The sequence below is a fragment of the Equus asinus genome, chromosome 23 (genome assembly GCF_041296235.1).
Source record: "Equus asinus isolate D_3611 breed Donkey chromosome 23, EquAss-T2T_v2, whole genome shotgun sequence".
NCBI lineage: Eukaryota > Metazoa > Chordata > Mammalia > Perissodactyla > Equidae > Equus > Equus asinus.
Genome location: NC_091812.1, coordinates 64432250 through 64504338, shown reverse-complemented (window position 1 = coordinate 64504338; position 72089 = coordinate 64432250).

Genomic DNA, 72089 nt, shown 5'->3' with positions numbered 1-72089 from the left:
CAAACTCCTGGGAACTTCCCCAAAATGGAGTTATTAGAACCAGACTTCTAAAACACTTTTTTATTTTGGAAAGTTTTAAGCATACATCAAAGAAAAGATAGTTTGATGAACCCCCCCATGTACAAATTATTCATCTTCAACAATTACACATGCACACTTTGGGGGCATTTTAGAACAAATCCCAGACATAGTATCATTCCACCTATGAGGACTTCAGTATATAATTCTAACAACCCATTACCTTTATATATATACCTCTATATATATTACCTTTATATAACCATTATATTACCCATTATACCCTTATCACACCCAATGAAATTAACAATTGCTTCTCAACAGAATCTAAAACCCAGTTTGAGTCCCAGACTTTAAAATATCTACTCTTAATATGTTTAAGCAGATTAAGAACAAGATTGAAGTTTCTGGCAGCATATTGGAAACTTTTATAGAAAAACAATGGGCATTCTAAAACCAAAAATAAAATTACTAATTGCAAGGCTCAATTGATGGGCTTAACAAGAGATCAGACACAGCTACAGAGAGAATATGTGAACAGGAACACAGATTAGAAGATGTTCTGAATAAAGCACAAAGAGGCAGACAGAGAGAAACACAAAGAAAGGGTAAAAGAGAAAATAGTGTCTTGTCCAGAGGCCACCAACAGATGGAGCAGGAGCGATGTGAAGACTGAGCCACAGACAATGGTTTCCCCAAAGTGATGAGAGACATTTTACTGAGAACAGTGTATGTCCCTCGTCAGATTCATTCATTCATTCCTGACTCCAAGGACCTCGGCTCCTTGTTTGTAGACTTCCCCACCTGCTGTCAGCACTGCTGCAACCACAGCTGACACCAAGTCACCTCCAAGAGCCAGGTTCTCTTGACCTCCCTCCTGGGTAAGGCCCAGCTCCTCCGCATTACGTCTTGGCAGCTGCGATGGCGAGAGCAGCAGCAGCCCCAGTGCCCAGACCTGGCCTGACCAGACTCTCTGAGGCTGTGGCTCCCCCACCGCTTATCAACTCAGCTGAGAATCGGGATCTGGCTTCTCCAGGGCAGCATACCCAGAAGTATTGGATTGTCAAACCCACAAGGGGAACTTTGATAATGGGAAGCAAGAAATGAGAGCACCAGCAAGCAAGCTCCTCTTTCTTCCCTCCTCTGATGGACTGTTCCAGAAAGTGTTTTTCTGGTCAGCCTGCCTGAAGATACCGTGGGGGCATGAGCACCCAGCTGTGTCTCTGTGTTCAGGTGCAATCAGCACTCTTCGGCATGTGCTTCTCTTCCCCCGTCCCTCACACTCACTGTCCTGTGATTGTACCTCCTTTCACCTTAGAATCTGCTTTCTTGAAAACTTAGACCAACGCAGATATTAAGCACAGATTGAATTAGACTTGTAAACCCCAAACAGTACTAAACACATACACACACACACACAATTCACCTCTGAGTACAGAAAGAGACTTCTGAAAATCAATGACAAAGAGGAAGTCATAAAAGTGTCCAAAGGAAAAAACCAGAGGAGCCATAATTAAACTGACCTCTGATTCTCCAGTAGAAATATTAGAAGCCAGAAGGCAATGACATGATATTGAAAGGATTTTTTTTCTTCTTCTTCATTTTTTTACTTTTTGCTGAGGAAGATTTACCCTGAGCTAACACCTATGCCAATCTTCCTCTATTTTGTATGTGGGTCGCTGCCACAGCATGGCCACCGACAAGTGGTGTAGGTCCATGCCTGGGAATCAAACCCAGGCCACCAGAGCAGAGTGTGCTGAACTTAACCACTAGGCCACAGAGTTGGCCCTTGAGAAGACTTTTTTTAAATATTGAAAGAGAATTATACGACTAGTGAATTTATTCTTCAAGAATGGAAGTGAAGCAGAGATATCTCCAGATAAACGTAAAGTGGAGAATTTCTCATGAGAACAAACTCACTAAAGAAATCATTAAGGAGTGAGCCACAGGTGAACGGAAATGATAACAGGTATAAGCTTGGAAATGCAAGAAGAAAAAAAACAAAAAAAAGGGTAAAATTTCGGCTAAATCTAAGGGAATATGAGCTATATAACAGAATTAAGCCAGGAGGCAGTAATAGGTTTCAGGTGGCCTAACATCCCCAGATTGCCTGGCAAGGGGTAAAATAGAGCAAGTATTTCTATGCAATAGGACTAGTAGCCTGTTGTCATCTCCAAGGCAATCACAATAAGGACAATAAAAGACTATACAACTCCTGAGCTAACGGGGGTGAGAAATAGAATAAGAATAAATAATGTTCAACCCAAAAGAGGGAGAGAGAAAACATACGGGGGCAGCAAGTGGCAAATAGTAAGAAGGCAGAGTTAAGTAAAATTTATCGGTAATTAAATTAAATGTAAATAAGCTAAATGTTCCAATTAAAAGACAAATATTATCAGACTTGATAAACAAAATCATAAATAAACACTTCTAAAATGTAAGAAGACCAAAAGTGGAAGGTAAATGATCAAGAGAGCTCTCATACAGGTATTATCATGCCTTGATGATAAAAATAATAAGATCATCAGACCAAACAGACCACAGGTCCAACAAGGTTTCTAGGGGAAAGGATGGAAAAGTCACCTCATCAGGAAAACAGGACACTTCTCATTTTTATGCACATAATAACATTCATTGCTTCAGCATCTGAACAGCAAAAACAGAAATCCGCAAGACAGATAGACAGATCCATAATCGGAGTCAGAGAATTTTGCACACATCTTTCAGTAATTGCCAGAGCAAACTTGACAAAAAACCAGTAAGATTAAACCAGACTTGAAAAAACAAGTAAAAACCTCATCTAATTTTTCTATATATGCAGAATATACCTCTTTTCTAGAACACGTGGAAGACTCACCAAAGGCAGTGAAATACTGGACCTTCGGGCAAGCCTCAGAAAAGTGTCAAAGGAGCCACATCACATCCAGTATGTTGTGGGGTCACTGCTCAGTTAATCTGGAAAAATAATGAGAGAAGGGTAACTAGAAAATTTCCTTCGGTTTGGAAGATAAGGAATAAATTCCTCAATAACTCAAGGATCAATGAAGACATCACAATGGAAATTAGGAATTATTTTGAACTGAGTGATAATAAAAATACTAACATTTGTGAGATGTTACTAAAGAAGTGCTTAGAGGAGAATTTAAAATTTTAAGCAAAGATATTAGAGAAGATAGATGACTAAACATCAATGATCTAAGCATCCATCTAAAGGACTCAAAATAAGAACGTCAAATTTAAAAAAAAGAGAGAGAGACAAAGTTGGAGGAAAGAAATAAAAGGAAAGGGCAGAAATTCATATCATGGAAAACAAACATCTGATCCGAAGCTCTGTTAAGTTAAAAGGTCATTCTTTGAAAGACCCAACTCTGCAAGCTCCTGCTGGGACTTCTCAAGGTAAAAAGGGAGACACAAATTCCAAGAGTCAGGGATGTAAACAGGGGCACCCCTGTGGCTCCTGGAGATGTTTACAAGATTATAAGACAGTCATTACAATGCAAACTGGTAACGTTTAAATAAATTTAACTTTTCAAGAGAAAAGTAGACAAATTTCTAGAAACTTCCAACCTACCAAAGCTGATCCCAGAAGCAATGATAAACATGGATGATCCTATAACTATGAAAGAAATTAAACCTATAATTTGAAGCTTCCCTTAAAACTCCAGGCCCAAATGGCTGCACCGGTTTCGATGCGGATCCTGTAGAGACGCCTCCAGCGAGCAGGAGACAGCGAAACGCCCCCAGCTGGGTTCATGAAGTCCGAATGACCCTGATACCGAAACCAACCAAGGTTGTTACAAAAGAGAAAAAGTACAGGTCAATGCCCTTGTGAATATCCACAGAAGAATTTCTGGAGCAAATTGGCAGGAGCCGCCTCATCGTGGAGATTTGCTTGACAGGAGAGTTCATAGGACCCCAAAGTCCCTCAGCTAGTCCAGTTCCCTTGCACTCACGTGTGAACTGACACCTGCAGAGCCCTCAGGTGGCCTGGGAGTCCTGAGTCCCTGCTGGTCTTTGCTCTGGGTCTTCCCTCCACGGCCCCCACTCAGTTGCCTGTGTCGCATAGACGTTGTCCATGGATAGTGGATTTGTTATCCCAGTTGCTCTGTCTGGATTGTTGAAGGATTTAGGGACATTCCACAGTTATGCCGCTACCACTCCCTTCCCACATGGGGTCTCGCGATGGCTTTCTAGCAACGTGCTAGTCCACGGCACGTGCGTGGCAGAGTTTTTTCAGCAATTCCACCGTGGATGGATGACCAGATGGTTCCCTGTGTTTTGCTATTTTTAAAAAATGCACAAAAATATCTCTGGGGCCAGCCTCGTGGCCTGGTGTCTAAGTTTGGTGTGCTCTACTTCAGTGGCCCGAGTTCAGTTCCCAGACATGGACCCACGCCACTCGTCTGTTAGTGGCCATGCTGTGGCAGCAGCTTACATTAAAAAAAGGAGAAAGTCTGGCAACAGATGTCAGTTCAGGGCAAATCTTCCTCAGCAAAATAAATAAAAAATAAAAATCTTTGGGTATATATTTCCATGCATTAGTTTTTTATTTTTATAGACTATATTTTGCCAAAAGTGGGATTTCTACATCACAGAGTTAACAGATACTGACAGATTGCTTCTCCTAAAAGTCGTGGCAGTTCACATCCCCATCAGTGAAATTACAGAACAGTTTCCAGTTTCTGCAACCCTTTCTTCTAAATTGTTAGAATTTGATAGGAAATTTGGTATTTTGTTGATTCAATTTTAATTTTCCTGCTACCAGTGAAGTCAAGAGTTTTAACGTTTCCTCACTTTCCACATTTTCTCTTGCCTCTCCATATTCTTAGATATTTTTTCAACTGGACCCTTGCTTTGTCCTTTCCTATAGTTCTTTGTATACACACGATACTCAATCTTTGTCCACGTGGGTTGCAAATGCTCTACCCTGTCCCTCATGTGTAACTTGACTCAGTCTCTAATCTCCTTTGCACATAGAAATGTTTCATTTCTACAGGGAATCGGCCACTGTTTGCCTTAATGCCCTTTGAAGTTGGTTTGTTCCCTGAGAAGGCCTTCCTCTCTCCAAGGTTAGGCAAATGCTCTTCTCTTAATACTTTTATGGGTTTGTTTTAGCTATTTCACCCTTCTGGGATTTATTTATCTGGAAAAAGATAGGGGTCTGTCTTTGTTTTCCTCCAAATGAACGAGTGTTCTTCACCCAGCCATAATCCCTTTCCACTTCCTCCTGACTGAGATAACTCCAAACTTATTCGGGAAACAAGTTCTTCCATGTTCTTCACGAAAGTTGGTCCCGCTCTACTCCAGTGTCACCCTAACTTGTCTAATCCCACAGCTCTTCCCAAGGACTGGTTCCAAAGTCGACATGGGACCCAACTCCGGCCAAAAGGATGTGGGGAGGGTCATGCTGGGTCTTTGGGGTAAGTCTGCCTTTTCGTCTGGGTCGGCATCCAGAACTTCCTGTCTCTCTGGAAGTGGCCCTGCGTGGGCAGAGGCCTGGCCGCTACAGCACCCGACCACCTGGAGGGAGCTGGCCCACACGGGAGGGCAGAGCCAGAGATGCGAGGATGTCCCGAAGGCTGCGCGTCTCCACAGCTCGCCTCCTTCTGCATCCTCCTGTCTAATAGTGATAATAGAGGGCATTGCCATCACATTCCACATTTCACAATTTACCGTGTAGATTTTTGATAAATTACCTTCGTTATGTTTTAGCAGCTTATTCCTAGTCCTACTGTGTTTACAGCTTATGTTACAAATAGCTAAAAATTACTCCACTGTTATTTTTGAATCTACCGATATAATTACACTGTTCTTTAATGTGTTTCAGTAAATGAGTTTGGTAAACGTGTTGCATCATGTTTATGTTCCTGGAGGAAATCCTACTGGTCAGGCAGGATCTATGTTCTAATTCACTGCTGAATTTGATTCACTAATGTTTTAGGGTTTTTTGCTTTTTGTGTCTATATTCACAAATGGAATTGATCCATTGTTTTCCCTCATTTTTTTTTTCTTTAAAGTCAGATTTTGGTGTTAAATTTATAATGAGTGAAATATAAAATAGATGAGAAATGGTCTTCTTTTCCCGTGATGTGCCGTATTTTTTGAATGCACGGAAATTACATTCTGTTCGTTGAGACACGTCCTCAAGGGGTACCACTCTCTGTCAAATGGAGCGGTGTTCTTCCTGCTGTACGGAGTACCACAAAAGTGCTTTTTGGCCTGAATAAGCAGCTTCTTTGAAGGCAGAGAAATAACACAAGTTCATAAGTTTTAACATTTAAGGAAAATATAAATTTAGGGAAAGCATTCCAACTCTTCTAAAAATCAAATAATATTTCATGCCCAAATTATATCTTCAAATCCATATTATTCTTCACGAAAAATGTGTTATTAAATAACTTCATTGAAACAAATAAAAATATACTCATGAGGCAATGGAAATTGTCCTCCTGAAGGATTCACATTGCCCATCATAACGACCAGAACCACAGTAAAACTATAAAACTACAATTGAACAGCTGAAATGTACAAGAATAGCCCAGAATGAGCCTGAGGAAATGGTCATTTGCCGCAAACAATTACTCATCTCTCCCTACTTTATAAGAATACAGTGAAGATAAAAAAGATTTCCATGAGAACGCTGCAGGGTGTTTCAGAGGAAGCTGCATTTGCTGTATAAGCAACATTATTGTCAAGACCGCCAATTTAGAAATGACCTACCTCTGGAGTGACCAAAAGGTATGGCCATTTATGGTGTTTGCAAAGACTTCAACTATAAGAAATTATTATTCTTGGCTCTGCCATAAAATAGAATTATTCAATAGCTACCATGTGCCAGAAAAACAGTAGGCTTTTCCACAGAGCTCTCAAGCTAAAATTAGAGGAAAGATGTCCAATCTTAGACCAGTTATTAAAGGATATGTAGTCATATTCCCAAGCTATCCCAGTCGAGAAGAATTCATATAATTTTATGGCTAGGACTTGAAGATTACGTAGAATTGTGTGCTCTAGAGCTATTGTTTTCTAGAATATAAGCTGTTTCTCAGGGTGAAATGATTTGTACAAGGTCTCCTTTATTCTGCAAGTATATCAGAAAAGGACAGGAGGTTGAACAACAGGTGAGCAAGAGAAATGGTCCCAGCCCTCAAAATGTTTACAGCTTAAGACAAGAACATAAAGATCCAAACAGATAATCCCGAATGGTTAACTATGTGAGGAGATGATCTGTTAGTTAGCTTGACCGTAGTAATCAGTACACTGTGTAAATGTGTATCAAAACATCATGCTGCACAACTTAAACATGGATAATTTTTATTACCAAAAAAAGAACAAAGTTGGACCCACTACCTCACACCAAATACAAAATTTAATTCAAAAACGATCATACACCTAAATGTAAGAGCTAAAACTGTCAAAGAAAAGAGCTATAGAAGAGAATATAGGAGCAAATTTTCATGACCTTGGGTTAGAAAATGACTTCTTAAATACAACACCGAAAACATAAATGACAAAAGAAAAAACTTGGTAAGGTAGAATTCATCAAAATTTAAAACTTTCATGCTTCAAAAGATACCATCCAGAAAGTGAAAAGACAACCAACGGAAGCGGATAATATATTTGCAAATCATATATCTGATAAGGAACTTGTATCCAGAACATATGAAGAATTCTTACAACTCAACGATAAAAAGACAGCCCAGTTTAAAAACAGGCAAAGGAGATGAAGAGACATTTCTCTGGAGAAGATACACATGGCCAAGAAGCACAGGAAAAGATGCTCCACACCATTAGTCATTAGGGAAATGCAAATAAAACCACAGAGCAAAAACCACTCCGCACCCACTCGGATGGCTGTAACGAAGAAGACAGACCATAACAAGTATTGGCAAGAATGTGGAGAAACCAGAATCTGCAAACATTGCTGATGGGATTGCAAAACGCGGCAGCCACTTTGAAAAGCAGTTTGGAAGTTGCTCAAAAAGTTAAACGTAGAATTATCATGACCCTTCAATTCTTCTCTTAGGTATACACCCAAAAAGAACCGAAAACAGGGATTTAAACAAACACGCATGCATGCACCTTCACAGCTGAACCGTTCGCAATGGCCACAAGGTGGAAACAGCCCAAATGTCCATCAATAGAGGAATGAATAAACACATTGTGGTAAATACATACAATGGTACATTATTCAGCCGTAAAAAGGAATGAAGTCTGATAGATGCTACAAACACAACGCTAACTGGGTGAACCTTGAAAACGTCATGCTAAGTGGAGGATGCAAAGGGTTGCGCATGTTGCACGTGTCGCACGATTCCATCTACAGGAATGCTTAGAAGAGATCAATCCGGAGAGATGGAACACAGGTTGTTGGTTGCCAGGAGCTGGGGGGAGGGGAGTGACTGCTGGAGGGTTACGGGGTTTCTTCAGGGCGTGATGAAAATGTTCTGGAACTAGAAGTAGTGATTGCACAACGTGGTGACTGTACTAAATGCCACTGCAATGTTCACTTTAAAGTGGTTAACTTTATGTTATGCGAGTTTCAGCTCAATCAATTACTTATGAAAGGACCAGATCGCCGTGTGATGAGCGGCCATGGCTCCTGCTGTGGCGTCCCCCAGAGCGGGTCAGCCCTCCCCCTTTGGTGCCTGCTGCTCACTTTCCTGTCAAGCTGTCCTGGATGAACTCAACATGTCCCTGCAAAGGGAATGCCTAGAGCCCCTGCATGTTGGCCCCTGATTGGCGGCCACTGGCCAGGCTCCAGGATCAGAGAGGTTAAAATATTGAAGAATGTGTTATCACATGGAGGCCAGGAGCACAGCTGCCGGAACCCCATTGCCACAGTTCTGATCCCTGGTTTTCTACTATTTCCTGTATGACCTTGGACACATTGCTGAACCTCTCTGTGCTCAGATTCCTCGTCTGTAAAATAAGATTGATAGTGATGCTATCTCACGGGGCTGTCTTAAGGAGGACGAGAGTCAGCGAGTGTGAAGTGCGTAGAAAGGTGCTCGGCACTCGACAAGGACGGTGTAATCATCCCGTGTCATTGTCAGTGACTTCCACATTTTGCCCAAGGTAATTTTGGATTCAATTCCACAAAAAAATATTTCAGAGATGGAAGACACCCTTTAAATGTTTGCTGGGTTTGCGTGTATCTGTAGGTCTATCTGGTTTAGGAGGAATAAAAGGTAATTAATTTCATAGAGGTTCTATAAATCAGTGTGCCCTGAAAACTCCAAAAGATACAACCCCTAGATGGTCCCATGGAGTCATAATTCTGAGAGTCTCCTTCTGTGCTTCCACAGGAGGCATCGGGATTTCTAGCCGGCCAGCCACAAAACCTAACTGTGTGTGCATGAGGAAGATTGTCGCTGAGCTAACATCCATGCCAATCCTCCTCTACTTTATGTGGGACGCCACCACAGTGTGGCTTGATGAGGGGTGGGTAGGTTTGCGCCCGGGATCCCAAACCACGAACCCCAGGCCGCCGAAGCAGAGCATATAAACCTTAACCACTACTCCACCGGGCTGGCCCGGACAAAATCTAACTTTTTGACCAAAGGTTAATAAGATATTACATAGGAGTTCACATGTGATATTCTTAGAGGTAAAAGAACTATGGAATGTAAATTTTGCCAGCACGTTAAGAAGAAAATTCTACCATATTTCCTAATATGAAAGGGGTGCCTTTTTGTCTCAATATATGATTTTTTTTTCTATTAAATTGTGAAAAAAGATTGATGGGAACACCCACTGCTGGTGATTATGCTGTAAAGTGGACAATTTTTACATTTCTTAAGTCATCTTCCTGTTTCTCAAGGTGTGTTCTGAGGAACAATTGCATCGGAATCACCTGAATATCTGTAAAAATGCAGATTCCCAAATCCCACAGGTTTTGAAATAAACAGAAACTGAATCTAACATAACTAGGTTATGAAGCAATTTTTTAAAAGAAGCCTGAAAATATGATCAGGAAACAAGTCACTATGAATAACTTTTGCACAGCTTTGAAAAAGAATGCAAAAGAGGGGCCAGCCCAGTGGTGCAGCGGTTAAGTTCACACGTTCTGCTTCAGCGGCCTGGGGTTCCCCGGTTCAGATCCCGGATGTGGACCTACCCATCACTTGTCAAGCCATGCTGTGGCAAGCGTCCCACATATAAAGTAGAAGAAGATGGGCAGAGATGTTAGCTCAGGGCCAGTCTTCCTCAGCAAAAAGAGGAGGATTGGCAGCAGATGTTAGCTCAGGGCTAATCTTCCTCAAAAACAAAAAAAAAGAATGCAAAAGAATTTCTAGAAATGAAAAAAAGTTTCACTCAAACTAAAGCACAGTGGAGATATAAACATCAGATTGTAGTCAGTTGGAGAAAGAACTGGGAAAGGACTGAGAGATAGAAATAAAGAAAACATCCAGAATACAATCCAGAGGAACAAAGAAACAGGAAAAAGAAAAGGTAGTTGAGAGACGTGGATATTCAAATGAGAAGGTCTAATCTCTGTCTGACTGGAGTTTGAAAAGGAAATAATGGAGGATGAGGAAGAGCAAATATTTTTAAGAAGTGGTTGCTGAGAATTTTCCAGAATTGTTGAAAGCCACCAATGCTCAGATCTAGGAAGCTCAGTGAACTTGAGTATAAATCTTTAAAAATCCTCCCACACATGCGGCTATATCACAGTGACACTGTAGAGCACAAAATAAAACAGAAGGTTTTCAAAGCATCCCAAGGAGTAGAACGGAGCATCTACCAAAGGGCAGCCATCTAAAAAGGGCTGACAGTAGCAATAGGATCTGGAAGACAATGGAGAGTAAATATGGAGGTTGAGTACATTGTCCACAGAAGGTGTGGAGATACCGTTTCAGACCTACCCAACTGGTAAAAATATAAAGTCTCATAACACCAAGTATTGGAGAAAATGTGAATCAATGGAAACGCTCATCACTACTGGTGGCATTGAAAATTGGTTCAACAGTTAGGACAAAGTTTGATGTTACCTGGTCAAGTGGAGCATGAGCACACCTGGTGACCCATCCTTTCTATTCCGAGGGGGACACTTGCCAACATGCACCAGAAAATGCATACGAGAACCTCCATAGCAGTACTGCTGAGGATAACAAAAAACACGAAAGTAACCAAAATAGAGCTGTTTAAAACTTAAACGAAGCAATTGGAGAAGTAGTGACTGACTAGCAGGGTAGAAGGAGCCACAAGCCATCAACCTGTGGAAAATTCTGACAAAACTGAGCAAATGCTCCACAGAAGACCAGCAAGTTCCAGGAACTTGATGCACCAGGGATGCTGGAAGGCATAAAAGGAGGGCACTGGATTGAAGCGCTCTACAAACCACCAGGGCCCCTTCCCCATTCCCCAGCCTGATGCAGACCCCTCCCCACCCACGCTGCCCTTCGAGGCAGCACCCACCTCCTGCGCCCACCGCTCCTCTCCCTGAGGAATGGCAGAAAGCCCTGTCCCTGCCTGGAGAGTGTTGTCTTCGTCTCTGGGGGAAAACAAGGGCCCCGCTGAAGAGATGGGGGTTCCCGCCTGCACACACACTAGCCCAACGTGCTGTGTCCCCACAGGGCAGCCCCTGCGTGGCACCACCTGCCCCTCACACAGTCAGCTTTCCGTTAACTGTCTCTTTAACATGAATAGACAAGGATTTCCCAAGCATTTAAGGAAATCTTCCAATATGAAAGAGAGAGCCAAAAGAAAGAGAGGAAGGAAGGGAGAGAAGGAGGGAGGGAAGAAGGGAGGAAAATCAAACCAGAGAAAATAGAGATAAGACAGAAAACAAACACAACCTTGGAAAATTGTCACTAATGTCTTTAGGGAAACAACAGAAGACACTGCATCCACAAATCAAGAATAGCTAGCATAAAAAAGAATAATTAAAGATTAAGAAGGCCTCCTAGGAATTAAAATTATGATCGCTGAAATAACTCTGGAACTTGGAGAAAGAAGGCTTAGAGGAAGTCTGCGTAAGACAAGCAGGGCTGGTCTGAGCTGGCCAGGACGGAGCAGGACAGTAGGCCAGCGGAGCAGCCGAGAGCTCCAGGTGTGGGGATATAAAATTCAGCCCACTCTTGAGGTTGTTGAGGATTTCATCCTTCACCAACTTGGATGGAGGATGGGGAAGGTACCCACAGGGCCACCAAGGAAGGTTGTTCTATTTCTGCCCAGCCACAGTGAGGCACCGGGGTCCTGACCCAGCCCGGGGTCCGCACACCCTGACACCCTAAGGGAGGGAGTCCCCCAGGAAGGGGGCCTTTTTATAATTGACACAAAGGAGGGCAGTGGATCAGCTGGTGGCCGGGGTGCCAGCAAAGAGCAGCCATTTGTCCTGCAAGGGTGCCTTACAGCAGGACCTCCACCAAGACACAGCTCAGACCGTGGCAGCCGGGGAGGGGACCCAGGCAAGCCCATGAGACAGTGCTTGTCCCACGGAGGGAGCTCGGACATTCGACACCTGACCACACTCCAGAAGGGGTGGCTGGGGCTCTTTCCCCTGAAAGGAAGTCCTCCAGCAGGTGTAGCTTCCACCGAGCTCTGGTCACCCAGCATCCTTCTCCCAGGCTGTCTTCTGTGCTCTCCCCTGCCCAGAGCCCATCTCCCAGGGGTGGAGGCCACGGAGGTGGCAGCATCGTGTGAGGCCCTTTGCTCTCTTCTCCCACAGAAGGACACTTGGGGGCAGTCATTCAACACTGCAGCCGCTCAGCCATCAGCACGGCTCCCGCTCGCCCCGGGAACGGAGCCTTTATCTGAGGGCTCCAGGATGCTCTGTGACAACTCTGAGTCCAGCCCTCAAATAAGATCACAGGTGATGTTGCTCGCACGCAGCCACTGCTGGTCCAGCCAGGCCAGGCTGCAGATTGCTCCCGGGAGGGAGGAGCTGGACAGAAGCCACTGGCAGGACTCGTAAATCACGGCTGTTCTGCAGGCTCAGCGAGTGGGAAGAGAACAAACTCAGAGAGGTATTGTTTTAAGTGGATTTAGAGAAATGCACACACGCACAACTCGATCTCCTGTGGCTCTTGCTCTCGTTTTCCTAATAACCCTGACATCCTTCCAGGAACACTTCCTCTCTCCATGCAGGAGATGTGTACTGTTTCCGCTATAAAATCATTAGGCCGTAAACAAACGAAAAGAGGGGATCAAACGCTGAGCACTCAGCCTGTGTTTCCTGGAATGGTCCTCAGTCCTCGCTGGAGTCCTGGATTCTCCGTCATCTTCATCCACGTGACTCTCACCACAGCATTCTAACTAATGCAAACAATACCCCACAGCGGTACTGTGAGTACCTTAGGACCAAAACGTTCACAAACAGACACTATGCGTACAAAACGGCAAGTTCAAGAAAGGGGTGCCGGCTAATAAAGGAGCAAAGCTCATGGGAAGCCGGGCGATGAAGTCTGGCGATGACTCAGCGGGCGGCATGGCAGCTGGACTTTCACAAACAGGGGGCGGCTGCTGAAGTCCACAGCCCGGGGACTTCTTGGAAACCCTAGCAGAGGGGATTGCCATCAGGCCCAGACCCGAAATGCCCCCAAGCCTGCTCTGTCACACCCGATGTTGTCCGGCACGTCTGCATGGCAGCCACCCCAGGCCAAGGCAGCCACTCATGCTATCACACGCCCCGCGTGATTCCCAGCCTACATCCCTGCACAGCCAGTTTGGTGAAGGAGAAACGGGAGTCCTACCGAAGCTTGACAGAGATTTCATCATCACTCTGATGAAGACATCTCAGATCCACGCGCAGATGACAGCCCAGAGGAAGGAATGTGCGTGAGTGTGTGTGTATCCACATGCACACGTATGCGTGTACACACACCTACGGGCTGCAGGGGGTTACAAAAAGTCCTCTTTACTGAATATTTTGAGCCTAGCTCCATGGTTCACGTGGGGGACACACTGAAGCACATGGAGGGAGGTGCATTGTCCAAGGGGTGCCCTGGGCTGGGCAAGTTCAGGCCGCTTTCCTGTCTCATTGGAAAGAAGATGCTGAAAATCGCATCCACACACACAGGTGCACCTGGACAGACTACTGGCGGAAACACGGGAACCAGAGGAGCACCTTGGACGCAAGACGAAACCTTTCCTGGAGTTGGGAAACCCCGGGCTTCCTCCGCCCGTCCCTCCGTGGGCGGCTCCACTCGCCCTGGTCAGCGGGGTCCCCTTCCTTCCCAGGCCTCCTGGCCTCCCGTGGTGACGCTGGCTGGCAGGGCACCAGCAGCCCCGCTCCCCTGGGCTTCTCCTCCGTTAACCGCGTTCCTTTGGGCAGGTGCTGTTCAGTTCCAGGGCCGCCCTGCAGGGGTGGGTGAGCCGGAGACTCAGGCGCTGCTTGGGGTGAGAAAGAAGGGGCCTTCCCAGCGCCAGGCGGCCGGGCTTCAGGTGCCTGTTACAGGGCAGTGCCGGGCGGTCCGCGCCTGGGGGGCTGCACCCAGCCACTGCCGCGGCCGTTGCTGAAGCATGTGCACTCACGCTTACACACTCGTGCACACTCACGGTCACACATGTGCACACTCACACACATACCCTCACACCTCCATACACACGCTCACACGTACGCATATGCACAAATACGTATTGACAAACATGCACATACATACATGCACACACAGGCTCACACACACATACACACCACCTCACACAATCACACGCCTGCTCACACTCATGCACTTACACACATCCATGCACACTCGTACACTCACACACACACACACCTGGTCCTCAGCAAACACCCCAGCCCCACACCACCCCATGCCCCAGACCTACCTGTCTGAGGTGGGCACACACTTGTGACCCTGAGTCCCCTCCTTGCTGGATTGTAAGGTGCCTCTAATGCTGTTTTCAGGCCCCACTGTGCCCGCCAGCAGCACCTGGAGGGCTGGCCCACACACCCACAGGAAGAGACCCAGCTGCCAGATCACACAACCCACTTCTCCCGAGTGGGAGTGGCATGCCACTTCCTGCCTGTCGTGTCGAGGTGCAAGAATTCTTTCTTTGGCCATGTCACTTTCCTCAGGAGCAAAGGAGCTTCAGAACAGGTCGCGCACAGGCCACATGGTCCTGCCTGGTGGCCGCCAGTCGCCCTTCATCTGAACTGACATGAGCGAGGTTTCTCCCCTCAGGAACATGAAGGCTTCCTAACCACCCCACCTCATCCATGACGGGCTGGTCCAAAGCCATCCCCTCCCTCTGACCAGCTCCCGCCAGAGCCCGTGTCACAGCGAGACAAAGCAGGAATGTCAACCTACCAGTTCAATCATTTGACTCAGACCCCCCAAAGCACCAGGCGAGCCAGGGTTTGTGCTTCCATCAATACGTAATCACTTAAAATTCAATTATTTACCTTTATGTCCAAAACATCACGCTGGCAAGGCTGGTTGGAATGCCAAGAAGCCATTTTTGCCAGCGTCCTGTTTCTCATACTTGCAAACATCTCAGAGGTTGATTGTCCTACAACCCATTTACATAGATGGGCCAGCACTGAGTCACCCTACCAGCTGGGGCTCTGTCTCCTCATCCAGGATTGAGCTGTGCACACTGGTGTGCGCAGGTCCACCTGCTGACGACCGTCTAACCTCTCTCCTGCTGTCCAGCCAGCCTCCTGGATTGAGACACCCAGACTGACCCTGTGCCCTGAACCTCAGACCACGGCCCCAACGACTTGCTCAACATCTCCCCTGGGGTGTCAGACACACCTTCACACCAGCACCTCAAAGACGAGACCCATACCTCCCACCCCGCCTCAGCTCCACTGGTTCAGCTGTGAGAAACTGTCTCCACATAATCCAGGCTGAAGCAAGAAAGACGTTCATCTTTTCTTTTTCTTTTTCTGTCAGGTCAGGCAATTTATTTAAATTTTTTAAGTTTTTAAGTTTCGAAAGCTTGAGACTTACAGAAAAGTTGCAAAAGTGGGATGGTGATGTCCTGTATAGCTTCACTTGGCTTTCCCCACTGTCAGCATCTGACCTCACTGTAGGGCGGCCATCAAAACCAAGAAACTCCTGTTGGTTAAGCACTGTTAACCGGCCTCTAGGCTTAGTGCGAATCTCAGCCGCGTTTCCACCAAAACACTTTTTCCAGAACATTCCAGGACCCCGTGTGGTGTGTCACTGTCATCTCCTTGGTCTCCCCTGATGGGGACTGCTCTGGAGTGTCCTTGTCCCTTTCGGAGAGCATCAGTCAGGTGTTTTGTGGACTGCCCCTCAGCTTGTGTTTATCTGATGTTCTTCCTCATTAGATTAGGTTTTAGGGGAGGCAGGGATCCATTTTACTGATTTTTCCTTTTGCTGCAGGCTCTGATGTGGCTCGGCATGGTCCCGTTACTGACTGGCTTTGTTTAACAATCCTGGATAGTTTTGCATTAATTTTTAAATATTGCATTAAGGCTATAATCACTAAGACAAAAAATAAACATTGGCGAGGTTGTGGAGAGAAGGGAACCCTCATACACTGCTGGTGGGAATGCAAACTGGTGCAAACACTGTGGGAAACAGTATGGAGATTCCTCAAAAAACTAAAAGTAGAAATACCATATAACCCAGTTATCCCACTATTGGGTATTTGTCCAAAGAACATGAAATCAACAATCCAAAGAGACTTATGCACCCCTATGTTCATTGCAGCATTGTTCACAACAGCCAAGACGTGGAAGCGACCCAAGCGCCCATCGGCCGATGGTTGGATAAAGAAGATGTGGTAATATATACGTGGTGGAATACTACTCAGCCCTTAAAAAAGACAAAATTGTCCCATTCCTAACAACATGGACATAATACCCTGGAGGGAATTATGCTAAGTGAAATAAGCCAGACCGAGAAAGACAAACACCAGATGATTTCACTCATACGTGGAAGATAAACTAACGCACGGACAAGGAGAACAGTTCAGTGGTCACCAGAGGAAGGGGCTGGCGGGAGGGCATGGCGGGGTGAAGGGGAGCACTTATACGGGGACAGACAAGCAATAACAAACAACTGAAACTTCACAGTTTTATAAACTATTATGAACTCAATGAAACAAAAACAAAAACAAAAAATGCATTAAAATCTTGTTTATCCTGATGACTGAGTTTTCCGGCCCCTCATTAAATTCGCTCCCGAGGTGGGCCCCCAGCCTCTCCCTCATCCCAGCCCTGCATAGTGGTCCAGCCTGGACTCTGGGGAGGGGAGGGAGTGTTGCCAGCCGTCTCTGGAGACAGACTCACGGGCTCTCCCACTCTGCTGCTGTCACTGTTGGGGCGTCAGGACCCCAGGATCAAAGCTGGGCGAACGCTCAGGGAGCCGAGGGACCCAGGAAGGGAGGGGCCAGCAGGGAACAGAGCAGGCGAGCTGCTAGGACTGTCTGTTCTTCCTTGGTCCTTACGAGAATGGTGTTGTGCATCCTTCCCCGCTGAGGCTCCGTGGTCATGGAAGCAATAAAAGGGAATTAAAGTCTGGACGCCACTGTGCTGTCTGCAAAGGGCCCTTACATGGGAAGGGGCTGTGTGCGCCCCTCCGGGAGGCGGCTCCCGCGTGGGGTCCAGACAGAGGAGTGGAGCCACCTTGACACTGCGCACGGGTGCTCGTCAGAGCCCTGCGGAGGGTGCATAGACCCGGTGACACCACATCACACGGGGCACTGTTTTCCAGACTTCCCCATTTCTGCCCACAGACGCAAAATCCTTACAGCAACTGCTCGGAATCCTCTCCTCCTCCCTGCCCCCTGACCACGGTCACCCCTTTCCCCCCCTCCTCCCACCTTCTCCATGATTTTCCTTCTTCCTTCCTTCCAGGAGTAGCTCCTAGTTCTTTCTAAAGTAATCACTTCAGCTCCTTCTATTCCACCATTCTCCAGTCCCCCTGCACCAGCCCCATGCAGAGCCTTCTCTCTTCCCGACATCTCCCTCTCTCCCCTCTTCTGCCCCCTCCCCTCTCCCCCTCTGTCTTCCATCCTCTCTCATTTGCAGACTCTTCCCCCTGACTTCTTCAGCTTAGATCTCAGAAGGACAAGAGCATCGTCCCCGTGGAAACAGCTGGCTGACATCATCTGCACCTAGTGATGGAAGTCCACACCATGTGCCCAATGACACGGTGCGCATGGGGAACATTCCTGCCAGCAGTGCTTCAATGGAACCTAATTTTGAGGACACGTCAGACAGCCCTGAATCCAGATATCCAACCAAACAACTGTCCTGTGATCTTCCAAACCCTCGGGGCCACAAAAGACAGGGCAAGGCTCAGGAGCTGTTCCAGCTCAAGGCTGCTGATAGAGATGGGACAAGGCAACACAGGACCGCAGGCTGAACCTGGGCCAGAGAGAAGATGCTCTGAAAGACATTAGGGGCCACTGGAGAAATCAGAACGCAGCTGAGGTTGGATAATGTGGTGCCTCAATGCAAAATTTCTGGCTGCCACGCACCATTATCTGGCCGATGCTCCCTGTCCGGCTTCTATTGTGAACCTGGGGTCAAGAGACTCTGATGATGCCTGTTGGGTCACCATCCAGCCTTGGTCCACCTCAGTGATGGCAGGCAAGGGTCCCAGGGAAGCGGGAGTACAGAGAGATGGGAAGGCAGATGGGCACATCCACTTCCTGTCCAGACTTGCCCCCAAAGTCAATGACCCCTCTGACAAGTCTATTCTAACCAGGTTTCTGACCTCCAGGGAGCTGGAGGTATAAAGTTAATCGCAAACAGATTTTAAAAGATTGGAAGGCTGCAGATCGCTTCTAGCACTTAGCACAGGGTCTGGAACATACTAGAAATAGATGCTCAATGGGTTTTTTTCAATGAATAACTCTGAGAAATTGGAGGGGTTCCAGGATGGCTATTTCAGATTGCCCACGTAACCAGGGAGAAACGTCTCCCTCCCAGAGGAATTTTTCTCTCTTATACCTTTAGGTATTTATTCAAGTACATTCATGAATTGACGCCAGGCTTACGTATGAAAAGGACTGTGGGGATGCCCTGAATGCGGGGGTAACCCCTCAGTTAGCAGTACGGTCTGAGTGGGAAGCATCCAAGTGTCCTGTTCCATCCAATTAACTTGCCTCTTTTAAAAAAAAAATATTATAACATATGTCACCCGCCTATAGTGAACAATAATAAAATTGGAATTTAAATGAGCAAGTGACCTCCAGCTGGCGCTAAAACTAGAATGACACACGTTTACAAAGTGCTGCTCTGTGACAGGCCCTGGCCTAAGCGCTTTGCATATTTTTACTCATTTCACTCTTACCATCACCCCGGGAGGGTCATTATCCTCAATGACAGACGAGGAAACTGAGGCACAAGTTGCTGAAGCACTGTGCCCATCGTCACTCAGCGGGGAGCCCGGCGCACGGCCCAGGGTTTGGTTTCAAACCACGGCCTCACCCACTCCCCCTCTTAGAGGAACTTTCACTTTCCACACCGTGAGGATTACGTAGGGCAGAGAGGATTCCGAAGAAAGAAACCAAATTGGTTTCCTCCAGTTTTAAAGTTCACAGCTAACTCATCAAAGGAAGGAAATGATATGCTAGTTTGCTTTTCTTTATTTTTTTTTTTAACCTACTGCCATACTTAAATTTCAGTTTCAAGTCTCTTTCAAAACTTCACAAAAACCCCTCGTGCTTTATCAGTAGTTTTTAACTATCTGACTGAGCGGGATGAGTAGACGTGTTGGTGAAGAACGTCAGCAGGTTGTCACAATTCAGATCCACGTTCTCAAAAATCGAGCGCGTTTCTGCACCCAAGTCATCGGAAGACAGGCGATGGCAGCTTTCTCTCGGTGCCCGAGGTCCGCCCCACGGCACAAAATTGGTTGCGTGTTTTCTCTTCCATTTCAATAGTAAAAGTAAGGACGTGAGTTGCCCTGATGGGAATTGCAGCCCGTCACTGTGTCAAAGGTGACCCCAAGGAGACTCTAACGGAAATGCCAACGCTTTCTCCTGGGCTCAACAGTTCTTGTTAGTGGTACACGGCTGCTCCTCCTCTCGCCCTCCTTCCAGCACGCTGGGGGCACCGGGCACAGCAGGCACTTGGCTTCAGGCTCATGCAAGTCCGAGTGACGCGGCAACCCCCCTTCCTGGCTTTGTCTGTACCTCTCCAAGCTGCAGGCTTCTGTCCGCTGGTTGGGGCAATAGTAACGATACCGATTTCAGGATGCTGAGGGTGTCAGTGTCAGCTTGCTGTTTCTCAGGATAGCCCTCTCCTGGGTGACCCGCAGGATGGTGGGTGAGCGGGGAGAGACTGGCTGTGCTCAATGACGCAGAGAAATAAGCTCCAGTGAAAGATCTAAGACCAGCAGTCGGACTGGATCACGAGAGGGACGCAGGTCCAGTGTGAAGAAGGAAGCTTCTCCAGACTGGAGCAGACTTAAACAGACTGGATCTTCACGGAGGGGATGGCTCCCGCCCCCAGGAAGCGTGAAGGTCCAGTCCTGAGGAGCACTTGGGGGATTGCAGAGTGGATTCCTAGAGCTGCAGGACTTTCTCTGAATGGTATCTGACCCCTCAGATACACAACCCCTCCCCCCGAGATGCTCTCTATCATACGCCATGATTGTTTCTTCATAGACTCTTACCTAAGTCTAAAATCATCTTGCTTATTTACCTGTTGACTTCTTGTACTGCCTCTGCCACCTGGAATGTCAATGATGAAGGTGGGCCCCTCCTCCCACTGTATCTCCAGCATCTGCCCACAGCGAGCACGGAGCACGTATTTGACAAATGGAGAAATGAGTGAATGAATGATTGCTAAGACTCCTTTCAATTCTGAATCAATGAGGCATCAGGCTACCCTTAGTTCACCCTGGAATATGCTTCTTTAAAAAAGACAAAGATGGGGCTGGCCCAGTGGCGTAGCGCTTAAGTCTGCGCACTCTGCTTCGGCAGCCTGGGTTTTGCAGGTTCGCATCCTGGGAGCGGACCTAGCACGACTTGTCAAGCCACACTGTGGCAGCATCCCACAAAAAAGAAGAAGATGGGCACAGATGTTAGCACTGGGCCAATCTTCCTTACATACACACAAAAAAGACAAATATATTCTTTTGCAACATTGGACAAGAAAAAGGAATAAAAGGAAAAGAAGTAAAGCTATGTGTATACACAGATGACATGATCTTCTTTAGGGATGACCCTAAGTGATCCATGAAATAGTCCCTTAGAGCTAATAAACAGGTTCAGAAAATTTGTAGTGTACAACAGCAATGAACAATCACAAAGTGAAATTGAGAAAACAATGTCATTTAAAATTTTATCGGAAAGAATAAAACACTTAGGAGTAAATTTAACAAAATAAGTGAAAGACTTGTACACTTTGAACTAAAAACATTATTGAAAGAAATTAAAGGAGATCTAAATAAGTGGGAAAACGTCCCATGTTTGTGGATTGGAAAGCTTAATATTGCTATGATGGCAATGCTTTCCAAATTGGCCTATGGATTCAATGCAATCCCTGTCAAAATTCCAGCCGGTTTTTTTCATAAAGTGACAGGCTAGTCCTAAAATTGATAAGGAAATGCAAGGGACTCTGGATAGCCAAAACTATCTTGAAAGACGAAGAATAGCTGGAGAACACACAATTTCTGACTTCAAAATTTAACACAAAGCTGCCGTAGTCAAACAGCGTGGTTCTGGCATAAAGATAAACATGTAGATGAACAGAATAGAATTAACAGCCTAGAAATGAGTGCTTATATATATGGCGAATTTATTTTCAACAGGAATGTCAAGGCCATTCAAAGGGGAAAGAATAGTCTTTTCATTGAATGGTGCTGGAACAACTAGATATCAACATGCAAACAAATGAAGTTGGACCCCTACCTCACACCACCCACAAAAATTAACTCAAAATTGATCATAGACCTAAACGTAAATGTGAAGACTATTAAACTCTTAGGAGAAAACATAGAAGTAAATCTTTGTAATCTTGGATTAGGCGATGAATTCTTAGATATAGCACCAAAAGCACAAGAAACAAAAGAAAAAATCAATAAATTGAACTTTATTAAAATTAAAAATGTTTGTGCTTTAAAGAAAAGCATTGAGAAAGTTAAAAGACAACCCACAGAATGGGAGAAAATACTTGGAAATCATTTATCTGATAAGGGACTTGTATACAGGATATGACTCAACACTAAACAGACAAATAACCCAATTTAAAAGATGGCAAAGGATTTGAATAGATACTTCTCCAAAGAAGATGTACAAACCACCGATAAGCACATGAGAAGATGCTTAATATCACTAATCATTAGGGAAATGCTAATCAAAACCACAATGAAATACCACTTCACATATGCTAGCATGGCTAAAATTAAAAAGACAGACAATAACAAGTGTTGGTGAAGACATGGGGAAATTGGAACCCTCATACATTGCTGGTGGGAATGTGAAATGGCACAGTTTGGCAGTTTCTCAAAAATTTAAGGATAGAGTTGCCATATGATCAAGCAATTCCACTCTTAGGTATCTATTCAAGAGAATTGAAAATATATGTCCACACAAAAAATGTGTAAGTGACTGTTTATACCAGCATTATTCAAAAGAGCCAAAAAGTGGAAATAACTCAATGTCCATCAACTGATAAACGCATAAAGGAAATGTGGTATATCCACAAAATAGGTTATCATTTGGCAATAAAAAGGAATGAAGTACTGACACACGCTACACACGGATGAGCCGTGAGAACATTATGCTAAGTGAAATAAGTCAGAAACCAAAGACCATATATCACATTATTCTGGATATTTAATGTCCCAAATAGGCAAATTCTTGGAAAGTAGATTACTGGTTGCAAGGACTGGGGGTGGGGGAAGGGAGGAATGGGAAGTGACTGGGGTACGGGGTTTCTTTATGGGGTGATAAAAGCGTTCTAGAATTAGATAGTGATGCACAACTTTGTACACTCAACTGAAAACTGCTGAATTATACACATTAAAAGGGTGAGTTCTGTGGTGTGTTAATTATGTCTCAATAAAGTCCCTGTATATTCTTAAAAAGTCTAACTACTGAAACAAAGAAAAATAGCAAAGGGAGTAGTTAACTTGTGGGAGATTAAAGTTTGAAAAAAGTGTTTATGGTCTTATGTTTGCTTTAAAATGTTAATGGGGGTTAGAAAGATTTTTCTTTTTTTCTTTTTTTTTTTGGTAAGGAAGATTGGCCCTGAGCTAACATCAGCATGGCTTGATGAGCACTGTGTAGGTCTGCACCCAGGATCTGAACCTGTGAACCCTGGGCCACTGAAGCCGAGTGCACAAACTTAACCACTACACCACCAGGCCAGCCCCAGATTTTTCTTTTTATTGCTGATTTTATCTTCTACCATATTTGAAAATGATCAAAAAAGATATTCTTTTTGCAAATTATGACTTTGAAATATTTCAAGCATACAGAAAAAGTTAGAAAAGAATATAACTAAACCCATGGATCATCTACCTAACTTTGTAAGTCCTCAATACTCTGTCATGTCTGCTTCAGACAGATCTTTTATTACATAAGAAATAAAATTTTACGTTAGGTTGATGACCACTGAGTACCCTTCCCCAATCATATCCCCACTTCCCCCTCTCCCAGAGGAACCGCCTTCCTAATTACGGAACTCACGTCCCACATTTTTATATTTGTACTCTTTAGTATCCATGAAAATTATATAGTATTTTTTGCCTTATGAAATTATTTATTGCACAACCAGAGGCACTCACAACTAGAATATACAACTATGTACGGGGTGGCTTTGGGGAGAAGAATTTAAAAAAATTTTTTATAAATGTTATCATGCTGTAAATATCCCTCCATCAATTGCTTGTTTTAGTCAACATTATGTTTTATCCATATTCATGCATTCATTTTACTGAATAGAAAATCATGCAGTCCACCTTACATGGACTTTACCACCATCTGTTGATCCATTCTCCTGAATATGTATATTAAAACTGTTGATGTGTTTTCGACTATTGCAATCCACGCTGCTGCGAACATTCTGCTGCATGAGCCTGGGCGTCTGTACAATTTTCTCTAGGAAATCACTGGACATCGAACTGCCAGGGCGTGAGGGGTGCAGGTCCAGATGCTGCTGAATCACCCTTCACCAAGGTCGGCTCATTTACACTCCTGCCGCCAAGGTCGGAGTGCCCAGTCCCTCCACCCCGACCAGCACTGCCAACTTTTACTTTTTTGCAGTTTGCTCATTATTCTAACTTTCACCTTCCTGATTGCTAGCAAGACCGAGCATATTTTCATGTCTTTTGGTCTTTTGAGATATGTCTTATGTGAATTGCCTGTTAATATCTTTTGCCCATTATTGCATTGGGTTGTCTCCTTTTTCTTAAAACTCAAAGAGTTCTTTACATACTCTAGATGCTGATCCTTGGTCAGTCTTATGTTCGCGAATATCTCCTAGACTGCAGTTTATCTTGTCACTTTTTAATAAAAAAAACAATTCTATGCTTGTTTTTAACTTTAATATAGCCAAAGGGATCAAGTTTTTGTTTTATGCTTTTGTCCTTTGCATTCAGAAACCCTCGCCAATTTTAAGATCATAACCATCTTTCCCTATATATGCTTCAATGTTTTTCAAATTTTGCTTTTTGCGTTTAGGTCTTTAATCAACCCAGAGTGATGTTTGCCTATGGTGTGAGATGGAGATTTACTCTTATCTTTTCCAATACTTCTCCCAGTGATACTGATTGAAGTGTTTATTATGTTCTCACTAATCCACAGGGCCACCTCTGTCACGTATCAATGTTCCACATACGCACTGGCTTGATTCTAAGTTCTCTATTTTGTTCCTCTGACCTATTTCTTTATGATTATTGCTTTATAAAAAGTCCAAATACCCAGTAAGCAAATCCTCCCACGTGAGTAGTTTTGTTTATTCTTTCTGTTTCTTCTTCCATGTGAGTTTTTGATCAGCGTCTTAAATTTTCCCCAAAATATTTCTTGGTTATTATTTGACATTTCACTGAATTCTTGGATTAACCTGGGGAAGCGGACATCTTTGTACTGCTGAGCCTTCCCATCCACGATCATCTTAACGTTGCTGCATCTATCCAAGCCTTCTTTGACGCGCTTCAACTACGCTTTGAAACTTCCTCCCTAAAGATCTTTCACAACTTTAGTTAGATTAGTTCATACTTACCGTATACTTTGTGCCACTATAAATGGCATATTTCTTCAATCATATTTTATATAGTCCGTTGCTCTGGATAACACATTGATTTTTTGTATAATGATCTTGTGTCCGGAAATATAGCCAAGCACCCTCCTTGATGCTAATCACTTGTGTGAAGATTCCCTTGGATTTTTCAGTGTAAACAGTCTTAGCATCTATAGGTAATCTCAGCTTTGCTTTTCCTTCAGAAATTCTCGTCCTTCTTATTCCCTTGTAGTATCTTATGATGGTGAGTAGCTCCAGTGAAACATTGGGTAGGAAGAATGAAAGCAGATGTTCTCTGCTTTTCCTAACTTCAGAGAGACTTATCCTAGTGGCTCCCCATAGGATGCTGTTGCTACAGGTTTTCTGTAGATGCTTGCTATCCAGTTAAGAGCCCATATTTCTAGTCGCAAATTCCTATGAGTTTGTATTGTGAATGATGCAGAATTTTAAGCTGTTAGTGTGATGAGTTACACGAATAGATTTTCAAATGTATCTTGCATTCCTTAAATAATCCAGATTTGTCATCATCTATTTATTTTTACGTATTGCTGAGCTCTGCTTGCTAAGATCTGTGAGGATTTTCATATCCGTGTTTGTAAGGAAGATGAATTTTTTCCTTTCTCATGCTGCCCCTGTCTGCTTTGGTACAAAAAATAAACTGCCCTCAGAACATGCGTCAGAGAGCAGTGCCTCCTCTCTATGCTCTGGAACATTCTGTATCGAATTGAGATAACTGTTCCTTGACTGTTTGGCAGAATTCTCTTATAAAACTGTCTGGTCCTGGCGTCTCGTGTGCAGCACCAAGCAGAGGAGACTTGTAAAGTGCTGATCACATTTCTTTAACAGTCACAGGTCTGTTCAGATTCTTTTTGTTTTGAGCTTTGCTGAGTTCCAGGTTTAGAGGCAACCGTCCATCTCAGACGCTCTTATCTTTCATTTCTGCTCTGTCCAGAACTGTGGGCCTTTTTCCTTCCTGGTGTTGCTCATTTGTGTCTTCCCACTCTTTTCTTTCAATCTCTTTTGAATAAGTTGGTCCCCTGTATTTGTTGTTTCATGGAACCAGCTACCAGACTGATGGGTTCTATTTTATATTTGTTTTCTATTTCATAAATTTCAGCTCTTAATTTCATTACCTCCTTCCTTCTATACTCTTTGGCTTCACTTGGTTTTGTATTTTCTCTCTTCCAGAGTTTGCTGCCTTGCTCATTTGAGTTTGAGCATTTTTTCCCCTCTAATATAAATATTTAACACTATACATTCCCCTCTGAATGGTTTAGCCACATCCCAAAAGTTTTAGTGCATAGTGTTTTATTGTTCCATTCTAAATACTTACAGATATATGAATATCAATGTACATGTATATACTAAGTGATTTTTTTGACTTAACTTGATTATAGTCAGATAATCATGTCTGTAGAACTCCCAGCTCTTTGGGTAACAAATACTTGCCTGTCATTAGGACACGCTTAGTTGCTAGCCATACCCCATGTGTGTTCTCTCAGGCGGCCTTCAGATCAAGCAGTGTCCAGTCTTCGGTTTCTCTCATGCGTTGGGTTGTTCAGTCCTAATTAACCTCCATCTGAGAGTTCTAGTTTCTGAAGTTCTCAGGTGTGTCAGCTGAGTCAGGGAAGTTTTTACTACAGGGAAGTTATTAGCAGACATCCCAGTCTGCTAATTTGTAGGAAACAAGGCCTCTGAGGCCTTCCTTTGATAACTTGATGGCCCCTTCTCCAACAGTCTTGGAGGCGGCTAGGTCTGGGGCCCTTTCACACCTGTGCTTCGGAAGGGCCGAGACACAGCAACAAGGCCAGCCCGCCGGGGAGGCAGATGTAAGGGGCCCTGGCATGCTGCAACCTTGGAAGGAAAAGTTTCCTGCCCCTGACAGCCTCTTTGAAGCAGGATCTCCCCACAAGTGTGAGAGGATGCTGAGTTCTGCACACGTTTCTTTGAGACTGTCTGCTAAAATTAAACCTTTATTGAGCTTTTAAGGGTATTAACAAAACCCCTCCTCTCAGCCGCCTGTCCTCACCCCCAAGCTCGACTGCCTGCCGGAGGCCTCTGGACATCCCCAGACTTACCCAGCCGTCCCACAGGAGCCGAGCAACCGGGAGCAGGTTTTGTGTTGGAGGTTTGCTTTTTGTCTTGCTAAGACAAGGGAACTGAGCCTCACCATGGGTCCTAAGATGCAGGGAGATCCCAGGGGTGGACCTGCGCCCTAAATCAAAGATTCAAATTACCACAGGGAGAGAAACGATGGCCGAGTGGTGGGGGCGGTTGTGATGGGTAGTCTAAAACATTCTAAACTCTAAATGTAAAGTGGCCATGGGTACTCAGGTTGCTGTTTTCGTAAGTCTATTGGCCTCTTGTAAAAATAAAAATGAGTAATAAACATATGAAAAAAACTGTCATCCCAAGAGGAATGAGAGAAATACAAACTAAACCAACACTGAGATGGCATTTCTCAGCTCTTAGATCAGCAAAGAGTATAAAGGGGTAACATTTGAGGCATTCAGGGGCAGAAAACAAGCTGGTGGGATGGTAAAAAGGTGATAAGCTTCTTAGGGAAAAAAAAGTCGGCAAAACCCAGTAACCCCCTTTCTTGTCCTGTATCCTAAGTAAAAGTCACCCCTTCATGCGGGGGTATTATCATCGCCCGCCCACATCCTGCTCTCTTCTCCCCTGGGCATGCAGAAGGTTTCAAACCACGCCATGGGCAGGCAGGCTGGGCCCTGGGACTGGCTCAGCCCGACGGGCCGGGGGCGGAAATGATGAGTTTCACATCCCGGCGAGCACAGAAGAGGGGTGTGAGCTTCCCGTTCGCTCTGGGCTCTCCCAAACTCTGGAGGGCTGCTTGCAATGAGCGACTTCGTGGAACAGAGCTCACGGCCACCTTTTGTTGGACTTGTAAGTGCACAAGAAACAAACCTTTGCTCTGTTCAGCCACTGAGATTTTGGGGGTTGTTTGCATTCAGCTCAAGTCTAAATGATCCTGACAAATACACAAAGATCCTATCAAATGAGACTCATGGTAGCATTACTCGTAATAGGATAATTTTAACAACAGGTTAACTGTTAAAAAATAGGAGATGGCCAAATAAATTACGGCCAGTAGTTTAACACTATAATAAATACTTTACAATAAATAAAACTGGTATGTTGAAGATCTCTAGAAACACTGGGAACATTCTCACCATAAAATATTAAGCGAGCAAAGCAGAATGTTAAACTATTCATACAGCAGGATCACATTTTTGTTTAAAACCGTTGATGTAAATGCAGAGGAAAAAATAAAGCACAAACACCACGATGTTAGTAGTGATCAGGGTAGCGAAATAACACAAAATTCATGATCCAAAACCTAAAGGTGGCCGTCAGGGAATACGTAAGAGGGAACACTGAAGGTGAGCGGAAGGATGTTATTTCATAAATCCGGAACAGATAAGTAAGGACAATTTTCCAAAACCACAGGAGTAGCACGTGGGAAAGTACTGACGGGCTGTGGGGAGGCTCTTTGTTGAGCAAGTGTACCCGTTACTTGCGAAATCTTGTTACGGGGCAACGTGCCAACTTATTCTTTTGTTTTCCTTTATGTTCCCTGACAGTCACCCTCATCTCAGGCTACAGGCTGGTTGGTCAAAGTTGAGAGAGAAGTAGAGGCGAGATGACTATTCAAACACGGAGGTGGATGTCAGAAAATATTCTCACTGCTGCTACAGGAAAATCGGGTTTAGAGGTACGCATGACTAGCTGTGCCGGGTAACAGCACGGACCACTTGGACTTGCCATCCCCAGAGATTTGAAAAATATACCAGACTTCACTGTCCAGGAACACTGTGTGCTTAAGACGGGTGTCGGCTCACAGAAACCTAGGGACGTTCTGAAATTCTTAGAGCCCGTTCCAGGAGCGACGGGGAGTGGAGGCGGGCTGCAGCATCGTGGTCTTAGCAACGGCCATTAGGCTGATCAAAGAGCCTCTGTGTCTCAACAACAAATTAAGTTCCAACAATTCCAACCGTTTGCCCTTCTGAGGATGTTCCTCAGGCTGCAGAGGGACTGTCTCATCTTTGTGGTTTTCCCAGAGGTGACCACAGAGGAAGCCCACAGTTCGAGCTGGAACGACTCCCACATAGATGCTGATAAACCTTTTTTGGAGCCTCAAAATGCTGCTGTGTGATGGCTACGGCTCTTGAATGTCACCAGCTGGGAAGTTACTACTGTTCTCTTCCCCTGGCAGGAGTGACAGTTGATATATTCACTGTGAGTGCAAAGTAATGACAATAATGACAATGTTTTATAGGACGACTTCCTGAGTGTATTTGAGAAGAGCGAGCAGAGGGAATGGAGGAGGGTTAGGAGCAGGGAGTTGAGTTGGAATCATTACTAGGCTCAGGATGTAGCAAATGACTAATTTGGAGCATCTGTCATTTGTTATTCGTGCGGGAAATTTTTAGTTAACGCTTACTTTGTGCCTGGCCTTGCTGTGGCCACTGGGAACAAACATGGATCCTATAGTCATAAAGTCCTATCTACCATCGAATGGAAGATATAGATATTTATAAACAAATAAACACTAAAGAGTGGCAGAAGAGGAAGGCCATGGAGCACTGGTCAGGGAGGTGACTTCCGAGCCAAGCCTCCAACATAAGCAAGAGCGAATGGAAACTCTTAGCAAGTCCCCCCAAAGGCATGGGCTTGATCAACGTCGGTCCCCGGCTTCCAGAACGTCAATGGGCTGTGGACAGGTTTCTGGGAAATGGGAGGTAAATATTGAAATCTCCCTGGGATGGGAACCACTTCAGGGCCTTATCCCAGAACCTCAGATTTCTTAAACCTCAGGCGGTCTTGGAGGAAGCCCGGCTCAGCCTCACATTTGTCCGATAATTCTTCCAGGAGCAATTCAGCAGCTGGTCCAATCAAGTGTGTCAGTTGGGTCCTTCAAGACAGGGTTAAAAGTGTGAAGGATTTAAAGATTTATCTGGAGTAATACCTGTGAGATAAAGGGACGAGGAAGGAGTGTGCAGAGAAAGGAAGCCCTCACCAGGATGCAGCCCTGACGCCTCTGAAAGGAGAGGAGAAAGAAAGAAGACTGGGTAAGGTGAGCCCCAGACAGCGGGACAACTTGGAGAAGTCTCAGCCAGTCCTATAGGAAGCTCCGCCCAAAGACAGATGTAGAGAAGTTCGGTACTGGGCGGAAACGACCAGACTCTGTTGCCCTGTTGCCTTCAGGCATTGGTTTGGGGCTGCCTGAGGAGAACACGGCTTCAGCTTAAACATTGCAGTGGATCCTGGAGGCACTGCAGCCAGGGGCTGTCAGCTGACTGTCCTCCTTGCAGCTGAACGGCGCAGGCTTTCTTGAAGGGAGAGCCAAGCGGCACCTCTCCATGGCTGCCACACAAGGCCTTGCAGTCAGCAGTCAAGGTAAGAACAGGCCATCACTTGCGGAATTGGCAGGAGGAGTTAATTCAGAAAAAAAATTTAACTAAATAAGATTTTCATCTCTGGCCCTTTGGGAGACAATTCCTCATGGGTCTTGGGCAAATCTGCGCGAATCAAGAACATGGTGCTTATTGCTACTTGTTCCAGACTGTTTTTGTAAAGACTTGTGGAAGAGAGAAAGAAGGTCTTCCCCTGGAACAAACGGCAGGCGTGCTTACTGTTCAGTGTAATAAAGATAATGCCTCTCTGCAGACAAAAAACTCAGGTTCCCTAAGCCTGGGCTTCCTCTTCTGTCCACTGCGTGTGCAGACATCCCCTGACCCTCGGAATTGGAGGAACTGGGAATTCCTGTGGGAATTGGGGCTCAGGGAACCAGCATAAGAATGCTGGTCCTCTGGCAGCTGTGACCACTGAAAGTAACAAAATGTCCTTTCTCTCTGACCCAGCAGTCTCGTGTCTTCTGCCAAGAAGAGGGAATGGTTGCAGGCTAACTTGTTGGCTTGCAAGGAGGGGGAAATCGCAGACCCTTCACAGTTCTTGCGAGGGCAGACCTACTGAGAGAGAAACCATCATGTATAGATACGAACATCATGGCAGAGAAGGCTTGGTCAGCTTTTCGGTTCCAAGGAGAGGTGGCCTGCATGGCTTCTCTGCACCACCTGGGTTGTTTTAAAGGCCCTGTTTCCCAGGTGAGACTGAGGGAAATAAGAGGCTTCAGAAAGCAATGGCCACGTTGATGACCCAGCTATAAATAACCAATATTTGTTTTAAGTCATAGCAGTGAAAGGCTGTCACAGGATCTCATTTCTGGAGTTATTTATAGGCTTTGTATGACAACCTAATGAGACAGATCACATTTTAATGCTGCAAAGCTTTTGGTCATAAGATAGTCCCTCGTAAAGGTCAACACGTCCCTGGAGGAAACCTGCCACCTCAGGAACCACAGAGCACAGGTGGCGCTTAATACGCACTTGGGGTACTTTAACAGAGCCCCGTTTCCAAGACGTCAGGGAACGAACCGCAGAATGCGGCCCCCAGCCACGTCAGCCCTGATCTCCTGGCCCAGCCCCAGGACTCCATAAAAGTTTATTTTCTCCTCTTAAGTTTCAGCATCATCAGCTATCGGTGATCTCTGCCGGTGCAGGCAGCGGCTGCCCAACGGTTAGCGCCACAGACACCGTGAAGCAGCGCCTCTGCTCGCGTCTGGAGGGAATTTGCACGCTGGACTTTTAAGCACTGATGCATCAAGGATCCCACCTTGGAGGCCTAACTTGGGAGATGCCAACGCGGGTCTCCTTTCTCCCGGACACACCGCTCCTCGCGACAGCTCCCTTCTTTGCAGCGGGCAGCTCTTCTGAGGACCCAGCTGCCCAGACGCACTGCCCCTGATTCTACCGAACTCATCTTTCTATTCCCCAGCGTGGGGCTGGAGAAGAGTGAAGTAGGGGTCTAGGTTGACAAGGCCTCTTCTCGCAGGCGTGTGGAGGAAAGGACAGCCTTCAGAAGGGACTGAATTACCAGCAGTGGGAACCGTGGTACCTGACACTCGGCCACCAAATCAGAAAAGCAGGTGACAGCAACATTTGCCTAAGCCTTCATAGCTTCTCACATTTTTCAGGGACTAATTTTTTAATTAACACCATATATTTTATTTAATTTACTTTTAAATATGTTTTTATTTGTAGATAACTGTAGGTTCCCATGCAGTTTCTCTCACCCAGTTTCTCCAGGCGTATCATCTTGCAAACACAGATGATAATCCCACAGTCAGGACGTGGATGCTGACACAGTGCACCTATGGTGTTCACATCCCCCAGTTGGCGTGTGTGCGTATTTCATTCTACGTAGTTTTGTCACATGTTCGCATTAACGTGTCCACCACCACAGTCAAGATACCAAACATTTCCATGTCGCCCAGGGTCCCTCCTGCTGCCCTTTTACAACCACCCCCACCACCCCCTCCCTCCCTCCCTCCCTCCAATTAATTTAATAACATTGTATTTTAAAAATAAAATATTATGAGAATGTAAAAATAGTACAGCCACTCCGAAAAAATTAGGCCATTTCCTATAAAACTAAATATGTACTTCCACACAACTCAGAAATTGTGTATTTGAGCATTTATCCCAGAGAAATGAAACTCATGTTCCCACAGGAACTTGTACACGATAGTCCACAGCAGCTTCGTAATAGAGCCTGGAAACAACCCAGATGCCCATCTGGGTGAGTGGATAGACAAACCGTGGTCCAGCCACACTACGGAGTAATTCTGATTACCCAACTGCAGTGGGGTGGGGGGGCTCCCCACACAAACAAGCAATTATCTGATACCAGCTGGGTGTCCTACAACTTAACTCAATTCTGACACTGTCTACCTGGAGACAGCGACAGAGCCCATGGGTTAAGGGCTCAGTCCCACAAGACTGCCCTCCACTCAAACGCCAGTCACAAGTTCAGGTTGTCATCTGTGCTTCTGACCAACCAGCTATAAATCAGACCCCCTCCTGGGGTTAGGTTAATTTTCTAGAGTGGCTCACGGAACGCAGAGAAACATTTCAGTTACTAGATTCCCTGTTTATCAGAAAAGGCTATAACTCAGGAACAGCCAGATGGAAGAGGGCATGGGGCGAGGTATGGGGAAGGTCCCGGAGCATCCGTGCTCTCTCCCAGTGCACCACTCTCCCTAAATCCCCCCTGTTCGCCAACCCAGAAGCTCTCTGAACCCCATGCTTTTGGGTTTTTATGGAGGATTCGTTACACAGGCACGGTTGATTAAACCATTGGCCACTGGAGATCAATTGACCTCTCTGGAGGTTGAGGGCGGGACTGAAAGTTCCAACCCTCCAATCACATGGTTGGTCCCCCTGGCAACGAGCCCCCATCCTGAGGTGAGGTCCAAAAGTCACCTCATTAACATAAAAGACAATTTTTGTCGCTCTCATCACTTAGGAAATTCCAAGGGTTTTGGGAGCTCTGTGCCAGAAATGGGGACAAATACCAAACCATATTTCTTACTATAAATCACAAGATCACACCACAGAATACTACCCAGCAACCAAAAGGAGTGAATTACTGATCCGAAAAAAAACTCGGAGGAATCTCCAGGAAATTATCCCGAGTGAAAACAGTCAATCCCAAAAGGTTACATACTGTATGATTCCATTTATAAAAGGGTCTTGACGTGACAGGATTTTAGAAATAGACACAGCTTGCCATGACCAGCTCCTGTCACAGCCCTGGGAGCTGGGTTCACATCTGCATTACGGCCATCAGCTGGTGGGCCCAAAAGGAAGGCTGAGCTCCACGAGGACATTCAATTTGCTCCCTTAGTCGATTTCCCTCCTATCACTCAAAACTCTGTGGTTAGCACCTAGCCTGGGTGAGACATGAAAGGGCGTAAAAGAAACTTGAGCCCCAGCTGTGGCACTTTGTGTGACATGGGGAACCTGCATTAGACGTGATCCTGCCTGAGTCCTCTGTCCCAGGACCCTTCCGTCCTACAGAGCTGGCCAGAGAGGCTTTGGCCCGAGGTCTGCAGGCAGAGGCAGAAGCAGCCATCACTCCCTGCGGGCTGAGGTGGCTTTCTGGGGTGACAGCATGCTCCCCCACTCTGCATCCAGCGCCTTTCCTGCTTGGCCTTCACATGCCATGGACTCTCCACCAGCTGCCCAGATGGCCCTGCACTCGCCTGTCCAGCTGCGCCTCCGCCTTGGGAGGCTGGTCAGCGATGGTCCAAGCTCCTGCGACACGCCTCCCAGCCTTCCTGCCCCCAGTCCTGCAGGGTGGGACCTCTAAAAGGACTCCTTCGTTCCCTGTCACTCATCGGGGCCCCATTTCCCTGATGGGACCCTGACCTGACAGCCAGCAGACCCCTCAGGACAGGTTGTGGCCACGACAGGACCCAGCACGGGGAAACTTCCCAGGAGAGGAGTGAGGAATTCCAGGAATCGACATTGGCATTCCAGAGGAGAGGAGACGTGGTCCGATCAGAAAAGAGGAGGGGGTTCGGGCCGCGGGCAGGGAGGGAACAACATCCACTCACTCGGCGGACGTGCCCTGGGACCTGCTGCCAGTCTCTGTGAAGGGACACCAAGTACTCGCTCCCCAGCGAGGTCAGGAGTGGAGGTGGCACCAGGCTGCCTTTCACGGCCCCAAGCTTGGATCAGAAGAACCCGGGGACCCTTTGAGTCATGGCACTCAGAGGCCCACCAAGACACAGATGTGGCGTCATTTGCCCAGGGACTGGCCCCCTGTCCAGGGGGATGTTTTCAAGAAAGTGCAAATGGGGCTGAAAGCCCTGCAGCGTGTGACACAAACCGTCTTATCAGCGTGCTGTGACGTCAGCAACCAAGCAGAGGCAGAATAGTGGCAGGGCTCAGGGAAGGAAGCGTGTTCCAGAAGAGGACCCACGTGTGATCGTGTGACATAACTGGGATCACAGGCCAGAGCTGGGCCGGAGTGGCCGCCTGGGGGCTGGTGTGAGAAGGGGGTCTTCATGGGGAGAACTGGCAGCCAGCTTAGAATCCGGGTGCTATGTCCTGGAGGAGCCCTTGCACTCAGCTCTGCTGCCCAGGTGCCACAGCAAATGCACCTCCAGGCTTTCCAGAAGGTTCAGCCCTTTGCTTCTAGGCTGACCCCCTGCCCCTTGCAGAAACACCTGAAGGGTCAGGGTGGCCTCCATCAGAGAAGGATAGACCTAGGAACAGAGCAAGTACCTTGTGTGCAATTAAAAATCGGGTCAGTGGGGGGCCAACCGACCCCGTGGCTCAGTGGTTAAAGTTCCGTGTGCTCTGCTTCAGCAGCCCGGGTTCACAGGTTTGGATCCTGGGCACGAACTTACTCCACTCATCAGCTATGCTGTGGAGGCATCCCACATACAAAGTAGAGGAAGACTGGTACAGATATTAGCTCAGGGCTAATCTTCCTCACCCAAAAAAAGAAAGAAAATCAGGTCACTGAGACAGTCAATAAAACGGTTAAGGAGATTTCACGAAAACTCCATGCATGCCCTCGACACAGGCTGGGTGCTCACTCGGGGTCTCAGGGAGGCCTCTGTTGTTGACGGCCACGTGAGCCTCCTCTGCACACTCTGAGCCAGCGCCTGGTGGCTTCAAGAGAAATAACAGCATCGTCGGCATTGCCAGTCAGGACAGGGCCTTGCTACTGTTTTGAAAGACACGAGAACAATGGAAGGGCATTTTGCTTCCTGTGTCCTGGCATAAAAATCCCTGGTGACATAAACCTCACAGCATAGCACAGGGTCAGCCCAGGTGTCCAGCCAGCTGCAGCAAGACCAGGAGGCCACGGTGGCACGAGGCCACAGAGGGGAGCCTGCGGTAGGACCTGGCGAGGGAAGGCTTCAGGGTTCCAGCCAGGGGCAGATGGGGCTCAGGCCATGCGGTGGTACCTCCCATAACCGGCTGCCTGTCTGATGGAACCTCTGGCGCCTGCCTGGCTGAGCAGCAGCGAGTACTGGCGAACGTGTAAGGGGAGCGCTGGCATACGGAGGCCACAAACAGGCAACTGCCATCAGGGGTGGAGGCAGCAGCGGTGGCAACGAATCCGCTAATCATAGCATCATGCAAGCTAGAAAAACAAGGCTCAGTGTGGAAGTGGCTGTCCCTCCAGGATGCCCAGGGGACACGGTGAGACCATGCGGTGCAGGGGAGGGGACCAAAGCATCCCAAGTCTTTAGCTGGTTGTCTTGGGACCAGATGTGTGGTCAGAAAAGCGCATCGTCTGGTCTCTGCAGTGGACAGCCAAGGTCACTCTGCAGGACCTCCCGGGAAGCCCACAGGTCTCCCAGAATTGTCCGAAGGAGGTGACCAGCATTCACTGGCCCCTGTTTCTCTGCTGGACAGTCCCCCAGGGGCACTTTCCGCTGTGCTTGCAGACAGGCCCCCGAGGCAAGCAGACCCAGGCCCCTTCTCCTGGGTGATCTGAGTGAACTCTCCCCCCACCTCCAGGCTACCACACCACCTCCTCTTCTGGGGAAGCAATCCAGCCGCCCCAAAACCCTGGGCCCTCCTGGAGCGCATCCTGGGGACTTGCCTGCTGCCCCTCTGGGGCACTGTTTTACCCTCCAGCCCATCTGTGTGCATCATTGGCTCCTGTTCTGGGGTCTTCCAAGCAGAATGGAAGCTCCAGAGGGCAGGGTCCTGCCTCTGAGACTTCCTTTTGTTGCCTCGGGAGGTGAGCATGTCTCCACCCATGCGAGCTGCTGGCTGAGTATTTTCTGACCAACTGTTCCAGCCTGCTGATAAGTGAGCATCCAGGGCATTGTCATTTTAATGCAATGATCTCTTAAACTCAAAGCATTCTGCTGTTGCTTTCCCCTGTGCATTGCTCAGGGCTCGCCAGAGAAACAGAACCTATAGGAGGGGCATAGAGAGAGGTAGAGAGAGTCATTATAAGGAATCAGCTCACAGCATCATGGAGGCTGGCGAGTCCCAAGGTCTGCAGGCTGGGTGGGCAGCTGGAGACCAGGAGAGCTGATGCTGTGGTTCCAGCCCGAAGGGAGGAAAGAAGCTGATGTCCCAGTTCAAGGGCTGACATTGGGCAGGATGAATTTTCTTTCATTTTCAGGAGGGTCTGCCTTTTTGTTCTAGTCAGGCTTTCAACTGATTAGAAGAGGACCACCCACATTGGGGAGAGCAACCTGCTTTACTCAGTCCACCAGTTCAAACGCTAATCTCATCCAAAAACATCCTCTCGGACACACCCAGAATCATGTTGGACCAAATATCTGGACAGCCTGGAGCCCCGTCAAGTTGACACATAATATTAACCATCATAACTCATACTTTAATATAATTAATTTCCTTGGTAATCCCATGTTCTGGTTTTCTGTGATTGAGTAACAACACCTCCCACCTCCAAAAAATAAAAATACAAAGCAAACAACGTCAGTGGCCTAAAACAACCATTTTATTTTGCTGACGATTTTGTGGGTCAGGAGACTGAGGGAGGGTCCGCTGAGCAGCTCTGATGGGACCCATGTGGCGCAGGCTGGGCTCCTGGGGGGCTGGCAGGTCCTCTGGCAGATGACTGCCCTCTCTGCAGTCTCCATGGCTTCCTCTGAGCGCGAACTCAGGGCGCGCCCCATGGCTTTCTCACAGCTCGGCAGACGCTGGGCAGTTGCTCTTCCCACACAAGCTGCCTTCCTAAGTGAAGGAAGATGCAGGCACCCAGACAGCATCACTTCTACCTTATTCTATTGGTCCAAGTATTGTCAGGGCCACCCAGATTTGAGCGGGTAGATAAATGCAGCCCCCAGCTTGGTGGGGGCGGGACAAGGTGACTTGGAAGAAAAGCACGTGGCCTGGAGGACACTGTCCGCCGTCTTTGGAAAGTCGATACCCTCATCCTAGTACTTTACATCCAAAGCCTCATCTGGCCAGGCATCCATGGGCTTCACCAAGCCACCAAAGGGGTGCACGGCACAAGCTAAGCCGAGGACCCAATGCCAAGGCACCGGTTTATTCCCGTTAAACTGTGTGTTGGCTGAACTGAACCGCACGTGACCCGCAGCCTGGCAGAGCCACAGATACTTCCTTCCTGCATTCCTCACAAGGTGTAATAGCATTCTCTCTGCAAAGCTCAGTCAAGGGTGCAATGCACTCTGGGGTCACATTTTATGCCGACTCCCCCTCTTTCAGAGCTGCCAGGCTGCTCTCTGAGCTGCAGACCTGTCCTGTGGCCAGGCCTGAGGCCTCCCTGGAGCGTGCCATCCAGGCCTGCTCAGAGAACATTCTAGGTTGTAAGTTACTGCCGACCCCAGCAGCCGTCACCCACCCTGGCCAGTTCCCCCCGGGGGGAGACCACAGAGGTCCCTTCCTGAGGCCCTGACTGCAGACACGGAACCTCTGGGGTCAGAATTTCCCCATCCACTCAGCAGACCCAGTGCCAGACTCCTGACTTTCGCAAAGGGGGGCCACCCCGCGGACGCCCACGGGCGAAGCAGCCCTGCTCGGCTCAGAACGGAAGGCTCTCATCAATTCCCCACTTTGAGAAAGGTTTTCAGCTGCTCCCTGCATCTTGCATGAGATGACTGACTCAGAGAGGAAATGACTCGTTGGATTTCTCGCCTCCCGAGTTAGCTGGGTAAACGGAGGGACTGGAGGGACCGGGTGATCGGTGTTGGGGTGAGGCCTCGTGGATGAGCAGAGGGAGTCAGCAGCTGGCAGGGCCATCCACGCAGCAGAAATCAGTTCTGAAGACGAGGACGGTGAGTTCCATCCTGGAACTGACAGTGCAGCAAACAGAGTCAGCGAGAAGAGCTACAAAGGAGCAGACGTCCGCCCCTCGGGTTTCGTGATCCCCGGGCCGCAGGAGAGACACGCTCCCTGTCCCCAGTTCAAACTCCCAGCGCAGTTGGGGAGGGGGGGGGAGGGGTTAAAATCGTCCCTCTTGCCTGGACTCTTGTCCTGTCCCCTCCTTCCCTGGAGAGGTGAGTGACCGACACCCATTCACTCCCCTGCCCCACGCCCCACCTGGCTCTCAGGGAATAATAACGGACTCAGTCCTCTCCTTCCAATTCCCTGGAGGAAAGGGGAGGGAGGAGAAATGCCTTTTGACCCACTGCTCGGGGAGAAGCCTGGAGGGTGAGGGGTTCCAACAAATTCCGCCTCCCCAAGACACAAGGACAGAGGTGGCTGCAGTTTGCCGAGTAGCAAGGGTATTTTTATCCTCGCCCCATAATGTGATTTTCAGTTGGCATGTTTTCAGACAGAACTTTCCTATTAAAATATGCTAAAATCATGACTGAAAGGCAAGCTTGTTGTGCTCAGACAACCCTTTACAAAAGGCCCTCTCACCACGATGCCCATGGGCCTCCGAGGGGCACTGTGGCCTGGCTCGGCTTTTCAGGACCGAATGCCACCGATGCCCAACCCAGCTGGACATGTGCGGCCAGCGCTGCATGAGGGATGAAAGGATGGATGGCAGTGGAAGGACACCATCCCCGCCCTGCCTTTTCCTCCACAGACCAAGCAAGTGCTAGGGATTTGGGGCATCCAACACGAACCCCAAAACTCGAAGTTCTAACCAAAGACTTGAAAGACGTTTAAAGAAAATGTTGGAGTTTGGGCAACTGAACAAGCAACTCTCGTCTCCTAACCTGGAGAATAAGCTTCCCGCTAAAACGCATGGAAAGAAAGAGATTCACGCAGTGATGAAGTGAAGCCACATGCTCGCTGCACGCAACTCGAGGTCCAAGCACAGCTCCTCCGGCCAAGACGAGAATGCACCTGGCGCCAGGTAACCAGGCTGCCCACAGGCTCACCAGGCATAGGTGACCTGGCTGCTCATGGCCTCACCAGGCACAGCTGAGGGGGCTGGTCAGTGGCTCACCAGGTTCAGGTGACCTGGCTGCCCATGGCCTCACCAGGCACAGGTGACGGGCTAAGCGGCTGGTGGGAGGAGGCCAGGCTCGAGGGAGGAGGACTCAGAGCAGCCTGGCTTTCTTGCTGTGAAGCATCACTATGCTCCATCTCTATTTTTAGAGCTCTGCATTTAAAAGGTCAAGTGCCTTCCAAAGTGTTTATTTTTCTCTCCAGCGTTTGTGCCCTGATTGAAGTGACGCCCGGCGCTGCTCCCCCAGCCCTCACCATGGCTTATTTTTTACCTGAATTGCCAACAAAGCTTGAAATTAGCAGCGTTTGGGGTTTTGCTTGTTTCTTAATCCGGCTCCAACCCTGACTCCCAGAGCCGCAGAAGCCTTGCAGCCGCCCAGGAAAAGCAGGCTGCCTTCCCCACGGCGCAGGCAGCGAGCGCACCCCTCCAGGTCTTCACGGACAGGCCAAGCTCTCCCTAGTATGCACCTGGCCCCCATCGGGGTGCGGCCTCCTGGACCGCCTGGGTCCTTGCAGCAAGTCCACGGCTCGTGTCCGGGGCCGCCCTCGATCTCTGGGCCTGTGCGTGGAGAGCTCTAGGCCTCGCTGACTCCTGCCACCTCCTGCCCTGGGCTTCTCCGCTGTCACTCTGTGTCACAGACTCGGTGAGCTCCTCCCACTGCTGCAGCTCTCCCAGGGTGACCATGGCACCGTGAAGGCCCCTTTATTCCCTAGAGCACAGCGAACACTGGGCTGAGTGTCCCAGGCAACCTTAGCCAGGGCTCCCAGGTAACAGGCAGAACCCCAGCCCCTGGAGGGAGACCAGAGCCTGCTGCCCGATGCGCTGGTCCTTCCGCCACACTGCAGCCACACTCTGGTCACCAGCAGGCAGTGTCCCAGTCCAGCCACCTCCCACAGTGGACTCGTCCCCTCTCCAGAGGCCAGGCCTCCCTTCCCTCCCAGGGCCTCATTTCCAATGCAAACCAGTGATGACAGCTTATCCAGAGCTCCAAGGCAGGCGCTGTTGGATTTACCCCTCAACCTAGGGGTCAGGTGCTGCCGTCTCAGGGCCTGCAGCTCAAGACTTCAGGGATCCGTGTGCAGGCTGCTCAGCCCCCAAGCCCAGGAGAAGAGAGAGGAGAAGACAACTCGCCTTTAGCGAGGCCCTTGAATTCCTGGACAGAAGACACACTCCTCCCGAGGAACAGCCACGCTCCTCCCCAGAGCGCACAGAGCCGATTTGCACACGGATGCTCGCCTTTCACGTCCAGTCGGAAACCTCTGCGTTTGGGTCACTTCCTTAATTCCCAGAGCAAGGCCAAGGTCATCTCCCCAAGACGAGCTCCGGCTCTCACCCTGAGACAGGGCAGGGCAGTGGAGAGCGAAGATCACAGTGAACCATCCAGCTGTGTCCTCACGTCCGGCCCTGGCGTCAGAGATCCCGTTCGTCTCGCAGGATCCACGTTCCACTCTGGCGTCTGCATCTCAGTCTGCAAAGCTCTGGGTTCAGCTGACTCCCTGCACTCAAGAGCGCGCTTGGGGGAGGAGAGGCCAGCCAGAGCCCCGGGCTCCCCAGGGTGCTCACGTGGAGCCAGTCCAAAATAAACGCAAATCAAAGCCCCCAGGTACTCTTCTGGAGGAACATCCCCTCCCTTCCCCTCACCTTGGCCTCCTACCCTCCCTCCTCTCCCCTGCCAGCCCTCTGGTTCCCGTGGCTCCTCTCCATGCCTCTGCCCCGAGCTGTCCCCCCGCCTGGTGCTCCCTAGCCCCGGGGCCTATCAACACCTGCAGGGGCAGGAGGGTGACCCACCCACTGTGCTGAGGGCCTCACATGAGGCCACAGGATCAGAGAGGACCTGTGCCCGGAGCACTTACTCCCCTGTCCTGCATGTACTCTCCGCTGGCCAAGACTCCTTCCGCAGCCGGCTATCCCCTCAGAAGCATGCACACCCTCCACCACCCCACCCCCCCACCCCGAGCTCTCCTTGGAGAGAAAATAGGGTGCGGGCAGTCACTCCTCATCCTCCCCAGGCCGCCAGTCTCTGACTTACTTGTTTCTGGACTCCCGGATGGAGGCCCTGCTCCCACCCCCAGCACACCTCCCTCGCGTGCTGGGCGTACTCCTCCACCTTCTCAGAAACTCCTCACTTTTTCCGCATCGTTTCCCCTCTCCACCAGCTCACCCCAACAGCGAGAAAACATGCTCTAGTACGTCAGTTTTTTTTTTAAATTTCATTTTTTTCTGACACCATCAATAGCCTCACTTCCCTGTTTCTCATCACAAAACCTAAAGTGCTATCTAGAGATGCCAGCTGCTCTTTCTCTCCTTCTAGCTTCTGCTGGGCCCACTCCCATCCTGCGGCAGTGCCCTCCACCCCTGGAACTGCTGGTCAAGGTCGCCGAGAACCTCCCGTGACCTCCCAGTTGACAAGCATGCAGGCTGTTCTCTGAGCTGCCTCATCTCTCGGCAGCATTAGAGCCAGCTCTTGTCTTGACCTCAGGATGACACTCTCTCCTGCCCTCCTGCTCAGCCCTGTGCCCCCCTTCTCCCTGCCCATCCCTCCAGGCTGTGGCTCCCCGGGGGTGTCATCCAGGCCCTTGTCCTAAATGTCATCTAGAGGCCAACAACTCGAGATACCCGCCTTTCCATCGAGCACCACACACATACTCAACTGCCTTCTTGATATCTTGAAGATCCAACCAGGATCTTGTACATCATGTGGCCAAAAAGAGTCTTAATTCACCCCAAGCTTCCAAATGCTCCTTCTTAGTCTTTTCCATCTCAGTCAGCGGCTCAAGTACTTCTCCTTGCCCCAGCTCCTTTCCTCTCCTCCCACGGAGACTAGCCCTCACATTGTCCTGTCGGTTCTACCTTCTCATTTCAGACCCACCACCTCCCCAGCCTCCACCCTCCCCTGCCTCCATCATCTCCTGCTCAGGCCTCCATCATCTCCTGCTCAGGCCTCCATCATCTCTTGCCCAGGCCTCCATCATCTCCTGCCCAGGCCTCCATCATCTCCTGCCCAGGCCTCCATCATCTCCTGCTCAGACCTCCATCATCTCTTGCCCAGGCCTCCATCATCTCCTGCCAAAGGCCTCCATCATCTCCTGCCCAGGCCTCCATCATCTCCTGCTCAGGCCTCCATCATCTCCTGCCCAGGCCTCCATCATCTCCTGCTCAGGCCTCCATCATCTCCTGCTCAGGCCTCCATCATCTCCTGCCCAGGCCTCCATCATCTTCTGCTGGACCTATGGCAGCCTCCTCAGCAGTTTACTCTCCTCCTTGCCCATCTCCAGTCCAGTCTCCATGCAGCACGTGTAGCCAAAGTGACACTGCAGGACTTCTGTGACTGCTGAGGTCCATGAGTATCCACCTGCATCCCTGGAATGCTTGCTCACCAGGCGCTCCCTGTCAGCACCCTCTCCCTCCAAACCCGGAGCCCACATTGTGAGCAGCCCCAGTCACATGGGGGTCCTCGGGACAGTGTTCTGATCCACCCGCCTCCCCAAACAGCCTTTGAGGCATCCCAGCCTAGGGGCCATTTGCACCACTCATTTTGAGGTGGTTTCTTCTGCTACAGTAATAACTGGAACAACGGCCTCACACACAAAGGGCGGAAGCGAGGAGCTCCCAAAAAGAGACATTCAGATGATAAAATAGGGACATTAAAAGTACACACAAAGATGAGAAAGTCAATAGAAAGGTTGAAAGAAAAGATGAAAAGACCCTCCCGGAGAGCAGACCAGAAGAGCAGATGTGGAAACAGCAGAGAAAAGATGAGACGACAAGCAGGTCAGTCCAGATCCAATGTCCAAACAGCTGGAAGTCTAGAGAGAAAGACCAGAGAAAACGAGCGGAAGAATGATCAGGGGACTCATTCAAGAAACTGTGTCCAGACTCACGGCGCCCTCTGAAACCCCGGCTCACGAGCTGGGAAAAACTCATGCCAGAAGCAGGTTGAGGTGGGATTACGGAGGGAAGATCCGAAACGCTGCTGGTGGGGGGTCCTCCTCGCCACAGCGGAAGCTCAGTGACAAAGGAGCAATGCTTTCAAACGTCTTGGGGAGATGACTTCAACCCAGAACGTTACGTCTAGCCAAACAATCATTTTGAATGAAGATGTTTTCAGACACAGTTTTTGACTTGAAAGCCCGTTCTGGTTGGGGAACACCTCCAGCTATGGCGGATGGTGACTCAACATGAGAGATACCCAGCAGAGCCAGGCCCTACCCCAATCCACAGATTTCTAAACAAACCTGGAAGACAAAAGGCTGAGAAACAAAAGAAGGCTCCTCACAGGGACTTGTAAGTCAACTAACAGCCCAGGGTTGTGGGGAAAATGTTCAGAGAGTTGAGAAATTGTTATCATGTTGCTGTTGTCGTTGTTTTCTGTTTGAATAAGGAAAAATATCCTAAGCGTCTGTGCATGGAGTGTGTTATCTTACGGCCACGGGAGGCCAAAGCTCCCAGCGCGGCCCCTCGGCCGTTTTGTAAGTGTTATTCAACACGTCACTTTGTGGATTCATCAGCTGTTCCTTCTTTTCAATTGAAATGCAATAAAGACTCTAACAATATTCTAAATTCCTGGCAAAGACTTCCAGGACCAAGAAGAGCCAATGTCCTCCGCTCCAAGCCTCCTTGAAATGTCAAGTGCTCTTGTGGCTTTGTGGAAGTGGCACGGAAGTCACGTTTCAAGCTTCAAGGGTGTAATTCACTCCCAGGAGAGGGATGCTGCCGGCACGCGCTCTCTCGCTGCGTGGCGCCTCCCACTGTCTCGGTTCCTCTGATTGTCACTGGAATCTCTTCCTTGGGGTGCCTCTCTGTTTCTCTCTGTAGCAGAATATATATGTAGTGAGTATATTCACTCAGCTTCCAGTGTGATTAGTAGAACTGAATTCCTGGTAGCCATAGCCAGAGATGCTAAAGTTAGTCACAATGCGCAGTGGGATGCTTCTGTGGTCCCTCCAGATTTGGAGGGGGAAACACCTCACATGGCAGCAGGCTAAAGCCCTCGAGTGCGTGAGGGTGCCTGGGACGTTTGCTAAGTTACAAGTACCCTCCTGGCTCTGCTGAGTCAGATGTTCAGGGGTGGGAACCAGGAATGCGCCATGATTCCAGGCAGATCCAGCACCAGCTACAGCTGGGGAGACACCAGCCTGGCTGAGGACAGGAGGTGTTCCTCCCTGTAGCCTGTATCAGAGGACTGGTGGGTTGTGTAGGGTGGACGCTGGAGAACAGGTCAAGGGTGCCTGCATTTCTGATCCCCCGGAGGCTCTGGAATCTATCTGGCCCTCTGTTGCCGTCTGACAAGGAACATTTCAGAAAGGACCTTATGGGATGCATTGCAATCACAGTAATTACTTAGATTCGAAATGGGAGATGGATCGCAACAGGCAGTATGTCCGTCATCCTCCCTGAGGCATGAACACGTGGAGAGTATGCCAGAACTTCCCAGCTTTAACAGTGGCTGGCACGGACACTAGCCCAGCCACCTCCAGTCACTGGCGTCTCTCCGGCTCCCTGTGTGGCTGCCTTCCCCATGCAGAAGCTCGCTCAGTCCACATGCCGGGAATGCTCCCAGGGCAAACCTCAGCCCAAGAGGGACGGGTGCTGGCGGATAAGGACCCAGCTTCACTGTCCCTGGATGAAGCATGTTCAGAAGGGACAGCAGTGACCGAATCCTTAGCCCACCCTTCACTGGCTGTTCCTTCTCACTTGCCCTCTCCCTCACTTGTGCTTCCGGGGTCACTGCCCCAATAAACAATGTGTATCCAAGTTCTGACCTCAGGCTCTGCTTATGGAGAAAACCAAACTAAGATTCAAGCTTCTAGTTAAGGAAGACTCTCCTCCTTTGCTCCCTAAGACTTGCTTGTTTTTTAAGAATTGAGCATAGAGAAGCAAACAAAAGTTATCACATTCGAGTGGGCTAAATCCATATGAACTGATCAGTTTTAAATTGTTCAAAATATAGACCAGCAGAAAATCATGCCAATGATAAAAATGCAAATTCAGAGGTGGCAAGTGGTTCTGACCCTATTGACTGTGAAGCTAAACTTCCAGCATTTAGGCTGCAAAAGTGACAGGTCTGGCCCAGTTCAGAACAAGGAGAAGACCTCTGAAACCAAAGGTGCAAAGAGAATTACACTTGATGCTGGAGCAAGACGATATGAGGCAACCAGTGACGTGCTCACAGCACAGGAACAATGCACACTTTTGTTATTAGGAATTAGATTTTATGCATAAAACTGTCATAGAGACAGTTCACATTCTCACACTGAAAATTACGCATCACCTAAATCTTACGTCTCCTACAAAGGACGAACTCAAGGTGGGTCACGGGCACAATGCAAAAAGTAAAACTATGAAACTTAGGAAAAAACATAGGACATCTTCAGGATCTAGGACCAGCAAATGATTCTTAGACGTAAGACCAAAAGCATAATCCACGAAAATAAAAAGTTGTTAAACTGGGCTTCGTCAAAATTAAAAATTTTGCTCTCCAAAAGAGCCTGTGAAGAGGATGAAAAGTCAAACTAGAGACTAGGAAAAAATATTTGCAAACCACACATCCACCCAGCAAAGGACTCGTGTCTAGAATACAGGAAGAACTCTCAAAACTCAATAATAAAGAAATCACAATCCCGTTAGAAAATGGGTGAAAGACAGGGGACGTTTCACCCAGAGGACACACAGATGGCAGATAAACACACGAGAAGATGCACAACATCATTAGCCACTAGGGGAACACAAATTAAACCACCACACTACACACCTATCAGAACGACTGAAAGAGACGACAGTGACGACGCCAGACGCTCAAGAGGATCAGGAAACTGGACCAGTCATCTACTGCAGGTGGGAATAAGTGGAAAATGGAACAGCCACCTTGGAAAACAGATTGCAGTTCCTTATAAAACTAAACATGCAATTAATATACAACCCAGCAATTTATTGGGCATTTATTCTAGAGAAAGGAAAACTTATGTCCACATGAACAACCCCAGCAGCTTTATTTGTAATAATCAAAAACCGGAAATGCCCCCAAATGTCCATCAAGGGTGAATAGTTAAACTTGGTCCATCCACACCTCGGGATACCACTCAGCAATGAAAAGGAAGGAACTATTGATCCAGGCAAGAACCTGGATGAATCTCCAGGAAATTACGCTGGGTGCAAAACGCCAATCTCAAAAGCTTACACACCGTGTGATTTCCTGTATAAAACGTTCTTGAAATGGCACAATTATGGAAATGGAGAACAGATGAGTGGATGCCAGGAGTTACAGGGGTGGAGGTGGGGAGGAAGGGAAGCGGGGTGGCTGTCAAAGGGCGACATGAGGGATCCAGGTGGCAATGGGATGTCCTACATCTTGACCGCATCAGTGTCAGCATCCTGGTTGTGGTGTCGTGCTATAGTTTTGCAAGACACTATCATTGGGGGAGACTGGCTAAAGGGTACAAATCTCTGTGTGATTTCTTACCACTTACGAAGCGTGGAATCTACACGCAAATCTACAATTATCTCAAAGTAAAAACATTAAATTTTTAAAAACGGAATAAAACACACAGAAAATAATAAATCTGAAGAATGCCAACATCATGTTCACATATAAAGGCACATATTTTACTCAACATTGGTACTCATTAAGTAACAAGAAAAAAAATATAGTGGAAGCCAGGGATTCAGTGAATAATGGCTACTGAATAGTCACAAACATTGTTTTTAAGGTCAGAAAAGTTTTCATGTTCTCCTTCAAAACTTTAAGAAATATCACTCTCAGAGGCTGAAACCATTCCTATTACTGGATTGTGGATGGATCTCTTATTGGCCTTCACTGCCTGAGGAAACGAGCCAAACCACGTTCAAACAATAAATCGTGCTCAGGCTGCCGACAACGTTACTAATTCCATATTACTTAAACCATTTCACCCATAGCTCTTGCTTCACAGCATTCCATGGCATTTTGACCCGTTCACATACTTGTGAATTTGCAAGCATCTTCCTCCTTCCTTTCAACATCCTCAGAGCCTGCGTCTGCCTGCCCCCTCTGCCCTCGTGGGTCCTTTAAGCACCTCGGGTTGTCACTGGCTGGTTAAGTGGGGTGCTCGAGTCTAGGGGGCAGTAGAGCCCGCCAGGGACTGGCGCATTCCGGTGAGCTCTCCTGGGGTCCTGGGGCTCTGGCCTGAGGACTCCTCTGTCTGCCTGGGCAGGTGTGGTGTGGGCAGGGTCCATGGGCAGGCAGATGGGAGCGTGGTTTTTCTTGGATCTCTTCTCTTCTCCAAGTGGGAATCGCCTGTGTGGTCAGTGGCACAGCCGAGCTATCTTTTCTGTGTTCCGCACAACAAGGAAGGAAGGAGCAGGAGGTGACAGAGCTTGCCTCACCGGGCGTTCTGCTGGGGGATTTGGGGAACGTAGGACTTGCCCGGCAGGCCTTCCTCCACAAGCTGCTCTCTGTCCTGGAGGAAGAGCACAGGAGGGAGCCATCTCTGGGTTTCAGGCAGCAACATCTCTTGCCTGTAGGACTCATGTGTTCGGGTAGCGGGGAACAGTCCAGAATCCGAGGGCAGGGAGCCCGGCCATCAGCCTTCATCTCGTCTCCTGGCTCCAGCTCGGGGCCGAGGCTGCGTCAAGTAAAACCCACCGCTGCAGCATGTGGGTGCATACCCAGGTCCCTCTCCCTGCTGTCCTCAGCTGGCATCCCATCTGGAATGAGCCAGCGCAGAGCGGGGGAGTCCAGCCTCTGTGAACCATCACCCCTGTGTCCCTCCAGGGTTCAGGCTCCACGACCCTGGCCCAGGTCACTCGTTGGCCCACAGAGGACCTGATTCCATGTCGAGTCTGACTGGGAGCCCCTCTGCTGGACTGACTCGCCCGCCTCCTGCTCCTCCTCCTCCCGTGTCCAGCAAAGGCCTGAGCTCTGCCGCCCCAAACTCAGGCTGCCTTTCCGCTGGGAAAGCCCCTCCACCGGTTCCTGCCGACGGCGCTCTCCTGTGTCCCAAATGGCCCTGCACCTCAGCTCCCGGTCCAGGGCTCCGCTGGCGTGTCTTCAGGTCACAGTGAGAACAGCAGGGCTGCGGTGGTGCGGGGTGAGCCTAGAGAGTGGACTGGGGTCGCAGCTATAGGCACTCGGTAAAGGGGTGAACCAATAAGCAAGCCCTTTGGGTTTACAGTATTTACTATCTGAGTGGAAATGGACCACGATCGCCCTTTTTGTAAGGTGCTGGCACGTTCTCCAGGAGCGTGCACAATACAGAAGGTGCAGCTTACACCTGAACGAGGGGCGTCTCAGAGGCAGCTCCAGAGACCCCATCAGGCCCTGGAGAGGCCAGGAGGGTGGTGTATCAGTCAGCTCAGGCTGGATAACAAATACCGCAGACTGGCAGCTTAGACCACAGACATCTATTTCCTCATAGTCTGGAGGCTGGAAGTCTGAGATCACAGTGTTGCGGGCTGCTTTCCTCTGAGCCCTCGCCTTGGCGTGTAGACAGTCGTCCCCTCCCCATGTCGTCACATGGCATTCCCTCTGTGCGTGTCTGTGTCCTGATCTCTTCTTGTAAGGACACCAGTTATGTTGGACTCACCCTAACAACCTCATTTTAACTGAATTAGCCTTATCTCCAAATACAGTCCCATTCTAGGGTCCCAGGGTTAGGACTTCAGTGTACAAATTTGGATGGGACACATCTCAGTCCATCACGGTGGTTCCCGTCCTCTGCTCCCCACTCCCTTTGGTTTCTGAAAAGACGCTGTAAACACTCTTCCTTTTATGGGTCTTGTTCCAGGTGCTCAATCGTTTCATTCATGGACCCTGCATCTCTGGGCTGTGTTTTAGGATGTTCTCCGGGTCCTGTGCCCTTTGCTAACCACCAGACAGTCCAGTCGGCAGCCTGGAGAGCTTCCCCTTCCTCAGGCCTCTCCATGATTTAAGGACCATCCGGGGTTGGTACTGTCTCCACTGTTTCCGAGACGACTAATCTGGAGCTGTCCCTGTGAGTCTAGCCGGTGGACCCTCGGACAGGGCCGGAACCTCAGGGCAGACCACCCACCCTGCCGGCACCTGCTGCCCCCACAAATCTAAGTCGACCGTGGGGAAAGGTGTCATGAGGACGTCACCAGCTCGAGCCAGCCATGAAGAGCAGTACTATCAAGATCCGTGCTGGCAGCGTCCGGACGTGAGGCTCCCGGGCAGACCTGGGGACTAAACCACTTTTGGGCTGAAATCCTGCTTTTGATCAGCATCATGATCCAGCCTGGATGTCATTGCACCCGGGGCCACCTCATCAGGGACCCCATGTGAAGGCGCCTTCATGACCCACAACGGCACTACTGACCAGGGCCTCCGCACGCCATGCAACCACCGCTGCTCTCACTGATGGGTGGCAGACCACTCTGGAGGAGTCAGAGAGCACTGGCTGGAGGTTTCTGGTTCTTTAGAGGCAGTACAGGCTAGGGTCCAAAAGTTCAAAATCAGGACTCCGCCTGGTTTTGAATGCTGATTCTCACAGATACTGGCTGTGTGACCTTGGGTACATTATTTGGCCTCTCTGGGCCTCAGTTCACTCTTTTGTGAAGTAGGAACAATAGCAGTAGTCACCTTCTAAGGTAACTGGGAAGATGAAATGTAATTATCCACAGAAAGCATTTAAAAGAGTGCCCGGACGTAGTGGGCCTTCAGCAGGTGTTTCCGGGAATTATCATTAGGGTGCTTTTACCACTGTTCATGCACACAGTGGGGAGCTCACGCCCTGCCTCCACGCTCGGTGTGATGGGTTGTGGCTGGAAGGCTGAACTACGCCCAGGGAGTCTACACAACTGGGACTGGAGCGTCGACACCCAGCAATTCACCTCTCTACCTGCCCCTCCCCAACTCTCCCACCGCTGGTCAGCTCAGGACCAGTCTCACCGATGTGCCGGCCCCCCGCAGGCACCCGGCCTCCCCACTTTCCCAGTGGAGGGGTGCTCAGACAAGTGGCAGGAGCAGCATTTTAAGTGTCCCTGGAATGGTAGCACATGGAACGGAACGTCCATTCCCGCTGACCTGCGGCCGCCCCACAGCCAGGTCTGCAGGGTCTCCCCAGCATTCGTCAGGCCCCCTGGAAGCTGCTGTGAACCGTCGGGGTGTGTATTTAAGCTGATTCCACTCCAGGCGCTTCATTATAGCAGCTCATTCTCCCTTTTCAAAGGAAACTTTCTTCTGGGGATCTTAAGACATCTTACATCTATTAAAAAGTCCTCCTGGGCCAGCCTGGTGGCATGGTGGTTAAGTTCACATGCTCCACTTCAGCGCCCAGGGTTTGCGGGTTCAGATCCCAGGTGCAGACCTACCTACTGCTCATCAAGCCCCACTGGTGGTGTCCCATATACAAAATAGAGGAAGATTGGCACAGATGTTAGCCCGGTGACAATCTTCCTCAAGCAAAAGGAGGAAGATTGGCAGCAGATGTTAGCTCAAGGCCAATCTTCCTCACCAAAAAAACAAAAAGTCCTCTAAAAAAATGCAGTATTTGCACACGTCTCTTTCAGCGTACACCCTTGATTATAGCAGACAGAAATAGCAGAGACGATTAAAATGCACTGATATTTGCATACATCTCTGAGATGCGGAGTCCTGATTTCTTCCTCCACCAAACTGTTCACTGTCAGCAAGAGTCAGATTTAACCTTCATTTCCTCCCACCCACCTCCCTACCCGGGGTGGAGGAGTCTGTAAGCAAGCGGTGGCTAAACCCTGGAAGAAGTTAACAGATCTTAGAGAGACCCTCCCATGGGTGAGAAGGCAGACCCCGCAGTCAGCCTGTCCTGGGAGGGGGAGCATCTCAGAGTCTCCCCAGTCCTTCTATCTTTCAGCTTCACCAGCAGCCTTCAGAAAATGGAGATCATGTGACTCTGCTTTATGGTGAGAAATTACACCAACCAGGACAAGTCAACAGGTATGCCAAGGTAGGAATGACGCGTGCAACCCGGGTGGTCCTAAGAGCCAGGATGATGGAGAGAAATCTCGCAGTTCAGATGAAAAGCCCGACAATAGGAAAGATGAAAAAGCATTATCTGATAATCCAGAATATGGGAGGGAGGGGTGCTATCCAAAATGTGCTCCCCTCCCTCGGATCATCTCAGCAGCTCTCTCCACAAAGCTCTTTGAAAAGGCAATGGTTTGCTTAGAAAACATTCATTTAACATGTCTTGTGATTATTGACACTCTCAGTGGATCTTGGCAGGAGCAGGGTACACTTGCTTCCTGGGTGTGCCGGGCCCAAGAAGAGTCTCGTTGGTTAGGAGGGAAAATAAAATGAAAGTCCAAAGATGCTGTGCTTGAAACACACGTAATGGGAAAGTGATGGTCCCAGGACTAAGGAAGCTGGATGTGTACTGTTATCCCTCCTAGGCAGCATTTCTCCCTCCCTCCCTCCCTCACTTGAGCTCAGCTGGGCAGCCATCCAAATGATTCATATTAAATTCTAGCTATATTCAGTACAAAAGTCATCTAACATCAGAGGATCAGAGTTACATCAACTAACAAGCACTGGGGAATTGATAAGTGGCTAAAATTAGGTCATTGCCTAGCAGTGGCTTTTGATGGATGAAGTGAAATTTAGCCGCAGGTTTGCTATTTAAAGATCAGTTACAGCATCCTTTCCTGTAGCCACAATGAATACACAACAGAGTATCAGGCCTCTGATGAAAGGTTTAATCATGGCTGTTTGCCTTGCGGACTGTGGCAGAGATTTACAGGTTCCTTAAGAGCACATTCAGCTCTCAGGCCGAGCCCCATAAATAAATGCATTTTAATTCCCACACCCAGAGCCTAACAGAGGCTATTTCTTTCTCCTCCAGGCAAATTCTGTAAAGTTATTTTAATCACTTTTAAAAGCATTCCATCAAACACTTCAGCCTCCAAATCCTGAGCCAGCGCTGTGTTTCTAAATTCTTCATCCACTCCAAACACCACTCTCGATTGCCAAATGTATTCGTCAACTTGTCCCAGTGGCCTCGTTTCTTTGTCTCGCTTTCTCCTTTGATTTTTAGAATCACACACCCTTCCAAAATGGCTCAGCCCCTCTCGTCCTGCTTTGTTTCTGTCATTAGACGCTTTGGGTCGGGGAGCTGGTTTAGCTGGGTCTGGGTTCGTTGTGGCGGAGGCCCCAGGCTGTGTGGCAGTCACCAGTTCTGGTGTCATGACACGAGGCGGGGCCTGGAGTCCCACATGCAGTCTGCAAGGGCCACAGGTCCTGTCTGGGCAGAGCTGCTGGGGTGAGGGACTGACTGCCCACCGGGCTGCACTGTGCCCCAGCTCCAAGGGGGCTGTGACAGCGCCAGGCACACGGAGGTCACCAACAACACTGAGGGCCTGCTGAGCATCCCCAAGGGCTGGCCACAGAGGGAAAGGCAGCAGAGTCATAAACACGGCTGGGAAAGGAGAGGAGGCATTCATGGGCCGAGGGGAATGCCAGAGGCAAGATGGGTCCGAGCTTTGGAAAGCACAGACCACAGGGCCGCCCTCCCTCGTGATGGGAGCCTGGCTTCTCCGGGAGTGGTGGGGCTGTGACACCGCCCCTCACTCCAGCAGAGCAGGCCCTCCCCTCCTGGGCCCAGGGAGAGCCAGGGCGTGGGGAAGTGGGCCCCGCGGTTATGACCCACCAGAGGCCAGTGCAGCCTAAATCCCTCAGCAGTCCCAAGGAGGGGCTGCCTCCAGAGTGGCCCCCGGGGCCGCGGGCCATGAGCCCCAGGCTGGAGGGTGACACCCCCCCTGGGAGCCAAGGGCTGGGAGCCAGCGTCAGAGAGCAGCAGTCCAGGAGGGGCCCTCCCAGGCCCACCCACGCCCCCTTCTCACCTCCTCCCAGGAGGGACACCGGCTCCCCCTGCGGCCCCTCCTGTCCTTACTGGCCAGTCACCAGAGGCAGCAATTACCCTGTCTTCACAGGAAAACCACATGCCTGGCCGCGGCTTTTCACATGCAAATGCCACGCCGTTTGCTTCTGTTCCACTGAACAGTCGGGCGGCTCTGTTGGGAAGGTGGACCACAGTCACCACGGAGGCCCCTTCCCAGTGTGTCAACCAGGTGTCCAAGCCCAGTGGCCTTTCATCCCTCACCATCCCCCCCGAGCCGCCCAGGCTGCGGGAGGCCAACTGGGTCCTGGGCTGCGGGGCGGGCGGGCGGTGCAGCTGCGGGCAGATGGCGTACTCACTGGGCCTGGCTGACTCCGCCAGGCAGCCGTTGGCTCATGGTCGCATGAGAGGTGACACAAAAGACCGTGAAACCTCAAAGTGGTTGTTCTTGGCTGTGTTTCTGCATTCTCTACACAGAGGCACCCAACACTCCTGACTCCGTCTGCATCCCCCCAGAACGGACCTTCTGGAACACTCCGGTGCAGGCAGCAGATTAGGACGCTCTTCCAGGGCTGGGGTGGGGAGCGCAGGAAATGAGATGGGACAGGGAAGGCAGCAAGAAAGCTAGGTGTCACCGTGGTAACTGAGCCTAACCCTCCTGGGAACCCCCAGGGGCCAGCCTAGAACGTGGGGTGAGGTCATTGGGGTGTGTGTGTGCAGCTCCCATGGGCACCAGTGGAGCCGCTGGGTGAGACTGGGGCGTTAATTCACAGACATCCTGGCCCGCTGAGCAGTCAGGCAAGTGGCCTAATGGCCAGACAGAGCCCCTGGGGAGACACAGATGCTAGAGGATGGGGTCACAGGCGTGCTCTTCCTGTGGGAGTGGGGGACGTGAAGGGACGTGCTGGCAGTCCTGGCTACAACATCCAGGACTCCCTTTTCAGGAGTGTATTTTAAAGTTCAGATTGAACCTTTGTCCGGAGAGGTGGGAGCAAAAACCCTGATTAGAGTCAGGAGTTGTTTTCAAGGGTCCATTAAGAGGGACACTTATATTGGTGTGCACCATCCAGCCGTTGCACCTTCACACACAGTGGGTGCTAAGATCATCCAAGGGTGACAACATGCCTGTGTGTGGGCCTTCCACCAGAGGGCCTGTTCCCCGAGGCCAGTAAGTTACCACCCCATAAACTACACCAGGTGTCATTATTAATCACCTTCAGCTATGTCATTAGATTGTATCAAGATGGCCTTGATACAAGGCCCGTTGGCCGGTTCTATTTTCCAAAGACGGCCACACTGTGCGTATGACCCGTCCCGCCAGCTCTTCTCGTGGTGTGACGCTCACCTTCTCTCAAGAAGTGTGGCCTGCGTCCCCTTCTGTTAGGGGCTGAATGGTGTCCCTCCAAGTTCCTATGTGGACGTCCTGACCCCAGGACCTCAGAGTGTGACTGTCTTTGCAGATGGGGTCTTCAAAGTTGTTGAGTTTAAATGAGGTGGTCAGGGTGGACCTGATGCAATCTCACCGGCGTCCTTAAGAGAAGATGAGGATGCAGACACACAGAGAGCAAGGACCATGTGAGCACACAGGGAGGAGATGGCCACCTCCACACCAAGGAGAGGGCTCCGAAGGAACCAACCCTGCCCACACCTGACCTTGGACTCCTGGCCTCCAGAACTATGAGACAATACACATGTGTTTGTTTAAGCCGCCCATCTGGGGTGCTTTGTGACAGTAGCCCTAGCAGATTCCTGCGGCACCCCTTCAGCCGGGGCTGACTGTGTCACGGCCCTACCAACAGAAGGTAGTGGAAGTGACACTGAGTAACTTCTGAAGCGAGAGTGGAAAAAGCAACAGGGCTTCCCCCTGGCTTTCTGTCACTCCCCGATGCATGCCCTCACCACTTGGCCATCGTGCTGTGAGGGGCCCCAGCTAGCTGACACGCGGAGACAACACAGAAAAGAACTGAGGCCCCAGCCAGCAACTGGCATCCATCACCGGACACAGGCATGAGTGAGGCCTCAAGTGGTCCCAGGCCCCAGGCTCAGGGTCTTTCCATTGAGGTCCCGGAGATGGCAGAGCAGAAACAAGCCATCCTCTCTGTGCCCTGTCTGAATGCCCACCCACCAAGTCCATGAGCATCATAAATGGTGGTTCCACGCCACTATATTTTTGGGTAACTTGTTACCCAGTCTTGGTAACTGGAGCAGTCTTGAACAGGAAATAGAGTGATCTTCAATTTGCCAGTGAGAAAACTGAGACGAAGAGAAACTCAACGATTTTCCAAGGTCACACAGCTAGACAACGGCAAAGCAACTTGACTGAGTAATTGTGCTGTAACGAAGAGCCATCCAGTGCGTGTTACAGGGAAGGAAACACACGGAGCCACTGCGGGCGCAGAGATGGCCTGGGGGAGGCCCTCTGCATACGTACCTGGGATGTCCACCTGCCTTGAGCATTTCCCCCCAAAGACTGTGTAAGTAGATGTGTTGGATAAATTCCAGGAAGTGGTGTATTTATATAAAACTGCTTTAGATAGTGCCATGTTGCCCCCAGAGAGATGCCAAGAATCGACACTCGGCTAACAGCATCTGGACTCCTGTGCCGGTACAGTCTTGGCAACATTATGGGGTTTCTGATCATTGAGAAGCTTTTAGTCCTTTTACGATTATCTTTTAAACCTTATATAATATACTTAAATCCGTATCTGTTTAGTGATAACTTCAAAGCCTTATCTGTCATACTCACATTGTGAAACACTCCCACATTACTATCGCTCCCACGGGCCACCTGCGCATCCCATTTTTCTGTATTGTTCCATCTCCTGTAGTTAGAATGGCTTTGCTGATTGCTGTCCTGGGGAAAATCATTTAATTGTTTCAATTTTGCCACTTATCTACTTAAGGGTCACTGTTTGTTTTCTATAATATAGCAGCTTAACTAATTAAAAAGGTGAACCTTGGGTAGAAGTGTAGCCTCTCCACACAGGGGTGAGGGGTGCTCTGAGGGACACTGGCCTGTGCCAGGATGACTGCCCTCAAGGCGCCCTCCAGAGCTGCTCTTCCCCTGGGAGCGAGGCTGGCTGGCAGCCAGGGTCCAGGCGGTGTTCTGGCCCTGGCTCACCTTAGTCACCACCCTCTGGGGCATCTGGAACCCCAGACAGATCACAGCAGGACCTCAGGGGGTGGGGACATTGCTGGAACTTTCCACAGCTCCCCAGGGGAGTCCAGCAAGGGGCTGGGGGTCGAGAACCCCTGGTCTAGACTAGAGTATACAGCCTGTGGTTGCGATCAGAGCCTGCATTCTTCCTGAAGTGATTTAGAAGCAAATTCAGGTCGAGTCAAACACATATGTCCCCTTCCAGTCACAAGGTGTTAACAAATATGTGCTAACAAATAGTAACAAATCGAAGGGAAAAAAAAAGAATCTCATTTGGGAAGAGTCCTCAAGAAGCTTGCGTTTTCTCTACAGCCGCAGTGGTCCTCAACCTCGGCTACTTCTGGACTTGCCCGGGGGCGTGAAGAAATGTGCCTGCTGATTTAAAGGGTTTAGGGGTGGCTGGACCTTCCCAAGTGACCCCCGCAGCCCTGTGCTGTCGTGGTGACCCACATGTGCAGGGGCATCTCAGGTTCCGAGTTGGTTCTGAGACCCCGCCAGCCCTCAGGCTACTGAGGATGGTTAGACCACACTGTGCACAAGGATGCTTCAAAAGTCAAATGTACCCACTCACCCAGATCGTCACTGAGGTCCACGTGCCCGGCACCATGCTAGGACAACGAAGACATGGCCCCTGTCCCCTAAGTCCATATTCTACTCTATTCTATTAATTCTATTCTATTCTATTAATTATATATTATACTATATTATATTATATTATATATGACTATGTTATGTCCTCACTATATTCTTATAAACAAAATAACTGAAAACGGTGAGACTTGTTATGAGTGAAGTTAACGGGTGCTGAGATACAAAATAATTGCGGGGGGGAGGTCCTACTTTAGAGAAAGGATCAGAGAGGGTGCCCCTTGAACTGACCTGAAAGGAAGCAAGTCACAGGAGTGGGTGAAAGGCTGTTCTGGGCAGAGAGAAACACAAAGACTGTGATGTTGTTAGCCCAGCCCCCCGCCCCATAAGATATTAGCCACAGGCTGCTCAGAGCAAGCCTAACACATTACCTTTACCTTATAGGAAACCAACCTGTGGTCAGGACCAGTTAAAACCAGTTGAAGGCAAGATGGCCGTGGACTTGACCTGACATAGACCCCGCAGCTCATGATACGCTCACTGTAATACACTACCGTGCTCCATAACGCACCCACAGGTGCCGTGGCAGTTTACACCTGCCGTGACAATGACCAGAGACAAACCACATAAGGACCAAAGGTGGGCGGCAACCCCATTTCCCAGGAAAGCCTGCCCAGTTCCCGGTGTTGCTATGAGTATTCCTTCCCTTCATCGCTTTGACCCTTTGTAATGGCTGCCTGACGGCCCCAAGAGCTGAGTTGATCTGTGAACTTTGTTCCCACTTCTCCATTCTTTGGCCATTGAATAAAGCTCGCCCTGTTAAATGCTCAGCTTCGGTTTCCTTTCAAATCTGCAACACAGAACAGGAAAGAACCCTCTGAGGAAGGGATGGAGTGTGGGCTGGAGTCCCGCCCGAGTGAGGTGACATTGATAACAATGTTAGGTCTTATAACGACTGTGGCTTCTGTCCGGGGCACACGCTCCCTCTTTCTGGGCTTGCCCACTCCGAGGGAAGCCAGGCTTGTGTGCTGAGCTGCCCTATGGAAAATCCCATGTTAACAAGGACTGAGGTCCCAAGGGAAAGCTGTTGAGGACCTGCCAGCAGCCATGAGATGAGCTCAGAAGGAGATGCTCCCCAAGGCAAGCTGACACATGACTGCGGCCTTGCAGGTGACCTTGAGCCAAGGGACCCAGCTAACCTACACCCAGATTCCTGACCCACAGCATCTGTGAGATAACAAATGTCTGTCGTTTGAGCTGCAAAGTTTCCCAGGGATTTGTTATGCAACAATGGAGCCCTCATACAGTGGTCCCGCATTTCTATGATTTCTCCCTGCAAGTTGGCTCCTATATCCCTTTGACACGTCCCCATCACTTTTTGAGTCGTTTCTTACTTTCTGGAACCACAAGATGCTCCAGGCTCATCTTGTCCTCTCCCTGCCTGGTCCTGGAACCAACCGTTTCTCTGAGGAGTCCTGGTTCCTCGTATTGGAGAATGGTGTTTAGAACCCAGATCTGGGTGCCGGGCATGCACATTGCTACTGGGGGGTCAAGCTCCTAGGCCTCTCAGCAGGCAGAGCTGGGAGGCAAATGAGTCTCCACCCACAGCAGTGTCTACTTCTATTTATCTGTCTGTATATGTGTTAAAAGCCGTGAGTTACTGCTGACCCCTCCTACCCCGTCCAGCTGCCTGAGAGGCTCTCTGGCCTTGCTGTATTTGCATTTCCTCCCGGACAGTTTGCCTCACTTCACAGAGCTGCCTCCTGCATCCTCTGGGTAGTGGCCCACAGTGCCAGCTTGCTGTCTGGGCTGGCCTGGCCATGAGCAACTTGGATTCCTGCAAGGTCAGTGTGAGAGTTCACAGGAGCTAGGCTGCTCCTGCCCTTCATGAAAAATTGAGGTAAAGTATATGTAACATAAAGTTCATTATTTTCAAGTGTATAATTCAGTGGCTTTTAGTATATGTATAATGAGCAACCATCACCACTATCTAATTTCAGGGCATTTTCACCACTCTCGCAGGACATCATGGACCTTCAGTAAGCAGCCCCTTCTGATCCACTGGTAGGGCTCGTTCACTCACCTGGGGTGCTCTGACGACGGGGCTCATGAACTCACCTGGGGTGCTCTGACGACGGGGCTCATGAACTCACCTGGGGTGCTCTGACGACGGGCCTCACACACACACGTGGGGTGCTCTGACGACGGGGCTCACACACACACCGGGGGTGCTCTGACGACGGGGCTCACACACACACCGGGGGTGCTCTGACGACGGGGCTCACACACACACCGGGGGTGCTCTGACGACGGGGCTCACACACACACGTGGGGTGCTCTGACGACGGGGCTCACACACACACGTGGGGTGCTCTGACGACGGGGCTCACACACACACCTGGGGTGCTCTGACGACGGGGCTCACACACACACCTGGGGTGCTCTGACGACGGGGCTCACACACACACCGGGGGTGCTCTGACGACGGGGCTCACACACACACCGGGGGTGCTCTGACGACGGGGCTCACACACACACGTGGGGTGCTCTGACGACGGGGCTCACACACACACGTGGGGTGCTCTGACGACGGGGCTCACACACACACCTGGGGTGCTCTGACGACGGGGCTCACACACACACCTGGGGTGCTCTGACGACGGGGCTCACACACACACCGGGGGTGCTCTGACGACGGGGCTCACACACGCACCGGGGGTGCTCTGACGACGGGGCTCACACACGCACCGGGGGTGCTCTGACGACGGGGCTCACACACGCACCGGGGGTGCTCTGACGACGGGGCTCACACACGCACCGGGGGTGCTCTGACGACGGGGCTCACACACGCACCGGGGGTGCTCTGACAATGGGGCTCACGTATATACCTGAGGTGCTCTCAGGTTGCCCGTGCACTCACTCAGTGTCATTGTAGCTGCTCTTCTCAGCTGGCCGCGCCCCCTACTCCCCCAACCCTCGCCCCCCGTTAATACTTGTTAGACTATTTGAGATTCTCCTGTCTCAGATCCCTAGATCCTTCCCACTCTTTCCTCTCTTCTCTGCCCACACAGATGTCAATGCCATGGACTCTGGTTGTTGGTTTCTCACTGCCTACTTGTTTGGGGGGTTTGTGGGGACCCCTTGTCACCTGGTTTTGTTGCCCATGCTGTCCAAGGAGCCTCGGTTTTGTTACCCAGTTGCTCTGTTCTTAAGCACCTGGGGTATGCGGCTGGGAGAGTCCTGGGGGAGAACAGCCAGCCCTTAAGAACCCCCTGGTGCATGGCCTCTGCGAGTGCCCCTGGCTCCTGAGCCATGGGCTTTGAGTTCACCTGGCACCTCTCTTGGGAAATGATTTAAGTCAGTAAGAAAAGGTCAAGTTGTTTTTAGAAAATTCTTTTCAGAAGGAAAGAAAACATATAATGTGGCTTATAAATGTTTGTTCCCCAAATGCTTAGTTCTTCAATGCAGCTTAATACTAGCTGGAACTTTAACATATGTGCAACTCTTCAGTCTCCAACAACCTGAATAAGTGTAGGTATATAAGTATACATGTGTCTCTAGATTTGCGTAGCTCAAATGCAGGGTGAGGGGGTTACTTTTTAAGAATATTATTTATGGGGCCATCTCGGTGGTGTAGTGGTTAAGTTCACATGCTCTGCTTCAGTGGCATGGGGTTCGCAGGTTCAGATCCCAGGCACGGACCTACACACTGCTCATCAAGCCATGCTATGGCAGCATCCCACATACAAAATAGAGGAAGATTGGCACAGATATTAGCTCAGCAACAATCTTCCTCAGGCAAAAAGAGGAAAGTTGGCAGCAGGTATTATCTCAGGGCCAATCTTCCTCACCAAAAAAAAAAAAAAGTTATTTATCAAATATTAAATTCTGTCATGAGTTCTTTATTCCCTTGACTGTCAGGCCAGAGGTATACGTGCTAGCAGGCAGATCAGTTTCCACATCCATAAAGGGGTGTTGGTGTTTGAACCAGAGGCAGCACACACTTGGTCCTAACCACTAAGCTGACACGGGAAGAGCACAAACCAGGGCTCTGGGCAGAGCTGCAAGTCAGGAACAATCAGTCCCCCTCCTCTGCTGACAGGACCACGAGATCTCCTACAAAGGCAAGAACTGACGCTTGCCTTGTGTTTAATCTTCTGTTAAGATTTCCCTGCTTCTCTTTCCGTTGAGGCCGCATCTTACTTGCCCTTGGGCAGTTGTTCCACAAACCTTCCTTGTAATGAGCTTTGTTAGCTCCATTCAATTATGCCACACTCCCACAAGAGCTTTCTGCGTACAAATGGATTGGCTCCATGCATCGGCCTGTCAAGTTTCACAGGCCCTCAAATTCTCAGGTGACCTCCATTCTTCCTGCATTACTGAAACGTCATCGGGCAAAAAGCTCTGGCGCTCCAGAGCAATTGGGCAGCTGGTGGAGCCCTTTGCAAATGTGACAGCTCTAACATCACACTGAGAGCTGCCCAAGGAGGGTGCCCACTGTGCCCAAGAACAAACCAGACCCAGGACAGCTGCATCTCAGGAAAACTCCACTCAAAAACCCAGGAGTAAGGACAACGTGGAGAATGAGGCAAAACTCTCTCAAGAACAATGAGATTATTTTCACGGTATTATGTGTTTCTCATGTTTGTTTCTTTTTATATTTACTTACATATATGAACTAGAGGTATTTGTGGTAAATGAATATAAAGAGAAACCCACATCAGAGATTGACGAGAACAGCTCAGCGAGACAGATAAACAAGCCGCTCCCCACAAGGAGGCAACGAGGTAGAGAGAGCAGGGGTAGCCTGTGAGCCCAGCATTGTGTCTTCTTATGATTTCACAAACATTTGCTGCCTAGACACGTTTTGCTGGTTCACAGGAAATCAGAGATCTCAGCAGGAAGTGTTTAGGGGTGGAGCATAGTGAAGTCTACATCAAAATGGATGGATGGATGATTAGATGGATGGATAGAAGGAGAGAGGATGGGATGGAAGGAGGAAGGGAGGGAGGGAGGGAAGAAGGAAGGGAAAGATGGATGGATGGATGGAAGGCTAGATATATGAATGGATGGATGAAGAGATGGGTGGAGGGAGGGAGAGATGGATGGATGGATGATTAGACGGAGGGAGGGAGAGATCGATGAATGGAGAGATGAGGGAGGGAGGGAAGGAGGGAGGGATAAACAGACGGATGGACAGATGGATCGACACATGATAAAGCAGATACAGCAAAATGTTAATTGCAGAATCTGAGAGGTGAGGATGTTGATGATCCCTATACACTTCTTTCAACTTTTCTGCATGTCTGAAATTTTCCATAATAAAATGTCAGAAAGAAAATCTGTGGCTGGGTGTCCCTCACAGCTTGGAACTTGACAGACCCAATAAGCTTGTTTCAAAGGAAGACAACTCCGCCCCGCCAGGCCCACATCTGCGTTTCTGGGAGTGAGGCCTGGGAGACTGTATTTCCAAAGCTTTCCTGGGGGTTCATGTGAACCTGGGGTTTCAAAAACACAGCGGAGAAGTCCTCTCGGGAAAATTCATCACAACGTAACCAGGCACAGCTCTGCCTTTCCCTCATGAACCCACAGCAATCGCATCAGAACAGCGGCTGCAGGGCCAACACCGACCACAAGGCTGGAATGCAGATCACCTGCCTCCAGAGCTGTGGAAGTGCTTAGTGAGGGTGTCTGGTGGTGAGATGGGGAAAGCAGACCCAAGGAAGCCTGGTGGCCACACCTGTGAATTAGTGTTACCGGGCCAGGGCCCACTGCCGACACGCGTAGAAGCCAGTACTACAGCACCAGCTTTAAAGAAAAGAAAAGGCTTTATTGGGAGGTCGACTGGCAAGGAGACAGGAGGAAAGGCTCTCAAATCGGTCCCCCGATCCAAAGTTTGGGGTGAAATTTAAGGAGTTAGGGGCTACTAAGCTGCAGGTGGCCCGTGTAGCTGATTGGCTGGCCTCAAACCAGTCCAAATATGGTAATCAAGCTGCTGGAAACGAGATTTTCCTTATTGAAGGACTTCACGCTTCATAAAGGGCTCAGGTGGCAACATTCTGAAGATTCTTGGTTCCGGGGTCATCTCGGGGCTACAGGTTTCCACCTGGCACATGCGCAGTGTGGTCTCTTTTATGGAGCAAGGTTTAATTAATCTACAACCTGTTTTAAAGAAGCAAAACTGGTTTAAGCTGGTCAATGTTTTATGAGCTGTCATTAGCACCATGACCTGGCCTAGAAAACATCCAGACAATGCTCAGAGGGCCCTGTGGCTGACCCTCCAGAAAAGTTGCATAATGAGATGGGTTTGGGTCCCTACTGGGTTTGGTTACCCTTAGGACCAGCGGTCTAATTAGCAGGGCAGGGAGCAAAACGAAAATACAGGACCTGCTGTTCAAAAATTTAGAATCGTGTGATGGCTACAGCAGAACAGGACCAAGCCCAGAACGCTTCTGAGTGTGGGGCCCTGTGGTTCTGCCCGGGTGGCACCCCAGAAGCCGGCCCCGGACACCTGTATTACAGGAACCACCAGCCACTGAGCCAGTTACACAGTGCACATAAATGCTGTTATTTTTGAAGTCAAATATCTGGCCCCAGATAATCACATATTCCTGTCAAAATCTCCAGGAACTCTCCAATTTTTCCTAATTAAGTCACTGGCTCCATGGACAGCTTATTTCTCAGATTACATGTGACAAATGGTTTATTCACCCTTTCCATATGTACCTACTGAGCATCAAGGATGTTTCTGGGTTCTGGAGCTACAGTGAGAAAAAGCAGAGGTGTTCTAGGGAAATGTACAGAGAAGGGAAGACTCAAGTCTGATAAACGAATAGTTGTGAGCTGTGTAAGGACAGGGGGAACACAGGTGGCTGGAGAGCACCGGTCACAAGCTGGCCCCAGGACTTGCCAAACATTCCATGGACCGTGGGCTCCGTTGCTCCTGCTGTCGTTACCCTTTGACTTTATTTTGAGGAGGTGATACCTGTCGGAAGTATATGACTCCAAGGAGTGCAGAGGGGTCAGTCCTGGGGTCGTACCCTGATGACCTTGCCATTTCAGCCAGCTTGACGTCCCGCTGCCACCCCTGTGCCTGCACCTGAGGGTGCGCTCCAGGCTGGAGTGTGGCGAGAGTTGGTGGATATACATCCTTGCTCCCTCCATCCTGGGAGGGGATAACCCCGAGGCGTCTGTTCTCGCTGTATTCGGGGTTCCTAGGAGATTGGGGATTCAGATGCCCACGGTGGGGCTTGGGGAGCTCTCCCACGCTGTCTTACCTCCAGAGGCTATTTCTGGAATCGCCTCTCATGTACGACTCGCTCTCGAATCCTCATCTCAGGGTCTACTTCTGGGGAAAGACAGAATGACGCCCGTGCCAACAGCACTTTGTGGAAAGGAAGTGGGAAGGAGGCTGAGGAGGAACCGGCGACTCGAGAGTGAAAGCCATGGGGCTGGTACCCAGAAGCCAAGGAAGGAAGGGGTGGCCGTGGGGGGCGCCGCGCGGCCGGGAGAGGAAGACTGGAAGTCACCACCAGCTTTGAAGGTGCTGAAATAAATTTCTGGGCCCAAGATGGAGCTGCACCTGCCCAGGCGCCACGTCAGCAAACTGAAACTTGGACAACTTTGTGTCCCCATAAGTACTCCCGACCAGAAACGCCGCAGTGCCTCCCGCCAGCCAGTGTCCCCGCCAGCCAGTCCCCCCTGCACAGCTGCGCGTCCTCGCCCCCAACCCTTGGACCAGGGCTGGCCCATCAGGCACTGTCTCTTTTCCTCTTCCATGGCCTTTAGTCTTCGTCCCGGAAAGCGGCCGCCCGGCTGTGCGGTTCTCGGGAGGAGGCTGTCGCTTCGTGGAGAGTGAGATTAGGTGCGTTTGCATCCTCTAAACTGTCTTCCTTAACCCTCTGTTGACAAAGGCGCAGAGTCCCGTGGGCCACGGGGGGCGGAGGACGGACGCCAGGCAGCTCTGCAGGGAAGGCGACGGAGGATGAGGGACAGCGACAGTGAGGCGGCAGCGGCAGGGGCGCAGGGTGGGGAGAGGGTGAGGGCGCGAGTGCAGACCCCTGGGTGGGGCGAGTCTGGGTCGGCAGCGGCCCAGCCAGATGGCTGGCCTTGCCTGTGAGTGTGGCCCTGAGGAGCCGCCTCCCAGTGGGGACACAGCCCCACGTCCAGGGAGGGAGGAGGACACCCGTTCCCTCAGTGCCGTGACAGGCCTGGCCAGGTTATCCAAACGGTGTGAGAACGTGACATTCAGCCCAGTGGTTAGGGCCTACAGCACAGAGGGGGAAGGGCTTGAGACCCAGTCACACAGCACAGACCAGGGTCAGCCGGCGCCTGGCCCTGCCAGCTCCGAAGACTAGTTGGCGGGCCTGGCAGATGGACCACTGGACTTGGGCTGCATTCCTGCCATCCTGGAGCTGTGTGACCTTGGCCAGTCATCTCAGCCTCTCTGGGCCTCAGTTTCCTCACTATTGGCTTAACAGGAAGAACCAATCAGAGCACAGAGCCTGTGCTGTTGCTTCAACAGTATTGATTCATTTTTCAGACGGCAAATATGTACCGAGGGCCTTGGGGGCTGTGCGAGGTATGCTCGGCCGCCCACCCTGGGAGCCGACGCAGCCCAGCCCTTGCCATCAAGAGCGAAGAGGGGGACAGACAGACACATGCCACCCGTGTTCCAGTGGTGGGACAGTGGCTGAGGGCTGCCCAGGCTGCTCCCGAGACAAGAGAGACCGCCTGGCCTCCTGGGGGGCGGCAGGAAGGGGGGTATTTCTGCTCTCTGCGTCTACAAAGTGCCCCACACTTAGTGGCTTGAAGCACGGATAGTTTGTTTATGATCCCGGCGACTGTTCTATTATCCTCTCGTGGTCCTGGAGGTTGACTGCACTCCACCAGGTGGTTCTCCCACGGTGGCAGCCCCATGGTGGCCAAGGCTGGCCTCCGAGCCAAGGCTCCCTCACGCACTGGTCTGTGCTGAAGCCGCTGCTGGCTGGCCCTCCATGGGGTCGCAGCCCAGAGCACCACGTGGCCTCACCATGTACTAGCTGGAGTCCAGGAGGATGGCTGGACCCCACAAGCAGACATCCCCGGAGGCAAGAGGCAGAAGCTGCATTGCCTTTTATCCCTCGCCTCAGCAGCAACGTAGGTGTTCCCAACGTCTCTACTGTTGGCCAGTCATTAAGGTGGGCCCAGATTCAAGGGGAACAGACAGACTGTACCCCTCGGGGGGAGGGGTGTCAACATCACATTATGAAAAGAGCATTGGGACAGGTGTGATGTGACAGCCATTCGTGGAAAACACAGTGTCCCCCAGGGCAGGTGGCAGAGCAGGTGTCCCCAGAAGCTGACCCTGGTCAGCGCTGGAAGGATGAGAGAGTGTCTCCATGGAGAAGGAGCCACACGAGCCTGGCCGGGGCAACCGGACAGCAGGTGTGTTGAGGAAGCTGAAGGGGCCCCACACTGTTGGAGCCCAGAGGGCTGGGAGCCGAGGGGAGGGGCCACATGCAGCCCATGGACCCCTTGCAAACCCAGGCAGTGAATGCTCGCCACCCTTGAGCACCTGCCAGGTCTGTGTGTCTGTCTCCCTGGGGACGTGGATGACTAGCAGTACTGCCCAACACTGAGAAAGGGTCCTAGCACTCCAGCCCTGAGCTGCCCATGTGCAGCCACCGGCCACGTGTGGCTCTGAGCTTGAAAAGTGGCTGCTCAGAACTGGTTTGTGCTCTGAGGGCAAAATGCATCCCAGATTTGGAAGACAATACCAAAAGGAATGTAAAATATCTCATGAATGATCTTTTATATCAATGACATGATGAAATAATATTTTGGATATATTAGGTTAAATATAGCATACTCTTAAAATTGATTTCACTTGTTTCTTTTTCCTTTTTTAGTGTGGCTACTAAAACACTGTAAAGTATGAGTGTGGCTCACGGTGTATTTCTGTTGGGCAGCACACTCCAGGGAGCAGACGCACAGGGACCCCAGCCTCCCCCTCTCTGTGCTTGCTCGCGCTCGCTCCCCTGCCCGGGCGTTCTCGCCCGGCTCCCAGGCCCTGCAAACCCTGCTTCCTTCCAGAAGTCCCGCCAGCCTTCTCCCCAGAGCCCAAATCGAATCCCACCAAACTTTGCCTTCTGATCAACTTGCCTGTGTTTGGAGCCTGATGTAGCTCCCTGGATGCGATCCCCACCTCGGGTTTCTAATAAGAGCATCATTTAATCAGCTAGAATGAAGTTAAGATCTCTGGTTCTCACTGGCCTCTTTCTTGGAAGAATCCAGATTCTGGGGCAACGATTAACAGTGCAACAGAGAAGTACGCAGCGGCTTCGCCAGACCCTCGTGCACTTAAACATTGGGAATTCCAGCCCTGGGCAATGTTACAGCAGTGTCACCTGTAGCATTTCCCATTTCAAAGTCACGGAAAACAGTTCAGAGGGAACAACACCGCGGCCCCTCTGAAGAGAGACTACAACTTGCCCGATGACCAGAAAGAATACAGATCATTTCTCTCCTCCCTACAATTTCAACACAGAATGTGTGAAGGCCTGCCCCATGACTTCTTCCCAAAATACGCCCACAATCTCCCACCCTATTTCTTTTCTTGGACTGGTTTCTAACGGGAGGCCATCCCCTGCTGGCTCTAGTAGAGAGGGTTGGCTCTCTGATCCTTTTCTAGGTCAGCAGTGTTACTATAAAATAATTAACGTTTAGGCTGACATTTCTCCTGCTAGCTCTCAGCCTAGAAATGACTCATTTTCAGAAAGCTCAAAAAGGTACTCTTTGAGCTTTTATTCCCCCTAAGAAGAAATGCAATAGTGGAGAAAGATGATTGGGTGCTCACTCAAAAGCTTTAAGAATTTAAACCTTCTCCACCAGGCTCGGAAAATACTCCCTGGTGAGGAACATGGTAGGCGAGAAAAGTCCTAAATACACCAAGCGCATCCACAGAGGGCCGAGGGCTGCAGGACACAGACACACAGATGCTCAAATATAAACTAAGCATAAATGGATACTCCGTGCAAATACAGCCAGCCAATAAACATGTGTGGAATCATGGCCACCACTGATGGAACTCAAAATCGTCTGTGGCTGCCTCTGACGCCGTCTACCTTTCCCATCCAGCGGGCAGTTCAGGTGGAGCTGGCCTGTCCGGGAGGAGCTTGAGCGGTGACTGGAGGCTGCTGGGGGGCTCACAAAGAACACAGCAGGCCTGTGCTGAGTGCGTTGCATCATCTCATTCGTCCCTGCTGCTCCTGAGAGGTGGTGTTACGACAATTAGATGAGTGGAGGTGGGAAGGCACAAACGGCCACGCCATTTGCCCAAGGTCAGTGGCAGGGCTGGGATCTACACCAGCGTCACCCAGCTCTGAGCAGGTGCTCTAACCACTGAGCTTACCGCCTTTGTCTCTGGAATTGGAGAGCTGCCTACTCCAGGGAAAGAGCATTCACTGTGTGGACAGCAGCAGGGCGTGAGGTGACCCAGATTTGACAAAGCACAGGGCCCGTGTTTCCTGTGGAGAACAACACCAAAGCTCCAAGTCATCGAGCCAGATGTTCAGTGTCAGCGGTAGAGACATCAACAGTAAGACACAACGTTTGTTGAAGATTCACTTTTTGTCAAGCTCTGGGCCGAGCACGTTTCATTTCCTGAACTCTACACAGTAGGGACTATCATTTTTCCCTGCGTTGCGCTGAGGAAATTATGGCTTACAGGGTTAACCAAAGAGGCCTGTCAGACTCGAGTCCACTCTCAACGTCAGCACTGCACAAGTCCCCAAGACGGCAGCGCGCACACAGAGGACAAGGGATGACGGGTCCCCGACAATGGGAATCTTGAAATGGCTCTGCGAGTTCTAACCTGCAGGCAATGACTTATTCCAATGCATAGTCAATGCCTGAAATTTTTAGCACAATCAAAAAAAAGTGCAAAATCTCCAGCCTGTTAAGATTTATCTCAACAACACGAATCCTAGAGCGCTACCCTCAAACTCATTGATGCTGTGTGCATGGGGAGTCCAGGGGGCTTCCTCCTCCCTGCCGCTGCTCTCCAGGGGGTCTGAGCAAAGGGCTCGGCCCGGAGAGGATGGGAGCACAACACCTCCACACCCACCCCTAGTCCAGAAGACTGAAGGGCCGCTTCCCAGGGTCCAGTCTCTGAAAGGAGAGGACAGGCAGGGAGACACGCCCCGGGGTAAGTACTGAGGAGGTACCAGGAGAGACTGAATTTCCACACATGGACTGCAGGCGATGTCCCTCATTTGGTGGCTCCATCTTACCGCTTGTGCAGTATCCACATGCCTGAATTAAGAGGAAACTTCTGCCCATGCAATAAGACCGTGTCTGTTAAGCTTTGGGGACAGAGACTGGCAAGGAGGAAACGCACAGTGAACACCAGGTGTGGCTGCTACATGTCCCTCCATCCTTCATCCTGGCAGGAAACGCACATTTACTGCTCGGCTCACGGGCCACGCAGGTCCAGGGGACCGGGTGGATCTGCTGGCACGTGTCGGTCCCTGGAGACCCTGCCGCAGAGGGAGCCCTCCTCAAGCGTTCACCCTGGGGCCGGACTCCTGGCATGGAAGGGACCCAGGGCGTCTCCACTCAGTCCCAGGCAGGCCAGTGTTAAACCTTCCGTGTCTCCAGGGGTCCTTTAGGACATGTGCTGAAGGCGTCCGTGGGCAGCCAAGGGTGAGAGGACAGCACAAGGCCAGCGCTGCTGTCTTCACCAGCAGGAGACGCGAGACTACAGCTAAAACCACTGCAGAGAATGAACTGATTTTTCTGGTGAGTTCATTCCGTGCATCCTGACATCTCACTCTGTGCTTCACACCGGTTAGGACTTCTTCTCAGAAAACAGGGGGAGGTGAGAAAGAGAAGAAACCCACGGAGCTCAGCCATCTTTACTGTGAGTGCTGGCCCTTTGCAAAGTGTGTAAAGGGAAGGAGCTAAAGCTGATGTTCGCAGCGAGAATTCGAGATGAAGGGAGGGACATGCAACCTACTCAGGAAACTTTTAGCAAGAGTGTGATGGAGCCATGGGCCTGGTGTGCTTGCCCGGCACCCACGGCAAGGGCTGCTGTCTGCCTCCGGAGCGCTGGGGACCTGGGCCTGGGCTGACACGCTGGTCCAGGTGAAGCCGCGTCCAGAGTGCCAATATCTGCTCCAACTCATCCCGGGCCAGGATGTGGTGGCAGGCCCCCGCCTTTCCTGCAGACGGCCCTCGCTGGGGCCTCGCCCCTGCCACTTGCCACTCTGTGACACAGGCCACCTGTGGAAAAGGAGTTTTACATTCCCCTCCCAGCAGGAAAGGGGCTTTCTTCCGCGGTGCAGCCCATCTAGAAGCTGCCCAAAAGGCTCAGTTCACAGTAAATCACTCCAGACCCCAGCCAAGAAGGCGAATCTTCAACCACCTGGTGCTCCCGTTCCTGCATCTGCCTCCCTCCTGCTCCGCAGCTGGAAGGCAGGAAGGTGAGCCTTTGCCCGGAAGATCTCTGAGGGACCCAAGTGTCCTTCTCGCTCCTCAAAAGACACATCATGCACATGCCCACCTTAGCTTCCCCTTCAAACAGGCCAGGCTAAGTCGCAGGAGAGGGAAGGTGGCTCCCACAGGGCAAAAGCCTGCAGGAAAGCAAGGACCTGGGGGGAGGGGGCTGCAAGACCTTCTCTACCCAAAGCTGGCATCCCCTGCAAGGGCCGTTGCTTCTAATTTAAATTCACATTTCTTCTTCTATTTTGAGAGCCTCTCTGGGGTTTTAGGAATGTGGGGACGTGCCAGTTGTAAAGCCCTGAGTACAGAATAGTCACGCTGGCTGGAGGCAGGCACAGGAATGGAAACAAATCACTTGTCAGGACCGGCCTTCAGGCCTTGGAACCGAAGCTCAGAGGCCAGGAGAGAGCCACCCGTGGATGAGATGGCCGATGCAAGCGAGAGAGAAAAAGGCTCTGAGGCTGCAGAGTAACTATGATGCGCAGGAAAGTTGGCCTTTAAATGGGGTTAAGTTCCCCCAGAGTGATGGTGAACGGAACAGGCAGCCCTTTAAGTGGAAATGAGCACATTCAGCATTGTCATAAAGCTACAAAACGCAGCTTAGCTCTGAGAAGTGGATTCCATTTGGCAGAGGGAGCAAATTGGAAGGCAGGCTCTGGCTCAGCTCCAGAGGGTCCCTTCAACCAGGAAGAAGGGGTGTGGGGGGAGAGGGCACTGGGGAGGTTGAGTGATGGGAGCAAAACGTCCCCTTAGACTTCACAGCATCCCCCAGGCCTCACCCCCAGCCCACCCTCTGCAGCCCAGCCTGCGAATGTCAACGGGAAACCAATCTGAACTCGGTGCCTGATTGTTTCTAAGGATTTTTCAGACATTTAAAGATGTTTTGCATATTTACCTGAACACCCCTCCCCTCGGCCCAGCCCCCGCCCCCCCCCCCCCCCCCACCGGCTCATGAGGCTCTGTAGTATGCTTCTGCATTCTTTTTAACCTCATAGCCGGTGCAAAGAGTATTTCAGTCTCTGGGGACCCTGCCAGGCCTTTCGTAGTTTGACTGTTCAGGGGTAGGGGGAAGCATCAAAGGAAAACGGAATTGAACAACAAAGAAAATGCTGTTTTGTGTTTTCTTGGCTTA